This window comes from Taudactylus pleione, unplaced genomic scaffold (genome assembly GCF_031769625.1).
Source record: "Taudactylus pleione unplaced genomic scaffold, aTauple2 ptg000127l, whole genome shotgun sequence".
NCBI lineage: Eukaryota > Metazoa > Chordata > Amphibia > Anura > Myobatrachidae > Taudactylus > Taudactylus pleione.
In genome coordinates, this window is record NW_028284529.1 from 4,223,209 (window position 1) to 4,295,297 (window position 72,089).

A 72,089-nucleotide genomic window follows, 5' to 3' on the forward strand; every position below is an offset into this window, starting at 1 on the left:
TACCACCTCATCAGAGAAGCATGGAGGTGGTAGTGTCATGGCGTGGGCATGTATGGCTGCCAATGGAACTGGTTCCCTTGTATTTATTGATGATGTGACTGCTGACATAAGCAGCAGAATGAATTCTGAAGTGTTTCGGGCAATATTATATGCTCATATTCAGTCAAATGCTTCAGAACTCATTGGACAGCGCTTCACAGTGCAGATGGACAATGACCCGAAGCATACTGCAAAAGCAACCAAAGAGTTTTTTAAGGCTAAAAAGTGGAATGTTATGCAATGGCCAAGTCAATCCCCTGACCTGAATCTGATTGAGCATGCATTTCACTTGATGAAGACAAAAGTGAAGGGAAAATGCCCCAAGAACAAGCAGGAACTGAAGACATTTGCAGTAGAGGCCTGGCAGAGCATCACAAGGGATGAAACCCAGCATCTGGTGTTGTCTATGCGTTCCAGACTTCAGGTTGTAATGGCCTGCAAAGGATTTGCAACAAAGTATTAAAAAGTGAAAGTTAGATTTAGGATTGTTTAGTTTGTCCCATTACTTTTGGCCCCTTAAAAAGTGGGAGGCACATATAGAAACCGTAGTAATTCCTACACCGTTCACCTGATTTGGATGTAATTACCCTCAAATTAAATCTGAAAGTCTGCAGTTAAATCACATCTTGTTTGTTTCATTTCAAAACCATTGTGGTGGTGAATAGAGGACAAAATATGAAAGTTCTGTCAATGTCCCAATATTTATGGACCTGACTGTATATCCTTGTGAAAAATAATTGTAAGTACAGAGTACAGTGCCTTTTTGCACTGGTGTGTAGGCAGTGGTGTCACTAGGAGGGTGAGCGGGGTGCGGGCCGCTTGGGGTGACACCATCCGTGGGGGTGACACCAAAGTGCTCTGCTACTTTGGTATTACCCCCTCGGATTGTGTCACCATGCAGAGTTATTCTGGGAGAGGCTGGGGGCTGCCCAGCAGCTCCCTGTACACTGGGACAGTCCCCAGCATGATGAGGACAGGGGAATGATGCGCGGTCACGCACCCAAAATGGCATAATTCACAAGCGCGTGATGAAGGTGCGTGCAAGGGTTCGGGAGGTGCCGTACCAGGTGTCTCCACCCTGAGTGACGCCTCAGTGTGCAGGTGCTACTAGTGTGTCTGACAATCACACAAACAAACACTGATAATAGCCTGTTTGGAGTTTGCACAGGATTGCAGTTGCTACTGTAACTAACAAACACATACACAGTGACAAAGATGCTAGCAGTCTTTTACACTCTTCCCACCCACTCCATCTCCGGACAACTCTCTCTAATTGAAGCACAACTACAGCTCACACCCTCTCCAAACACTTCCCAATGTGAAATGGCACCTGATCACCAGAGAGGGACTCTTATATGCAATCCAAAACACGGGAGATCTGATATTGCTGGGAAAGTTAAGTTTTATCTCGTTATGCAATCCAAACTTGGCGGGCAGACCCGAACTGGGACTCAGTTCCACTCGCAACCCCCAAGTATTGATGTATTCGGTTTTCTATAAAACCGAACAGCTCATCTCTAATCTTTATAAGGCACATTCATCTATATTTTCTGGTTAAGATCCTATGTTCTGTATATTATTAAGTACCCAAAATGAATAATCAGAACATTGCCAAATGGCTACACAGTCTAATCTCCCAACATTCCAGCCATGTGCAGAATTTGCAGGTTGATGTACAATCATTTATAACAAAAACATATGAATCATTATAGCACAATATGGTTTAACAAGGTTTAACAAGACAAAACTTACATTGCATAAACTTTTTTTATATATTAAAATTAGTACAAAACTTTATTTATAAATCCTAAGCACAAAAGAAGTCAGAGAATTCAGAGGATATGTTTATATCTATCCCTATGTAGGGACTTTTCACTTTCTTTAAATAAACCATTAAATTATAGCCCCAAAGTGACCTCAGAATAGTTTGTGCAGTGTTTGTGGTCACACTGATGTCTTCACTCTTTAATTCACAGGGAGCAACACTGCAACAGGAATCTTTAGACATGAAGCATGCATTTGTTTTATCAGGGTTAACATATCAATCTACTGTAGTTTCTAAATGAAAAGTATATAAATATAATTTAGATTTCAAATCTTTCTAAATAAATAAACATGCATGTCTTCACATGTACAGGCTTCAATGAACTTTATTTAAATCCATTTTACTGACTATGTAATGTCATATAAATATTTCAGTTGAAACAACTATGGACTCCAGACAATAATTTCCTTTGGTAATCTTATAGTAACCTGTTAAGACTACTGTTTTGTTGAGTGGATTATACACATGGATTGATATGGATTAGTCATACTGCATGCTGTCATTTTTCTGCATTCTTCTATCTAATCATAATGATCTTACTTTACTTTGTTGTCCCAGGAAGTGTGAAAACATGGAAACGTTTTAAAAAGTATGATGGAGTTTAGACTTCAGGTTTAAAATTATTACCTACGAATGTACTGATTCTGTAAGGTTTATCATTATAGAGGCAGATGTGCTGTACAACCAATGATATTAAATGGCTATATAGAGTTAAATAACATTAGAGTTACTTAATTAAAAAGGTTCAAAGGTGTATAGCAATCACATGCTCTTTCAATAAAGGTCACGTATGAGCAAGTATCCTGCACGTGCTGTTGCTAAGTCAGAGTTGTCTTAACAGCAGTGTGGGCCCTGGGCAAATCAATGCACTGGGGCCGATACCCACCCATTCACGGTACAAAATGTAAATGGTCAATAAAATTAAACCCGCCTGCATGCCCATCAGACCTCCCACACATGCAGAGAGACTCTGTCTGACTGGTCTGAAGACAGCGGTTGAAGTGAAACTGGGACTGGGGTGAGTACCCGCGGCTGTAGGGGGGCGGGTTGGTGAGCCACTACAAGCTTCGGGCCCTTGGGCAACTGCCCAACAAGCCCAATGGAAGAGATGGTCTTGGCTAAAGTGATATAGACCCTGATTCAGAGACGGACAGTAATGCATATGCAACTGCATACTTTCACAGATCGCAGTAGTTAAAATATGCTTATGCAACAGCCGGCAGATTTTGTATTAAGATGCCCACCGGAGCCCTCGTAGTTGCCTGCAACTGCATACACAAATGCAGTATTGCACACAGATCTTCAAAACATCGACAGGTTGCGTAAGTCTATGGTCACTCAGAATAGCTGTGGTAATTGACGCTGGAGGTTTGTTCTGTGTGTGCACGATCACAGACACTGGCTAGTACATGGACACAGGTTCTGTGGTTGATTAAAACCCAGTAAAATGGAGACTTTAAGTCAGCCAGCCACAGAATCTGTCTAATTCATACGTGTCCAGTTTAAGGGGTGAGGTGGCAACCGTAATTGCAGCAGTGTTCAAGGCTACATTTCCTAGAGTGCTCTGGAGGAAGGAGAAGGACAGATGCATAAGGAGCAAATATATATCTCACCCGCTCAACCTGTTGCGGCTACTTGGTGAAGAGGTGGACACCATGCTAGAAGAAACATTCCTCATGCAAAGAAACAAAGAAGCAGAGGTAGCCATCTTACCCACCAATCCATGACTCCAAGCAGAGTAAATCCATTAGAAGAGAGACATCCTGTACCTAGCCAGTGGGGAAAGTGTGAAGAAAGGCACCGCTGACAGCATGTTACCACGGCAGCTGCTTCTCTCTGCAACCACCAGGTACAGTGAGGGGGCAGATGCCTCTGACTACTTGTTTTCCTGGTGGCTGCCTCTCCCTGCAGCCACTCAGTGGGGGATGCCACTGGGCTGCCCGATCACTGCTGGGCACAGGAGAAGGCAGAAGGAAACAGAGTGGCACTGATGCAGGGTGGTGCAGATGGGGAAAGACAGATTGGTGTGGATGAGGGAACACAGACTAGCATAGTTGAGAGACCACACAACAGTAGGGATTGGGGAAGATATAGTAGCATGGAAGCATATAGGGGAAGAAAGTGTACATGCATAGACATAGTATGATAGTTTTAGCAATTAGGGAGCTGAATGTATATTCTGACTAAGATGGATGTATGGAGTGAAAAGGATGTTGAACCCAGTGAGATTGTTGTGGTGACCGAATGGGAAGATTGTGAACTCTGCATGTATGTATTCCAATGAGCACACAATTCTGTGAATTATCAGCGCCACCATTTTGTGAGAGACAGCAATCTCACTCTGTGAGAGTGCTGAATCTGCAGTTAACCACAGGGTGTGATAGCATACCATATCTGTATTGTGCATGGAACACGTCCATTAAGGTGTCAGCCTTAATGATCGCAATTTCATTGCTTTTTTAAGTTCGAGTATCACAAATTCAGTAGGTTTTGTGAAATTTCAGATCATATCTAAGAAGCCTTAATGGGACATGTGAAACCGTAATGTTCATTGTCTATGGAATTTCATAGCTTTTATAAAATCTATTAACTATTAGGGTTTGGAGGAGCAAATCGGGCCACCTGCAGGGGAGAAGGCCAACAAAATGGTACATTAGCACAGGTGGAGGAAGGCCAGCACACAGGAGGTATTTTGGGGTTACAGAGGGAGAGACAGCCAAGGAGGCAGGCTGCAGGCATGCAGGGCAGTGACAGCAGTGGGGCAGTGCACAGGAGCAGCAGTGGGGAACAGAAAGGCTCACTGGCGCTGATAGTCCCTGCCCTGAACTGCTTCTTAAGACCCCTATACATGGAACGATGTGCTCATGATGCAGTATTGTGAACGATTTCCCTTGAACACTCCCCGGCACTCCAGGACATGATATGGTGCTTAAACAGCACATTTTATTTGGAAACTATCATGCAAAATCTAAAGATAGCTGACTGCATACATGGCTCAATGAGATCTGTGATGCAGATGTGTTAAATAAATGATTCAGAGATACATGCATGGATCAGTGTGATCTGTGTGGCTTGCATCTGAAAAAAAATCAATAAGTCACAGATGCATCGATGGATCAGTGAGGCTTCGGCTGGGGGGCCCAGTGATAGGGCTCCCCTGACAGTGGCATCACCCCCCCCTGCTAGAAAGAGTCCGGTGCTAGTTCTGGATAATACAGGGGAACCCTACACATTTTTTCCCCTGTATTTCCAGAACCAGGACCGGCTCAGAGCCTAGTGCTGGTTGCACTGAATACGAGGGACCATTACTTTGTTTGTCCCCATGTATTTTGGCAAACAGGACTGGTTCTGAATTGCCCAGTGCTGGTTGTGCTTAATTAAGGAGACTCCTCTGTTGTTTGTTCCCTGTATATAGCACAAGCAGTACTGGGTCTTCAAAGCCCAGTGCTGGTTGTTCATATTGGAGGGGGGGGCGCCAGTTGATTTATTTTTTTTCATTTTACACTTTCATTATTTTTAAACACAGCAGCACAGATGGGTCTCACTGACCCCATCCGTGCATCTGTGTTTATTTTTATTACACACAGATGCAGGCATCACAGATCTCCCAGATCCATGCATGCTGCATCTGTCTGCTGCAGGGTCTTGCCACCCGCACCGCCACAGAGTCCCGCACCCTCACCGCCAACCAACACCTGCTACCCCCCCCCGGTCCCAACTGCAGCTAATGGATGCTTCCTTCCACCAGGTTCCACCTCTGCACTGTCCAGTCATCTTAGTGCACCCAAGTGAAGCCACAGTGAGTACACCTACTGGAGGCTCCTACTGAGGCTGCACTACAAGTTGGAACTTCCTATCTCTATAATGGCAGATTTGTGAGGTAATAGTTTAAAAAATTTAACTTTCTAATTTACCTGAACCCCAAAAGCACCTACCCTGGAACAAAAGCTACCTAATAAAACAAACCCCAAGTCTAAAATCACCCCCTACCCTGAGTTATGCCTTCCCAAATATCACCCATAGATTACTCCCAAATCCTAATTTTTTATGTTTTTGCCCTGAAATTTGGCATACAGCACCAAGCAAAAGTTTTACCCACCCAAGCCAAGTTTCAGCTTGGTACCTCCAATAGCTTATGAGGTGTAGACCCTTAAACAACATGCCCGCCTCAAGAGCTCTCCGTGGCAGAATTCCATATTTTTAGATTCAGCCCTAATATAAGGGCATGACTGTGCCCTTATAATATATGTATGTATACACACATGCATATACATATTTATATATGTATACAGCTGCTGCTTCTACAAGCAGGAAGGAAGGGGAAGGACTCCCAGTGAGATTAGTGAGGTCATCAGTGGGGAATTGGTATGATATCCCGGCTGCCGCATGGCCAGGAGTTTGAATCCTGGCAGTGGCGGCCCGACAAAATAGCAGAGCCCGGCAGCGGAAGCCCGACAGCGCTGGAAATCCAGATCGTGGTAAGGTAAGAATTGTCTAATCTAACCTAACCCCCCTAACCCTTACCCTCCTTAGGGGTGCCTAACCCTAACCTCCCCCCTGTGCCTAACCCTAATCCACCCTCTAAGTGCCTAACCCTAACCCCCCTTCCCCGCTGCCTAAACCTAAGTCCCCGGGGGGGTGCCTAACCCTAAGTCCCCCCTGGGGGTGCCTAACCCTAACCCTCCCTCCCCCTAGCCTAACCCTAACCCTCCCAGGGGGTGCCTAACCCTAAGTCCCCCCCAGGTGCCCTAAACCTAACCCTCCCCCCCAGGCGCCTGTCTCCCGGCATCGGGGAAATGAGCGGTGTCTAGATATAGACGCCGGTCATTTATCCCACGGCGGGATAAAGCAGTCGGGAAACCGGCTGCCAGCTGTCTGGCCATACTGGCACTTGTTCCACAAGTGCTGGCATGCCAGGGCAGGCTGTCTGTGACATGTAGTCTGCCTGTAATGAACAATATTACTATATGTTTCAATACTATGAAACATGTATCCATCTCCACCAGGAATGAGGGGAATTACACAGGGCTGTTTTTTACTTGGAAAGGAAGAAACCATTTTGTTTTTGGGGTCCCCACGTTCCTAGGAATTCCAGCCCTGGTTTGACCAGTTTGGAATTGGTTATTGTTATGACAGGGGGACCCCATGCTGTGTGTCTTCCTTCTATTGCTTTATCCTCCAGGTTGGTTCAGCCTGGTGCTGTTAATTGGAAAATAGGGGGAACCACACAGCATTTTTAATTTTACCACCTTTATTACATTTGAATCTAATGAAGCCTGCACAGATCATACCTCTGCAGCAGATTGACAGTCGGTTTGTCGTCAAATTTGCTGCAGTATAAGGGATTTCAAATCCAACATGTAACAATTAGAGATGAGCGGGTTCAGATCTAAGAGATCCGAACCTACCCGAATTTGGAGGATCCGGGGCGATCCGAGTGCAGCTCAGATCTCCCTGCCTGCCCCGTCCCTGACCCGAGGCAAAACCTTACGAGCCCTCTGTCGAGTCGTGAGGTTTTGTTTTTAGCGGGCTTAACGCTGATTGGCTTACAGAGCCGTCTGTCACGGCTCTCAGCCAATCAGCGTTAAGCCCATTGAAAACAGCACAAAAGAAGAAAAGAAGATGGCGCCCATCATCCCCTGCCGCCTGACACCGTCGGCACCCCCCCACTGCTGACACCACCGGCACCCCCACTGGCAGCATCCCCCGCTGCCGACACCATCGCCAACACTGCTGCACTGCTGCCCAACGTACTGAGGACATCGTCAGTAACCCCCACACTGCCGACACTGCAGAGACTCCCACACTGAGGACACCACCAGCACTCCTGCACTGCCGACACAGTCAGCAAACCTGCACTGAGGACACCGCTGGCACCCCTGCTCTGCCGACACTGCCGGCACCCTGCATTGAGAACACCCCTGCGTTGCCGACATAGTAAGCAAACCTGCAATGAGGACACCGCTGGCACTGCCGACACAGCCAGCAAACCTGCACTAAAGACACCGCTGGCACACCTACACTGCCAACATCCCCAGTACCCTTCACTGAGGACACTGCCAGCACCGCAGCACTGCCATTCCATGTACTGAGGACACCGTCAGCAACCCCGCTCTGCCAACACTGCTGTCACAGTAAGTGCACTATTGGTGTATCCAATCCACACTGTACAGTATAACACACTGTATCTGTGTTGGAAATCAGAAACTGAACTGCCACATGTTAGTGCCGCCCACTGTGTCACTTAGCTTAGTCAGCCAGCTAGCTGGATGCAACCTTTTGGCCTTAACTAGATGAAGCAAATAATGTGAGGTGGTCAAAATTTATTGGAAATTACTGGAAATAAATGTTATTGAGGTTAATTATACTGTAGGAACAAAAACAGACCCATTTTATGTGATTTTAGCTATTTTTATGATTTTTAAAGAAGAAATCCAGATCCAGAACCAAAACACGAAAACAAAACACGGAGGTGAGTTTTTGGCAAAACCAATCCAGATCCAAAACCAGGGTAGATCCAGATCCAAAACCAAAACACGGGGGTCGGCGCACATCTCTAGTTACAAAGTGTGATTACATATGGCAGTCACAACTGATGCATAGTAAACACTGTTTTGTTTAGACTGCAAGCCGACGTCAATACTACTGGTATTGATATAGACTCAAAATTGACGGTTAGTAAATTTACCTCCAGAACTGTGAGATAAAGACATATCTATTATCTAGACAGGAGCTAGGAAGAGCTTACAAGATGCAAAAAAAACCTCTGAAGATTTAGATAATGAGATTTTTAATTATACAAATAGACTATATTTGCATCTGAAGAAGCAGAGTTATGAACAAGAAATATCAAAATAATAACCAGTGCTAGCATGACTTAAAGAGGACAAGTCATATGTGATATAAACACCATTTTTTAAATATAAGCAGCAGATGGCTACCAATATTTTTCATAGGGGGCTTGTCCACTATGCGGCCCAATGAGCAGCAGCATTGGCCTCAAGTTTGAATTCATTGCTGTGTACTTTCTATTTGGCTTCCAGACATTTTATATGCATGAAATTTGAATGAAAAATACTGCAAAATAGAATGTATCGACTTATACGGCACAATTCCAAATGGTCCATTGACAGAATATCTTATAGCCTTATTTCCAATGTAGTACTTAGTATTTTTATTGTGACAGATTAATAAACATTCCTTACTGTGTAGCTGTGCAAAGGTCTACAGTACCTAATTCACAATATGTCCAAGTGGATTATGGTCCATTCCTAGAAGTCAGCATATGTGAATTATATCCAATAACACTCCTACTCCCCTTCATGGCAGATGCACTTTATATTGTTGTGACAAGATCATAATCAGTGAGAAGGAAAGCAGAGGATGGAGTCTCCTTGCTTGGTGAAATTCATGTCTGCAAGGATGACTGCCTATTGTGGAGCAGCTGTAAAGTGTTTAATTATTATTTTTATCATTTTATTCTCATCTCTGTTTTTGCTACTAGGCAGACATTGCTGCATTAGGTCTGCAGTTTTTTATATCAAACATGGCCAGTCCCAACCAAAACTATATCACCAAATTGAGCCCCTCATTGTAGTTCAGAGTGCTCTTCAGTGGCAAACTAGACTGGGGAGTGATATCCTTTCTCCCTGCCTTGCCGTCCTTCCAGTGACTTCTGTTGTTCAAAGACTAAAGAATAAAAAACACCCACATCAGTTTTCCCAGGAGAGGTACAGCCAGGGAGCACAATTCATGTGTTACTTTCAAAGGGCTCTATTTATTAACATTATTTTTACTAATATTAAGTGAAAATTTCACACCCTTTTCATATTATTTTAGTTTCACACAAATTTACTAAAAGGCAATTGGAGTAAAATTCGTAAAATTCTACTCCATACCCCACTTATCACATAATTTTAGTAAGCAGATCACATTTCCCATAATTGTAATGGGAAATGTGATCAGGCCAGATTTACTAAATATAAAATGTGAAAAAATACAGAGGAAAGCCCTGTGATAATAAACCCACCTGGAGATGGCGTTATCCAGGGTTTGCCCCAGTTCCTTGACTCCTGCTCTGCTCTAACAGGCAAAGCAGAGCTGGGAGCCAGCCCCTGTGATCAGCTGTGTAGTGTTTTTTTTCCAGTAATCAACTTTTAGACCACAAGTTGATTACTGGAAAAAAAAACATAGTTAAAAAAAAAACTTACCTGCATCCAGGGACCGGTGATCGCTGCTGCAATGATTTCCCTTGGGGATCCAGTCAACTGGTGTCCCGGCTCCTGCGCTGTGATCCTGATCAGTTTCTGCATAGAACAGCTGACCGGGGTCATAGTGCAGGAGACCTAGAGGACAACACCGGAGCACCGATCACCGGAGGTAAGTGCAAGCTAAGCAAGGGAGGGCTCGGGGGGGGGGGCGTGAGGGAGGGGATTCCTCTAAGGGAAAGCTCAGAACAATAGCCCATAGGCTTCTATTAGGCAAAGCCATCTATAGCTGGCGTTTCCTATCTGGTCCAAGTTCTTGGTGCATATGGGAAATGCGGTCAAACCTTCGAAAGCAGCATTTTTGGAGGTTTGACTAAATTTTTTCCATTGATGCATCCTGCCCCATTATGTTCCTTTGAAAAATTAGGGGGGCGCCAATGCTCTTTCTGGCACAGGGCACCAAAAAGTCTAGTTACGGCTCTGGTATAGAGCCACAGCACTGGTGGCTGTGTGACCTGCATATCTGGACTGTGACTTTAACCATCTTCGGTCCCCCTGGTGGGTAAGCCGGGTATCCGGAACTCTGCTGTGCTGTGCCTATATACCATCTTTGGCAACCTGTCACAGGAGATGTATTGCAGTCTTACCGCGTTATATGTTTGTACAGGTTGAGAGTCTCATATCCAAATATTCTGAAATACGGTGGGAGAACCTGTCACAGGAGTTGTATTGCAGTCTTACTGCATTATATGTTTGTATATATATTTAACATGTGAGTGCATTGTGTGATAGTAAATTGCCATTTTATGATTTTATCCAAGGATCTCTGCACTACTGGTCTGTTTTTCTCTCATGTCTCTGCTCTGCCCCCACCTTGGATGGGTGAGGATAGCAGGGTGGCACTTTTCTAGGTGAAGGAGAGAGTGGAGAATGAAGGAATTCTCCTAATATCTACATGAAGGAGTGATATTCTGGATACCATTTCCATTTATAAAGTTTGAGATGTACAGGTTAATCCTTGGGAGCGCCTGAGTGGGGACATAACAATACTTTGTATTCAGTACATTTCTGTTGAAGAAAGGTCTCTACTGGCTGATCTCTGGGACTTATTGCGCACTAAATCGCTACCTATCTTGCTTTTATATACTAATAGTCCAAGCCAACAGATCTTCCCTGTGAGAGGCAGTGAAGAAAGATAACTTTTCACTATCTTTCAGCAATAAATCGCTTGTAGTTAACAAAAGGGACCATCTAAGAGAAGACAGATTCTCAGTATTATCTGTACGTCGTTTAAATGTGTACCCAGCAATAGTGTACTCTGAAATAATAATTAATTTGTTCAAACCATCAGACAAGTACTCAAGGTATATCAAAATAACATAGTGTTACATTAATAAATTGCATAAATATATTCATATATTAAATAAAAATTGTCGACGCACAGCAGTTAATAATATTTTCCCAAAATCCACTCAAAGTTCCAGATAATTGATGTAGCGATTACATTAGTGAAGGTATGCTACATGTAAGCCTCTAACAATATGCTGTAACTAGGGGTGTGCACCGGCCACTTTTCGTGTTTTGTGTTTTGGTTTTGGATCTGGATCTTTCTTCGTGTTTTGGATCTGGATTGGTTTTGCCAAAACCACCCTTCCGTGTTTTGGGTTCTGGGTTTTGTGTTTTGGATCTGTATTTTTTTTTAAAAAAGCATAAAAACAGCTAAAATCACAGAATGTGTTGGTTTTTCTGCTCCTATGCTATTATTAACCTCAATAACCTTAATTTCTACTAATTTCCAGTCTACTCTGAACACCTCACACCTCACAATAGTGTTTTTATGTCCAAAAGGTTGCACTGAGGTAGCTGGATGACTATGCTAAGCGACACGAGTGGGGGCGGCACAAACACGTGACCCATCTAGGAGTGATACTGCAGTGGCAGACAGGATGGCAATTTGAAAAACTAGGCCCCAAACTGTACATAATGCAAAGAAAAAAAAGAGGTGCAAGATGGAATTGTCCTTGGGCCCTCCCACCCACCCTTATGTTGTATAAACTGGACATGCACACTTTAACAAACCAATCATTTCAGCGCCAGGGTCTGCCACACAACTGTGGCTGAAATGATTGGTTCGTTTGGGCCCCCACAAAACAAGCTGGCAATTAATCTGTCCCTGCACAAACTGGCTCTACGGAGGCAAGATGTCGTCCTCATCATCCTCATCCACCGATTCCTCATCCTCTTCAGTGTTGTGTACATCCTCATCCTCACAGAGTATTAACTCGTCCCCACTGGAATCCACCACCACAGGTCCCTCTGTACGTTCTGGAGGCTGGTCTCCCTGGAAGAGTTGATAATTCATTTTTATGAACATCATCTTCTCCACATTTTGTGAAAGCAACCTCCTACGCCTTTCGCTGACAAGGTTCCCGGCTGCACTAAACACTCTTTCGGAGTACACACTGGAGGGGGGGCAACTCAGGTAAAATAGAGCCAGTTTGTACAGGGGCCTCCAAATTGCCTCTTTTTCCTGCCAGTACAGGTATGGACTGTCTGACATGCCTACTTGGATGCTGTCACCGATGTAATCCTCCACCATTCTGTCAATGGTGACAGTATCACATGTAGTGACAGTAGACATGTCAGAAATTGTTGCCAGGTCCTTCAGTCCGGACCAGATGTCCAAACTTGGTCCTGCCTGCCCTGCATCTCCACCAGCGGTTTGCTTAGCATACTTAAGTTTTTTCCTGGCAGCCCCAGTTGCGGGAGAAAATGAAGAAGGAGCTGTTGACGTGTCACGTTCTGCTTCAGCTGACAGTGTTTTCACCAGCAGGTCTTTGCATTTCTGCAGGCTTGTGTCGGCCGGAAAGAGAGACACCACATAGGCTTTAAACCTAGGATCGAGCACGGTGGCCAAAATGTAGTGGTCTGATTTCAACAGATTGACCACCCTGGAATCCTGGCAAAGTGAATGAAGGGCTTCATCCGCAAGTCCCACATGCTGAGCAGAATCGCTCCGTCTTAGCTCCTCCTTCACTTTCTCCAGCTGCTTCTGCAAAAGCCTGATGAGGGGCATGACCTGACTCAAGCTGGCAGTGTCTGAACTGACTTCACGTGTGGCAAGTTTGAAGGGCTGGAGAACCTTGCACAACATGGAAATCATTCTCCACTGCGCTTGAGTCAGGTGCATACCCCCTCCTTTGCCTATGTCATAGGTGGATATATAGGCTTGAATGGCCTTTTGTTGCTCCTCCATCCTCTGAAGCATATAGAGGGTTGAGTTCCACCGCATCACAACCTCTTGCTTCAGGTGATGGCGGGGCAGGTTCAAGAGTGTTTGCTGGCGCTCCAGTCTTCGGCACGCAGTCGCTGAATGGCGAAAGTGGCCAGAAATTTTTCGGGCCACCCAAAGCGTCTCCTGCATGCCCCTGTCGCTTTTCAGAAAATTCTGCATCACCAAGTTTATTGTGTGAGCAAAACATGGGACATGCTGGAATTTGCCCAGATGTAATGCCCGCACAATATTGGTGGCGTTGTCAGATATCACAAATCCCCAGGAGAGTCTAAGTGGGGTAAGCCACTGGGCGATGATTTCCCTCAGTTTCTCTAAGAGGTTGTCGGCGGTGTGCTTCTTACTGAAACCGGTGATAAACAGCGTAGCCTGCCTTGGAACGAGCTGGCATTTCTGAGATGCTGCTACTGGTGACGCTGCTGCTGTTGCTGCGTAAGGTGATACATCTACCCAGTGGGCTGTCACATTCATATAGTCCTTAGTCTGCCCTGTTCCACTTGTCCACATGTCCGTGGTTAAGTGGACACTGGGTACAACGGCATTTTTCAGGACACTGAGGACATTTTTTCTGACGTTTCTGTACAGTCTCGGTATCGCCTGCCTAGTGAAGTGGAATCTAGACGGGATTTGGAACCGGGGACACACTACCTCCATCAGTTGTCTAAATCCCACTGCACTAATGGCGGATACCGGACGCACGTCTAACACCAACATAGCAGTCAAGGCCTCAGTTATACGTTTTGCTTCAGGGTGGCTGCTGTCGTACTTCATCCTCCTCGCTAAGGACTGTTGGAGGATCAATTGTTTAGTAAAAGTAGTGGTGTTCCTACTTCCTCTCTGGGATGATGAACGACTCCCAGCAGCAGCAACAGCAGCAGTGGCAACAGGAGTCGTAGCAATGCAGGATCCTCCGGAGGAATCCCGGATAGGAGAGTCAGTCATGCCAGTGACATGGCCTGCAGGACTACTTCCGATCCTGACTAAGGAGGAAATTGACGAGGAGGGAGTTGATGGTGTGGTTTGCAGGCGCTTGGATACAAAAGGACAACGGGATTTAGATGTCCCTGGACTGCTTACGGTCTTAGCCAAAGTTTCTGAACTTGACAGTAACTTTTTATGAACGCGCTGCAGGTGCTGTATAAGGGAGGATGTTCCTAGGTGGTTAACATCCCTACCCATACTTATTTCACCTTTACATATGGTACATATGGCAAGACAGTTGTTGTCCGGATTTGGATAGAAATATTGCCAGACCAAAGAGGTGGAATGTTTGGTCTTCTGCCCAGGCATGACCGTGATGGGCTTTTTCATCCCACAGACAACAACTGTCTTCCCCGTAGCCTGATTTAAACAAACCACATCACCATCAGAATCCTCCTCGCCAACTTCCTCCTCAGCGCCAGCTACACCAGTATCCTCATCCTGTTGTTCTTCAACAGTGACATCTTCAATTTGCATATCAGCAAGTGGACTGTGGGTGCTCCTTTCAGCACTTGCAGGGGGCGTGCAAATGGTGGAAAGAGCCACCTCTTCCCGTCCAGTGCTGGGAAGGTCAGGCATCGCAACCACCACCACACTAGGACTCTCCTTGGGGATTTGTGATATCTTCTTAGAACGCACAGTTCTTCGCTGTGCTTTTGCCAGCTTAACTCTTTTGATTTTTTTAGTGGGAGGAGGGCTTCCATCATCATGTGAAGCTGAACCACTAGTCATGAACATAGGGAAAGACCTTAGCCATTCCTTGCCACTCCGTGTCGTAAATGGCATATTGGCAAGTTTACGTTTCTCTTCAGATGATTTAAATGTTTTTTTCAAGGTAATTTTCCTGAACTTTGCCATTTGGGATTGTATGTGCCCTCTACTGTGACATTGGGCATCGGCCTTGGCAGACGATGTTGATGGCATGTTATCATCTATGTCATGACTACTGGCAGCAGCTTCAGCACTAGGAGGAAGTGGTTCTTGATCTTTCCCTATTTTATTTTTATCGGAGAAAGTTTGGTCCTCCATTTATGTTATATTGATATATACGTGCGGCTAAGGCGCACACAAACACAGAAAATATTTTTTTATTTTTGTTGGAGACTAGTGCACTTTGTGGGTTACACCACCCTTTAAGAAATGAACCAGCTGGCCCTTTACTTATGGGACACAGGCGCATGCTTGGCGCTGCTCCTTTGTTGATGCACGTGCAGCCACAGTGCACTCAATTCACCATCACAGAAAAAATGTTTTAATTTTGTTTGGAGTGCCCTTTGGGAGTTACAGCACCCTTTAGCGGTCAATCCAGCCGGCCCTTTATTTATGGGAAACAGGCACACGCTTGGCACTACTTTGTTGATGCACGTGCGGCTACTGCGCACACAATTCACAAACACAAAAAAATATATATTTTTATTTTGTTTGGAGTGCCCTTTGAGGGTTACAGCACCCTTTAACGGTCAAGCCAGCCGGCCCTTTACTTATGACACAGGCGCACGCTTGGCACTACTTTGTTGATGCATGTGCGGCTACTGCGCACACAATTCACAAACACAGAAAATGTTTTTTTATTTTGTTTGGAGTGTAATTTGGGGGTTACATCACCCTTTAACGGTCAAGCCAGCTGGCCCTTTACTTATGACACAGGCGCACGCTTGGCACTACTTTGTTGATGCACATGCGGCTACTGCGCACACAATTCACAAACACAGAAAATATTTTTTTATTTTGTTTGGAGTGTACTTTGGGGGTTCCAGCACCCTTTAACGGTCAAGCCAGCCGGCCCTTCACTTATGACACAGGCGCACGCTTGGCACTACTTTGTTGATGCACGTGCGGCTACTGCGTACACAATTCACAAACACAGAAAATATTTTATTTTTTTTTGCACTTGGGGGGAGCACCCCTGATGGACAGATCATCACAAGCACCCTACAGCACCCCTTTAGGACTGGGACTCTGCACAGGACTTTGGAGTGGACACAGCCCCTATGGACAACTGACTGCACAACACAGTCCAGCCAGCCCCTATGGACTTTGGAGGAGTGGACACAGCCCCTATGGACAACAGCAGCACAGCACAACACAGCCAGCCCCTATGGACTTTGGTGGAGAGGACACAGCCCTTATGGACAACAGCAGCACAGCGCAGCACAGCACAACACTACACTGCACTACACTACACTACACTACACAGCCCAGCCAGCCCTAACTCCCACCCTCCCTCTTCACTGTCCACAGCCGAGTGAGAAAATGTCGCCGACGCGGGTACCTTATATAGGATCCAAAACCCGCGAGACCCGGAAGGCGGGATGATAACATTTTGCCTCGATTTCAGATCCGAGTCAGGCGGGAAAAGTCGAGCCTGACTCGGATCTGCCTCGGATCGGGGGGGCTCGGGCGGGTTCGGATTTCAGAAATCCGAACCCGCTCACCCCTAGCTGTAACAGTTGAATCCCTAGAAAATAAATTTCATCTGTGTTTCCCTGTGGTTCACCACACAGAGCCAGGGCCGTAGCTAGGGTAGTGCGGCCGGTGCCATCGCACAGGGCACCATATGTCAGGGGGCGCCGTTTGGGCCTGTCAAATTTCTGTTTATTAATCATTCTTGTTTGTAGCTTCCTCTTATTTCATCCCCAGCATCTCTTGGCCTCCCCTATCTCTTCCCTGGCCCTTCCCCATGAAGCCTGGCACTTTTTTGGGTGCATTATGTACCTCATTCAGAGTCGGTCGTTGCGGCCGCTCGGTCGTAAGGTAAAAGAGGCCGGATATGCAAATGAAGCGTTCGCAAGTTGGGTCGATAAGATGGGATCGTTATCTGGACGAATGAGGGGAGGATGCGGCTGTAATACTAAAAACACGCCCCCTTCTCGTTCGCAATACACATCATCTCCGGGCATATAAGGATTAATCGAGACCATCGGGAACCATCGGAGCTGGTTGTAGAGCTTAAGGTTGACCATACCCTCTCTTAAGCACTACGAGCAAGTCAGTGTAAAAACCTCCCATGTCACAGGTGCCATGACACTACATAGTTAATTATGCACTCCCATAAAACACCGTTTGCATAGTCAGGCACGCCTGCGTTCGGATCTCCACTCCCCTGTTCACAAGCACCTTCCCCTATTACCACCCACAAACACCTCATCCTGTCTCTCAAACTAATGACCTGGCTGTGTTCAAGGAGAGAGCATTTTCTGATCGTAATAACTAGTTTGCGCACGCGCATTGCGAATTTTACGCATGCGCAGTTTAGCGAACATCGGTGGCGTACGACCGAGCGTACGCCACCGAGTATTATTATTATTATTTTGAGTTGAAACAAGTCGAATTATTTTCAACCTCAAATTACATCTGCGTATGATACCATTGGTTAGACACATTTAAACAGGTTTCTTAATGATTTATTCTGATTCCACAGTGTACATATTGAAAAATCTGATGAATGTGATGCTTCACTATCAGATCGTTGTAAGTCATATGAACATAACACAGTACGGTTCCACATACGTGTTGTAACATTAAATGCAGAGAAAAAGCAGACCATGTCTTTTACATTTACAAGGAAACCATTGGAATTATGCAGAGGCCTTTCAAATACTACATAGGTTTGGCAGAGAACAGAAAATACAATTAAGATGGAACGATGACAGACCAAAAAATGCTTTGTAGAGAAATAAGAACCACATAATTTATGTCACAAGCATACAAAATAAGAATGATATTGAAAAAGTGCACGCAGTAAAGAAAACTATAAGGCCATCTTAGTTTTCATTCCACTGTAAAAATAGTGGCATATGCTGTAGCTTTTATATAATAACATGTAATATGAGACCATTCTTAACACAATGAAACAGGGTAATTTACCAAGGGGCAATAGCACAGAGTTTTTTACATTATGTGCCTAATGTTGCAAAAAATACAACCGTTAACTTATAATTGGTAGGTGCAAGCCTTGGTGCATCTATAATGGGTATAAGGGTTTTTTCGGGAGAAGAAGGTGGTGTATACATGGGTGCAAACATATGATGGGAGAAGTTGGACACATTTGGTTGTGCTTTGCTAAGTATCTATTAGCCACAAGACAAACAAAATATGTAATTTTACATGAAATTTACAACATTTAAATGAGCTGATGGATGTAGAGAAGGTGCATCTAGGGTATGGGTGGGCAATAAGCCAGATGTTGTTAAACTAAATATCCGAGCATGCCCTGCCACAGTTTTACTATTTAGCCATGCTAAAAATTTTGCAATGCATGCTGGGATTTGCTAGACTTCTAGGCACCCTAGGCAAAACTTCTGCATGTGCCCCCCCTCCTCCCTGTACTCATTTAGCCCCTCAGGTGAAGATGACTTTGCACAGGTGGAGTGTTGCATGAGTTTTGTGTAAAAAAAAAAATATTTATATATAATATATATATATATATATATATTATATAAAATATATATAAAACACAAAACTTATCCGCCACTACACCTGTGCAAAGTCATTTTCACCTGAGGGGCTAAATGAGTACGAAGAGGGGGGCGCAGCCAGAAGTATGTATATATACACACACACACACACACATATATATATATATACATACAAGGATTGTTTAAAAAGTAATGCCTAAATGCTCACAACTCAAATTTTATTATAGATACAGATTTGAAAATTTGCAGTAAAATGCTTTGAAGCCCTAGTAACAGAATGACTCTACTCAAAAAATTCACCATCTGCCCTCAAACATTTTCTCCACCTCTCAACCCAAGCTGTGAATCCACTTTGGAAAAATTCCAGTGGTTGGTGTTTGACCCAGGAACGTATGGCGTTTTTAAACAACCTCTATGTCTTCAAAATGTTGACCCCGGAGACAGTATTTGAGAGGGACAAACAGATGAAAGTCAGAAGAGGCCAAATCAGGATGTGGCATTATTGCCCACCCCATTTTGGCAATGGCCGCAGATGTTGCCATCGAAGTGTGATGTCTGGCATTGTCGTGGTGTAAGATGACATTTGACAGTGGAATTGTTGACCTTTTTTGTGGTTGGCTTCTTTCAGCTTCTTAAGTGTAATAATGTATCGATCACTGTTGATTGATTGGTTTGGTTCCAAGTAATCGATGAGAATAACACCTCGGCAATCTCAGAAGAATGTGGCCTTGACTGTTTACGGATCGCTGTGATTTAAACTTTTTTGGCCTAGGTGAACTTAGGTGTTTCCATTGCTTTGATTGGGCCTTTGTTTCTGGGTCATAAAGGAATACCCAGATCTCATCTCCTGTAATTACATTTTCCAAAAACGTCTCAGGGTTGGCTTCAAAGTTGGTCAAAAGGGCATTGCACACTTCCACCCTCTGGACCTTATGATCCCTGGTTAATTGCTTTGGAACCCATTTAGCACACACTTTACGATATCCCAAATTGATTAGTGTTTTTACAGTGCAATGGCTACATTCAAGTGCATCACTGACATCTCTGATGGTCACACGATTGTCTTTCTGAATCATGGCATTGACTTTGTGTCGGTTCTCTGCTGTCACTGCAGTTGATGGTCTGCCACCACGAGGTTTGTCGCACACGGACGATTCTCCCAATTGAAAACACTTCATCCACCTTCTTACATTGCTATAGTCAATTGTACGCTCACCATACACTTTTTTTAGACTGTGGATTTCTTTTTCCAGAAATTCAATGACGTCTCTTTGTTTCATCTTGAACTCCATGGTATTTCTTTGACTACCTAAACAAAAATACATATATAATTAGCAGACATATTAAACTACAAACTGACAAAGTGTCAAATAAATATTGCATATTATTTCAGAGTTATGAGCATTTAGGCATTACTATTTGAACAACCCTTTTATAGAACTTTTTGGATCCCATAGCAATATTAAGGGCCCCCCCCCTAATTTAGGTCTTACACAATGCCCACAGTAGTAGTTCCCCTAAAAACACTAAATGCCCACTTGTACTGGTGCCCCTTATGCAATGCCCACTGTAATGGTGCCCTTACGCAGTGCCCCCAGCAGTAATAATGCCCCTAAAAGTAATGCCTCCTGTAGTAGTGCCCCCAGTAGTAATACCCCCTGCAGTGCCCCCAGTAGTAAAGGTCCCTGTAGTGCCCCCAGCAGTAAGGCCCCTGTAGTAAGGACCATGTAGTGCTCCCAATAGTAGGGCCCCTGTAGTGCCCCCATATGATGCCCCCAGTAGTAAGGCCCCTGTAGTGCCCCAGTAGTAAGGCCCCTGTGGTGCCACCAATAGTAAGGCCCCTGTAGTGCCCCCATATGATGCCCCCAGTAGTAAGGACGCTGTAGTTCCCCCAATAGTAAGGCCCCTGTAGTGCCCACAATAGTAAGGCCCTGTATTGCGGCCCCTGTAGTGTCCCCAGTAGTGCAGCCCCTGTAATGCCCCCTGTAGTGCCCCCGGTAGTGAGGTCCCTGTAATGCCCCCTGTAGTGCCCCCAGTAATGCGGCCCCTGTAATGCCCCCTGTAGTGCCCCCAATAGTAAGGCCCCTATAATGCAGCCCCTGTAATGCCCCCTGTAGTGCCCCCAGTAGTGCAGCCCCTGTAATGCCCCCTGTAGTGCCCCCAGTAATGAGGCCCCTGTAATGCCCCCTGTAGTGCCCCCAATAGTAAGGCCCCTGTAATGCCCCCTGTAGTTCCCCCAGAAATGCGGCCCCTGTAATAAGCCCCCCCTTGGGTGCGCGTACACACACGCATATATACATACATACATACATACACACATAAAAAAAAAAAACAACACTTACCTTAAAACCCGCTCCAGTGCCCGCTGCCGTCCGTCCCCGGTGCCCTCTCCTCTGAACTATGGGAGTGACTTCATTATGTCACTCCCATAGTGCACTGCGGATCCCAGAAGACGGAGCACAGGAGTGAGCTCCGTCCTCCGGCGGGAAGGGGGTAGAGAAGAAGCTGGGTGCCCGCTGGTAACCCAATCTCAGCGGGCACCCAGCAAATGGGGGAGGGTGATCGGAGGGCTGGGCGCCCTCTAGTGGCATGCGCCCCTAGGAAGCTGCCTAAGCTTGCCTAGTGGAAGCGCCGGCCCTGGGGATTTGTAGTTTAACAACAGCTGGAGCGCTGCAATTTGCCCAGCCCTGACCTAGGAGTCACATAGAGTCTGATATAGGGGTCTATTTACTAAGCTGTGTTAGGAGATAAAGTGAATGGTGATAAAGTACCAGCCATTCAGCTCCTTACTGCCATGGCACAGGCTGTTTTTGAAAAATGGCGGTTAGGACCTGATTGGCTAGTACCTTATCACCGTTCACTTTATCCTCTAAAACACAGCTTAGTAAATAGACCCCATAGAGTTGGATGAATTTTGTGTCAAAAACACCTAAAAAAATATGTATTTTGTGCAGTATGTTGAGCCAGATGCTTCTGAAGATGTGTCCAGCATTACAAGAGTAGTATGTGTTTAAAGCTTTTTACCACAAGAAAATATAGTATATGCACCTGGTTTGCACCAGGGGATGTGGTTAGACTGCATTAGTAGTAAATGCTAATGTTAAAGTACACAATTGCACACAATAAACTGTAGTACTTTAATAAAACAGTTTTCCTGTGTTGACCTCATTCCAGCAGGTGATCACAGATTTGTTGTACGCAGTAGGAGATTACTCTTCCATGCATTTCACTCCTCCTGTGGTCCAGGGATTCTCTTTCACTATCAGTAACCATGTGTTACTGACTCCACAACATCATGAGCGAGTAACTTACTGCCATCACCAGGCTTCTGCAGCGGCACCTGGAACCACTTGTTCTACCCAGCTCCTACTTAGGCACCTGGAACTTCTTCTCCATAGCTCCTACCACCATCACCTGGAACTACTTCTCCTAGGTTCCTACCACCATCACCTGGAACTGTTTCTCCTAGGTTCATACCACCATCACTTGGAACTACTACTCCTAGGTTCCTACCACCATTACCTGGAACTACTTTTCCTAGGTTCCTACAGTACCTCTATCAGCTGGAACTACTTCTCCTAGGTTCCTACCACCATCACATGGAACTGCTTCTCCAGGGTGCCTACCACCATCACCAGGAACTACTTCTGCAGTCCACATAGTGACGACATTTACCATTCATAGCGTGGCAGCATGAAAGTTTATGAAGTGGTTGCCATCTGAGATGCGTGGCAAGGGTGCTCAAACCACTCATATTTACTATGTTAAATATAATTAAGTACAGATACAATACAAAATGAAAGTACTAATTAAGTTCAATTAAATACTAATATTTGTGGACTGATTGAAAAGGAAATATTGACAATAGATCACAGCAGGCATACTAATAATTTATATAGCATTAGTGGGAGGAATCAAGATGCAGTCAGAAACTTAGAAGTGGCTGTCGATTGTCATCGACAGCCACAGACACTGAATTAGGGCTTGAGCATCTGCAAAGTATATGCAGATATACACATATGTGCCTGTGTGCCTGCATTTTGTATCATCACACCCTTACTACAATACATTTCCTCCCTCCCCTCTTCTGTTCTCCAAGCCTAAGGAGTAGTAAACGACCAAATCTGCATATGAATTGAAGTATAAGAAATCTCATTGATGTTTTTCCATTTGTACTGTCTGTTTGAACTTAATTTATTTATTACCAGTTATATAGTGCATACATATTCCGCAGCACTTTACAGAGAATACCTGGTCACTCACATCAGTCCCTGCCCCAGTGGATCTCACAGTCTACTGTATATTCCCTAATACATGTACACGCACCCACTTACACATAAGGGTTCTTGTTTTGTCAGGAGACATTTAAACTGCCAGTATATACCCATTGCTAACTTGACCACACAGTAATATATTGTATAGATCCATAGAAACAAAACCCATTTAATAAATAGGCACCATAGTTTGCTTTATTTTCACACCAAAATGATGCAGAAATAACACAAACTCTCCCTCAAAACTTTCTTTATAATAATAAAATCCTGGCTATAAATTATTCTAAATGATAAATACAAACCTCTCCCTCTATTATAGCATAGACATTACAGCACATGCATACATGCTGTGGTTATTTTCCTGAGAAAAGTCATGTAGATGCAGTAAGGATTATTCTTTTACTCGCTAACCGTGTTTTTATGAAATATCTATGAGTCACATGGACACTGGCTGAGTGAATCAACACAATTTTACTTCCTTTTGCTGTTTTAAGAAACCCAAAAAACATGTGTATCCTTCTGCCAGTTCTTTTTAGGGAACTGTGGTTCCACATAACCACACTAATGAAAACCACAGCTCAAAATGAAATAGTAATGAAAATTCTGGGATTCCTGTATTTTATATTATCTTTTATATTTTGCCATGTTTTTGAAAAACTTGAATATAATCGTGAAACATTTTATGAAGGATTTAGCTATGCAATACAGATTTAGGATGAACTAAAATGTTCTCTCTTATACCTTAACTGCTTTACAGATGTCGCTTGTTCCTTTATATTTTACCTATTTTAGATTACAATATTATTATTATTATTATTATTATTATTATTATTATTATTATTATAATTATCCCATTTTTGCTGCTACTAACTCATTCACAATGCCACTGTTGTATATCCAGCAGACAAAAAAAAACAATAATACACTTATGTACTAAGCTCTGGAAAGTGATAAACTACCAACCTATCAGCTCCTAACTGTCATTTTTCAAACACAGCCTGAAACATGACAGTTAGGAGCTGAGTGGCTGGTAGTTTGACTCTCTCCAATTTATCGCTCTCCAAGACTTAGAACATCTCCCACTTAAAATCAAAATCATTGCGCTAAATTAAACATATTCAACATGGTGCCTGTTACACCCTGTTATATGGTTGCCATCTATTCCCGCTGGCATGCACTTCGGGAATAAAATAAGAACTAAATTAAATGTAGAAATATATATTAAAAATATATATTTTTATACTGATTAAAATAAATACTATATTTTCATAAATAAAGCATTCTATCAATATGCTCTGCTAACACCATCCTTATATGGCAATAGAGAAAGTAGAAAGGGAGCCGAACCAGAAGGCTGGTAAATCTCTTTCTATCGCCAGTGATAGTATTATAGCTACCCTTGTTAGGTTGAACTTTTCTCAATATAATAAATAGATATGAGAAGATCAGTTTTGGCTCCGATCTTCCAGCCAAGTTTGGATCGCAGAACGATGCAAAACATCATCTTTAACAGACATCTTGGCCCAGATGAACTTGGCGGAAAGATCAGAGCCAAACTGAACTGCTCGTCTCTAATAATAAATAGAGCACTTGGGGCCTGATTCTGAATCGGATGCAGTGGCTTTGTCAGACGCAGTAGAGCGATTTTTTTTGGTCACAGATTTAGATGCATGTTAGCAGAAGTGTATTAGAAATGTATGGGTGTTCGTGGGCAATGACTGGGAAGTAACAATGCAGTGGCTAATCAGACGCACAGAGATGGGAGTGTTGGGGTCATGTCGCTGATAGTGGTTGTGTACAAAGACATAGAATCATTCACATAGGAGGCCATATTCAGACGGGTAACCTGTACTGGCCATGGGGCTGTATTCAATGGTGCTTCCCATGATGCGACTTAAGATGCTCAAAGTTTTTCCAGTTGAACACATGGATGTACACCAGGGAAGTGCTTTATACTAGCATTAGCATAAAGTCTCCGATACACCTGCGGTAAGAGACACAGGCAGCTGCATCCGACTCAGAATCAGGCCCTTAGAGAGGTAGTTGTGGGGCAAAGGTAATACGTATTTTATACATATTCATACAGTGGCATGACCAGCGATATCCAAGGTACAGTAGCTAACAAACAGTCCAATATTTACCATCTCACCCATGGGCGTAAGTGCGCCTTGTACATTAAGCACATTTCACGATACACAGCTAATTTACAGCTGAAAATGATCACAAAGGTATTGGAACTTTGTAACTATCTATGTTACATATACCACTTTTGTGAGTTTGGACATTTTTATTATAGTACATTGGTTGAATTACGTATACATTACGGCTGAAGTGCAATTTGTTTTTGTACTTCAGCAAAATACTGCCTTCTTTTAAAAGTCACACATGTAACCCCCAGCACTCATGGGACTTAAGCCACACATCCACTAGGTGACGGCGGCACGACAGTATGATTACAACATTGTAATCATACCGTCGTTGCTGTTCATGCAGGGTAGGTACATCAATCATCTCTGAACATGGGTAATCTGTTGTTATCGGAAGATTGACCAGCATGTTCAGTAGATGATTGATGTCGGAAATGACCAATGGGACTGCTCATCGCTGGTCATTTCCAACATAATAGTGCCCGATTTGTGCAAGATTTGTGCATGGTTACTGAGTGACTGAACGATTACGATGTCATAATCGTGCAATCACTCAGTAACATCGCATAGTGGGTATGTGGTTTTACTGTACCAGACACAGCCAAAATGGCACCAGCCTGGAGCTTCCAGAACATAGACTCCAACATGCATGTGAGGATGGCGGAAGCAGGGATGAGGACAGAGCAAGGGGGTGCAGGGGAGAGACATATTCTCAATCACCTACGGTCCCTGCCATTATTGCAATCTGTTGACAGTAGTGCCTCTGTGCATCCAGGAGAGAAGCATTTGTTAAGCAACTTATAAAGTTTTAAGAGATAGGCAATGGGACATGCAGTTCCTGTGGCCAGTAGAGTTACCAGAATGAGCTGGTTAGTGTGTTTGCCCACTTCTGAGAATATGAAGATACAACAAGGCCCAGCATACCCCCTATACATGTGACAATTGAGTATCAAAGAGGAGGGGAATATGATTCCCAGATCCAGACCTAGCAGCCCTCTGGGGAGATGGTTACATTTGAAAGTGATTCCCTTACATGAGAGGGAGATTCCAGGTATTGGTCTGGTTCATAGAAGGCTGCTGGTTCCAGGGCTGGGGTTCAGTGTACAGTATATGGTCTGTACACTAATGTGTTAAGTAAGCTGTATTACTTATCCTGACTCTCAGTTTTTGATTTCCTCACTGGTTCCAGTTATAGGTCTTGCTTCAGAGCAGTACCAGAGTTACAGAGTCCTCAATTTGTACTCTGACTACATAAGACTACGATTCCTGACTTGAGTTCTGAGATCCTATCTACCAGTACTTTATTGTTCTGAGTCCTGGAGTTCACTCTTTTCTGGAGTGTATCCCTGGTCTTGCTGGCCTTCAGAAGTCGCCCAATGGACCTGGTCTGTTCACTCCAGATCCAGTACAGTATCCAGGCATATCACAAGTGTGTGGTTCCTACACCATCAATAGTCTATCAATACGTCTGGTTATACTCATGCACAAGAGTTACATTAAGCCTCCTTGTTTCATCTACACCTCCGTTCAGTCCCAGGGTCCCGAACCACATCTACAGAATACCAGGACTGTGATAAAAGCTTCCTTGACATACACAACATCTTTCACCTGTTTAACAACAGTTTATTTCATTTTTCACTTGTGTGTACACTGCCACATCTCTTCAGGGGGCCTTGGACCTACACCACCATGTCACTGGTGCCAACGTGCCACACAGATTTATTCAGGGGAGTGTTATAATCAGCAGCAGATTGCTACAGTTTAGTGCAATGGTGCCCATCCACATAGTGATATTGGCAAGCGATTGCATGATAACGACGTCGTTATTGTGCAATCCCTTGGAAATTGTGCATGCATCATGCACATTTATGTCGGAAACGACCAGCAATGCGAGTGCCCGCTGGTCATGTCCGACATCTATCATCATGCAAACAAGCTGGTCAACCTAACAATAATGTCAGGTTCAGCATGTTTGCAGATGATTGATGAGCCTGCACTGAATGACTGCTCGTTCATTATAGGCTCATCACAGACTGACAAACGACTGCACGATGACAATGTCGTAATTGTGCAATCATTTTCAGCTCGTCTAGTGGATTAGGCAGAATTTGTTTCATATTTCAGATTAGGGTTAGCATGTGAGTTTGTTAGATATTCCAGTGAGAGTAGACTGTGTGGTTCTTTAACAGTGTGCTAAATTTCCATTTCACAATCTATTAGTTGTATATCTTGTTGGAATATGTGTGTACTATTGGCAGTGGTATTGCATAGTAGTTTTTTACACATCAGCAGATTCCCTTAGTCAGTGAACAGCCCAGTACTTAACCAGTGGGTTGGGTGGTTTATTCAGCAGTAATGTGATTAGTACAGCCGTACTCACAGTTATGCTTATACAGAGCGGAGCTTGAGTGGAGTATGCAGGAAGCAAACATTATCAGCAGGTAGTAGCTCTGTGTCCCACTGTGGCACTCTAACAGTGACAAGATTGCGTTGCACATGGGCAGAAGTACAGACAGTGGCCATCTTGGTTAGGATTTGAAGCTTCCCTAAAAGAGTCAATATGGAGAATGTGCAGTAGCGCTCCCTGTCTTCAACATATCTAATACTACTATTAGTAATTGCACTATGCTTCATTGTATATATATTTAAATTTTATTGCCATAAAAATAAATATTTTTTCCATTGGCACTTTACTTTCGGCCCATTCCATTCTCCAGTAAGAAATGAGCCGCTGCCTTTTAGACGATAATATATATAATTGGGACAACCCTCAGCTTTATTGGGAGACTTCTAAAGCTGTAATGAGAGGACATATTATCAACTACATTGTAAAAAAAAAGGAAGCGACTGCTGTATATAATGACCTCAAGGGGTCTACCACAGAAACCTTTCAAGCATATGGTTCACAGCCAAGTGATGTCTTATAAACTGGCCAGGCAACTTTTGGAACAATTTTTCTTATTTCAGGTTAGAAGAGATATTAGTTATGCTAAAAACTAATATTGTAAATGGGGAAACAAAACTGGCAAACTATTGGCCTCTATGTCCAAACCAGAAAGGAAGAGGAACTATATTGTGGCCAGTAAGGACTCTACGTTTCAACCCCTACACACACATTCCAAAGATAATCTTTCCCTATTTCACCCACATTATAAAACTTTGTAAAAAGGCGACTCAGTGGATAGTACTGTCTTCAGCAAAGCCCTGCTTCCCAAACTGACTCCCTCTCATAGGCAGATATTTGCTCAAGACATCTCTTTAGCAGAGGTCAATATGGTAATTGCAGGTTTACAACTTCCCAAAACACCAGAGCCTGACGGGCTATCCAGTGACTACTACAAACGTCTACAGTCACGTTTGGGGTTTAGAGATCAGAGTCAGGACTAGGCTGACAGATCATAGGAGTATAGCAGTGGTTGAATCAGAGATCTACTCATTAATTGAGAACCATGTGGTAAATGCTTGGTACCTTCAGAGAGGTCAGTGACACCTGAAAGGCTCCCAGTCTGTCCCTGGAATCAATTGAGTGTGATTCAACCCCTTATCCAGGGTATAGATAAGGGTTTGGAACCAGTGTTTGAGAACTCAGGGAACAGAGCAGAGAGTAATACAGGTAATCAGTAGCCCCTTTGAAATCTGCTGACAGATGCTGCAAACTGATTACCAGAGCTGGGTCACTAGAGCCATGATCCTCAAAGAGGAATCTATATCCAGCACACCCATTCCCCAGTAACCGAAGTGAACACTGAAACTCAGCATGAACCCTAACACTCTAAGAGAAAGCCCTCAGAGCAACAAACACCATTGATAGAGGTACAAATGGCATAGTGAGTAGAGGGTCTCAGAGTAGGTCAGGAGCTGTGATACTAAGATTTAGCAATGTAATTACTGAGCAGACAGGTAATTATAAGTACAGTTATAGTATAGTCCACTTGAACTCGCAATGAGCAGGGGAGTTGTACTCAGGGACTTGCTTGTAGTCAGGATCACTGTGTCACGGTTAGTGTTAGTGAGTTACCTGCCTCAGGTGATGAACTGGAAACACTCCAGGCCGGCTGGACTGGAACCATGGGAAACATGAATAGCTCTTTTAATATAGGAATTGGGTAGCAGTGAAAACTGCCTTTGATGATGAGTGACTGGAACTGGAAACTAGCAACGTTGGAGTGAGATCAGAAGGAACTTGGAGGCACTGAAAATGGGACATGCAGGTAGGCTGACTGAGCTGGTCGGGGTACCAGTAGATGGGCTTGCAGATGGATGGTAGTGGGGAAGCTACTTGTTGTGGCTTGGGAAGCTGTGGGTAGACATTGGTAGCTGGGTGGCTACGTGGAGCGGCTAGATAGCCGTGGGTAGACGCTGGTAGCTGGGTAGCTATGTGGAGTGGCTGGATAGCTGTGGGTAGATGCTGGTAGCTAGGTGGCTACGTGGAGCGGCTAGATAGCCGTGGGTAGACGCTGGTAGCTGGGTAGCTATGTGGAGCGGATGGATAGCCGTGGGTTGATGATGGTAGCTAGGTGGCTATGTGGAGCGGCTGGATAGCCGTGGGTAGATGCTGGTAGCTGGGTGGCTACGTGGAATGGCTGGAAAGCCATGGGTAGATGCTGGAAGCTGGATGGCTATGTGAAGCGGCTGGATAGCCATGGGTAGACGCTGGTAGCTGGGTGGCTACGTGGAGTGGCTGGATAGCCGTGGGTAGACACTGGTAGCTGGGTGGCTACGTGGAGCGGCTGGACAGCCATGGGTAGACGCTGGTAGCTGGGTGGCTACGTGGAGCGGCTGGATAGCTGTGGGTAGATGCTGGTAGCTGGGTGGCTACGTGGAGTGGCTGGATAGCCATGGGACTTTTTGCGGCCTGGGTGCCGTGTGGAGAAGCTGGTAGCATGAAAGTTACTTGGAGTGGCCTGGGAACCGTAGGTGAGAGATGGTAGCATGGAAGCTACTTGGTGTGGCCTGAGAGCCGTGTGGAGAAGCTGGTAGTGTGGAAGCTACTTGGAGCGGCCTGGGAGCCGTACGTGAGAGATGGTAGCATGGAAAGCTGAACGCAGCAGGCTTATGAATAACACTGGTCTAGGAACCAGCGGGAGCCTGGGACATACTGATACGCAGAGGTACAGCTATAGCACAAATAGTACACCACGGGATGTAACAAGATGTTCAAGCCCTGAGTGCTATTAGAGGAGGATCTATATACCTAGAGTCTGACAGCGATTGGTGGATACAGACAGGTGGTCTGGCAGTGGCATTCAGAGTGGAGCAAGGCACAACATGCAGAGGGGGTAATCATCTCTGCAGCCCTTGAGAAACAGGACCACACCTGTGATTCCAATTAAGACTAGCAATGCTCACAGACAGGGCAGAGTCCAGGTGATAATCAGTGTGGGGAGGAGAGCAGACTGCACACACAGGGTTGTCACAGCCAGCATGATTCAGTCAGAGCAGATCTCCCAGGGGAATTACAAACACAAATCCATGGAGCAGCTGACAGAGGTAAGTCTCAAAAGGTAAAAACTAGCCAGGATTGTGACAGTACCCCCCTCTTCATGGGTGGACTCCGAACACCCAAACAAATACATAGGAGCACATGAAAAAATGAGACACCCCGGAAACTGAAGAACTTTCTTCCAAACATGACATTACAGGAGCTTCAAACATAGGGTTACCATCTTTTTTGAAACATCTCTTTAGAGGTCTTCTAAATTCTTACATTTATTGGGATACCAGGAGTGGAAATTCTTCAAAGGGGATGATTCAAGACCTTCGTCGATTCTTCTTTCTGCTGCGAGAACGTTTTGTGCCAGCCAACAGACATGGGACCTCTGGTAACTCCTGTGGAAATACATGACTGGAAAGGATAGGGTCAAATGACAGATGGTTTTCAGGGAATGGAGAATTATCATATGCAGGATGGAGTTTAGACTCCGAGTCAGTATCTAAAGGTAAAATGGAAGGTTTAGTAGGACTTGACCAATGATAGGACTCCTGGCAGGAACTAAAGGAAATATAACCATTTTTGATGGTTTTCTGGGAGGTACCGCAGTATGAAGAGGACAAGGAGGTGGACGCACATCTCATGTTCAGGGATGCCGATTCTATAGCACCACTCTCCTTGGATGCTTCGAATTCAGCACTTTGGCCCTTGAAAACTTGACCTTGTTCGGATTTCAGGGAAGTGGAGGACTCAGCAGAGGATGATTCCTTAGTAGAACCAACAGACTGCTTGGACTGATTTTCAGAACTGAGAATTTCACTAGAATTTTGGTTGACAGGTTTAAGAGCAAACTCTTTAATAACAGCTTCACTGAAAGTTTTTATACTTAGAAGCTCAGGATCTTTTGACTCGAAGAAAGGGTTGGCCCAGTCCAACGCCTTACCTCTAAAGGAAGCGAAAAGGTATTTAGTAAAGTTGGTAGGAGTGATACCACAAGCTGGATCTGCTTCCATGATTGCAGCATAATACTTCAGTAGTGCAAAGTATTGCGATAAGTCCCCATCAAAGTATATGCATCCTGGAGTATCCGATGAAGTTTGTGTGTTCGAAGATTGTGAAGTTGATAGCTGTTCGGTACTTGGACTAACTAAAGGAACTGGAAGGAGTTCTGAGGAGCCAGAGACAGCAGCTTCAACAATCGAGGCTGAGAACAGACAACCGGAACTGTCATCCTCTGGACCAGTATTAGCAAGAGACGTTGAACAGGAACCAGGATCAGATTTTGTAGTACAAGACTCTTCTCCCTGATAGCTGGCACCTGAAACCCCCCCTGAGGCATGAGACTTGAGACCCCCTCCTGGGGTGCGAGACTTGAGACCCCCTCATGGGATGCGTGACTTGAGACCCCCTCCTGGGGTGCGCGACTTGAGACCCCCTCCTGTGGTACGAAACTTGAGACTCCCTCCTGGGGTGTGAGACTTGAGACCCCCTCCTGGGGTGCGAGACTTGAGACCCCCTCCTGGGGTACGAGACTTGAGATCCCCTTCTGGAATGAGGGACTTGAATTCCCCTCCTGGGGAATAGCACTAGAAACCCCATCCTGGGGTATGAGACTTTAGACCCCCTCCTGGGGTGCAAGACTTGAGACTCCCTCCTGGAGTGCGAGACTTGAGACCCCCTCCTGGGGTACGAAACTTGAGACTCCCTCCTGGGGTGTGAGACTTGAGACCCCCTCCTGGGGTGCGAGACTTGAGACCCCCTCCTGGGGTACGAGACTTGAGATCCCCTTCTGGAATGAGGGACTTGAATTCCCCTCCTGGGGAATAGCACTAGAAACCCCATCCTGGGGTATGAGACTTTAGACCCCCTCCTGGGGTGCAAGACTTGAGACTCCCTCCTGGAGTGCGAGACTTGAGACCCCCTCCTTGGGTACGAGACTTGAGACCCCCTCCTGGGGTGTGAGACTTGAGACTCCCCTGGGGTGCAAGACTTGAGACCCCTTCTGGGGTACGAGACTTGAAACCCCCTCCTGGGGTATAAGACTTGAAACCCCCTCCTGGGGTACGAGACTTGAAATCTCCTCCTGGGGTGCGAGACTTGAAACCCCCTCTTGGAGTACAAGACTTGAGACCCCTTGCTGGGGTGCGAGACATGAGAACCCCTCCTGGGGCGTGAGACTTGAGACCCCCTCCTGGGGCACGAGACTTGAGACCCCCTCCTGGGGTGCAAGACCTGAGACCCGCTCCTGGGGTGCAAGACTTGAAACCCCCTCCTGGGGTGCGTGACTTAAGGTCCCCTCCTGGAGCACAGAACTTGACACTCCCTGTTGGAGTATGGGACCCAGAATCCCCTTCTGGGGAAGCTGACTCGACTTTTCCTTTTGGGGTATGGAACATGAACCCCCTTTTTGGAATGCGAGGACAGAGACTTCCTCCTGGGGTGAGTTACTCAAAACCCCTTCTTGGGTTACGAGACTTGAGGACCCTCCTGGGGTGGAGACTCTGGAGACCCCTCCTGAGGTTGCCAACTGGAGTCCCCTACCAGAGCAGGCAGAATCCGGGACGGGACCGAAAGAGGAAGAATCCGGGCTGGGACCGGAACAGGCAGAATCCGGGCTGGGACCGGAACAGGCAGAATCCGGGACGGGACCAGAACATGCAGAATCCGGTACGGGACCAGAACAGGCATTGAGATGTTGACACATTGTTATACTGCTGGAATTGCAAAGGGGACAGCCTTTGATAAAGTGGTCAGAAGCTCCACAATAGCAACAGAGATGGAAATCTTTACACCGCTGGCGTTCAGCCACAGAGAGCTTGGAGCGCGGGTAACTTCGATATCTCACTTTACTTGGCATGGAAGAATCTTTGGTTCTTAGAGATTCCAAGGCAGAGTTTTTAGTTGAGACTTGAGACAGAGGTAGCTCTAAGAAATTCAGGAATGATGTGAAAGATTTTGCTGAGTAGAGCCTGTTGCTGTTCCAGCAGTTGATGGAAAGTAGTTAGGGGTTCAGCCAAGATTTGGGTATCATCTAGCCGGTTAGTCAGAATTTGCAGAAGCTGAAGTACTTGATGCTATACCGCCTCCTGTGAATCCAAATGAGTGATTAGGTTACGGAAAGCACTTGATCCAGGATTAGGTGCTTGATCCGCCACCATCGTTGGGCTTGAACATACTGTCACAGTTGATGTTAGTGAGTTACCTGTCTCAGGTGATGAACTGGAAACACTGGAGGCCGGCTGGACTAGAACCATGGGAAACATGAATAGCTCTTTTAATATAGGAATTGGGTAGCAGTGAGAACTGCCTTTGATGATGAGTGACTGGAACTGGAAACTAGCAACGTTGGAGTGAGATCAGAAGGAACTTGGAGGGACAGGAAATGGGACATGCAGGTAGGCTGACTGAGATGGTCGGGGTACCAGTAGATGAGCTTGCAGATGGATGGTAGCGGGGAAGCTACTTGTTGTGGCTTGGGAAGCCGTGGGTAGACGTTGGTAGCTGGCTGGCTATGTGGAGCGGCTAGATAGCCGTGGGTAGACGCTGGTAGCTGGGTAGCTATGTGGAGCGGATGGATAGCCATGGGTAGATGCTGGTAGCTGGGTGGCTACGTGGAGCGGCTGAATAGCCGTGGGTAGACGCTGGTAGCTGGGTGGCTACGTGGAGCGACTGGATAGCCGTGGGTAGATGCTGGTAGCTGGGTGGCTACGTGAAGCGGCTGGATAGCCGTGGGTAGACGCTGGTAACTGGGTGGCTACGTGGAGCAGCTGGATAGCCATGGGTAGACGCTGGTAGCTGGGTGGCTACGTGGAGCAGCTGGATAGCCATGGGTAGACGCTGGTAACTGGGTGGCTACGTGGAGTGGCTGGATAGCCGTGGGTAGACGCTGGTAGCTGGGTGGCTACGTGGAGCAGCTGGATTGCCGTGGGTAGACGCTCGTAGCTGGGTGGCTATGTGGAGCGGCTGGATAGCCATGGGACTTGGTGCGGCCTGGGTGCCGTGTGGAGAAGCTGGTAGTGTGGAGGCTACTTGGAGCGGCCTGGGATCCATACGTGAGAGATGGTAGCGTGGAAGCTACTTGGTGCGGCCTGGGAGCTGTGTGGAGAAGCTGGTAGCGTGGAAGCTACTTGGAGTGGCCTGGGAGCCGTACGTGAGAAATGGTAACTTGGAAACTACTTGGTGCGGCCTGGGAGCCGTGTGGAGAAGCTGGTAGCGTGGAAGCTACTTGGAGCGGCCTGGGAGCCGTAGGTGAGAGATGGTAGCGTGGAAGCTACTTGGTGCGGCCTGAGAGCCGTGTGGAGAAGCTGGTAGTGTGGAAGCTACTTGGAGCGGCCTGGGAGCCGTACGTGAGAGATGGTAGCGTGGAAAGCTGAACGCAGCAGGCTTATGAATAACACTGGTCTAGGAACCAGCGGGAGCCTGGGACATACTGATACTCAGAGGTACAGCTATAGCACAAATAGTACACCACGGGACGTAACAAGATGTTCAAGCCCTGAGTGCTATTAGAGGAGGATCTATATACCTAGAGTCTGACAGCGATTGGTGGATACAGACAGGTGGTCTGGCAGTGGCATTCAGAGTGGAGCAAGGCACAACATGCAGAGGGGGTAATCATCTCTGCAGCCCTTGAGAAACAGGACCACACCTGTGATTCCAATTAAGACTAGCAATGCTCACAGACAGGGCAGAGTCCAGGTGATAATCAGTATGGGGAGGAGAGCAGTCTGCACACACAGGGTTGTCACAGCCAGCATGATTCAGTCAGAGCAGATCTCCCAGGGGAATTACAAACACAAATCCATGGAGCAGCTGGCAGAGGTAAGTCTCAAAAGGGAAAAACTAGCCAGGATTGTGACACACTGTAGGCAATAGACTTTGCACTAGGCTCTGGAAACACTACAAAAAGTCTATAGAATGCCCCGGAGACTTCATTGTATGGTCGGGTTTGGGCAGTTTTAAAACTAACCATTAGCAAGTCTGTGAGTGCAATTGTGGCCTATGTAAAAACATTGATAGTTGACCCGAGGGATGTAGTTGGGATACCTACAGCTGGGATGCCGGCTCTCCTCAGCACCAGAATCCTGACAGTAGTGGAGATTCCGATGCTGGAATCCCAACAACCAGCCTCCTGAACGTAATTATAGTGGGGCCAGTTAGGTTCTAGCCATGGGAGGGAGGGTTAGGTTTAGGTGCCATGGGGGGGGGGGGAGGGGGGGAGAGGGTTAGAGTTAGGCTACAGGGGGAGGTTAAGGTTAGACTATGGACATTGGGAGTTAGGTTTAGGCACCACTGGGGGGGAGTTAGAGTTAGGCACTAAGAGGGGAGGGTTTGGTTCAGACACCAAGGGGGGAGGGTTAGGTTTAGGCACTAAAGGGTTAGGTTTGGGGTAAGGAGAGTTAGGTTTAGGGTGCAGAAAAGGAGGTTTAGGGTTAGAGGGTTAAAGGGAGAGAATTAGGATACTTACCTAACCCTTGTCGGGATATCAAGCATCGGGTTGCTGCTGTTGGTATTTTGACAGCTGGCATCCCGACTGCCGTTATTTCAAACCCAACCATTGATCCGATGTTCTAAACTGTTCTAAAGTCAGGTTTTTGGTCATATTGCCATTAGTTATGCCTTTAGGAAATGGTTGGCAAAATGACCAAAACCCCCAACCAAACCTTTAGTAAATTAATTTACCTATAAGTGTGTTTTTGCCTCTGGAAGTTTGGTTTACATCAAGTTGTAAATCAAAACCTTTTACAGTAGTAGAATTATCCTTTAACAGGCTTTGCATAATCCGGTTTCTTGATATCTCTACCCTCTCTACCAATCCATTGAAAGTACTCTTAAACTAATACACCAATGTGTAAGCTGCAATCAAAAGAAAATATTTATTGCACAATAAAAAATATGCCAACATCATGTACTATATTAGATATTATTTGTGGTGTTTCTGTTTGTCATATGTTTTCACTGTGATGTTCTTTTTCCCTTTCTTTTTTTCAGTAATCATAATACTTAGTATGGGAAATCCCAATATTTCCTTATTTCATAATTAGTCATAACTGTTGCTATATTAGGACTGGATTTATTCCTGCTAAACTACAATAACATACCTCATTTGAATAGTATTAAACACTTTTTATTCAGAGGATAATAATCCCTGATGCAGGAAAACTCAATAAATGAAGGAAACATAGGCGTAACAACCATAGGTGCAAGATGTGCAGCTGCTATAGGCCCCTAAGCTAAAGGGGGACCCACTCTTCCTTGTTACATTTGTTAAATACATTTTTCACCATTGGGTGGTGCATAAGGGCATTTACAAAGTTTTGCTATGGGGCCTTCAAATACCTAGTTACGCCCCTGAGGTAATGAATATAGTGCTTATGTCACTTTAGAAACAACATAGATTCAGGACTTGACATCATAATTGTACTAAATATGAAATTGTATTGTATCACAAGAACAATTTAATGAAGAGGAATTAAATATTTCAGAAAAGTGTAATCACCAAACATGAGTAGGAGTGACCAGTGGCTATACCGAGAAGGTAAAACATGATGAAAACTAGTCAGACCCTTAATAGAAACATAATAAAACATTTCATTTAGCTTTTCAAGATATGTAAGAGCTACATATATTTATATATATGAATGTTTATATATAGCTATAGCGGCGGCACTCTCAGACTGAAGTAACACAATCACAATGACCTTCAGATATTGTTCAACACTTTTGGTTTATTACAACCTTCGTCAGGAATACATACAGTACAAATAGTAAAAAAGTCTAACCTTATATATGTAACCCCCCTTTACTCTCTAAAAAGGATACTGGGTTACTAACACCTTTGTTACTCCTAATGTACCCACCCTTAGCATTCCTCTAAGTGGTGTACATCCCCAATGTCAGTGCCTCCACCCAAGTACTTATGGTTTATGTGGGTCTACTCGGGAAAACCCAATGGTTAAAATATATAGTGTGGTGTATAGATAATGTGTAATCACAATACAATAGGTAAGTAAACATACAGATAGTTGGCTTGTCATATATTACTTTTATGAAGAACTTAAATGAATGTTGTTCCCATACATAGGCATTCACTTTACATTTGACATAACATTAATGACAACGCAGTAACAATATTATTACAATTTACAATGCTTATACTACTACCTTGAATATGGCACCGAATATCCTAAACTTCTAAGCAATAAAGTATTACAATCCTAAGGACATAAATATTTCAAGTTCATAAATCACAGATACTGTCCCTGGTATTAGTCCAATAGTCATTTAACCTAGTTATTCTTCCTCTTGTTGCAAGTGAGGTTATGGTTGTACCACAAATTAGTATTTGTATATTCCAGGTTAAATTAGAGTAAAGTTCATGCAAGTATCTATGCTGAAGTCTGGCATAAAATGAAAACTCTTACAATGTCAGTATATAATATCCTGTGGGATTATTCATGTAAAAGCCAGGGAACAAGGTTGTGTGCCCGTATAAAATTTGAACTCCTCTTGTGGCTGTAGAATGTACTTGGAAACTTTGTTATAGTCTGCTAACGTAATGAGCAATTACTCTCCTAAATATCCACTTGTTACACTGTAGCTTTTGCTGTTCCCAATATACTGTAGTAATACTCAATATGTAGTTATAGTGCAACTGTCTCTGAGATTCCTCTGGCTCAAGTTACACTGTATTCAGGTACTGTTTCAGACCCTGGATTAACTCTACAGAATGTAATTAGAGGTTTCCTCTGATATAGTCTAAAAGGTATATATCTATAGTTTCTCTAGTATGAAGTTTGTTAATTGCTCCTCTTAGACAAATGTCTATGTAATTATACAGCTGTGGTAGAACCACTGTAAAGAGCACCACTAGTAGATAAATCCTCTAGTGCTCCTTATGATCCTGGGATATAAGCCTCTTTGCTGCCACTAGGGATATCTGTGTCTGTGTGAGTGCCAGGTATTAAGTACTCACAGCTAGACCAGCACTGCTGATGCCGTCAACCTGACACTGGAGCTGCCTCACCTGAAGACGGGGGTTGGACCCCGAAACGTTGATGCAGTAAAGTATATCTTTTGCACATTACAGTCTGAGAGTGCCGCTTTTTTGTGGATCTATATATATATATATATATATATATATATATATATATATATATATAATACGCACCTTGCTATATTAAACCTAAAATATATATTAAAATATTTAGAGGGGTTGGGTACGAAATGCCGACTGCTGGAAAACCGACTAACAAAATCCCGTCGCTGCAAGTTCGAATCCCGACTAACCCTTCCCTCTCCCCCCTCTAACCCTAACCCTTCTTTTGAGGTGCCTAACCCTAACCTTCCCGCAGCGGTGTCTAACCTTAACCTCTCCCAGGGGGTGCCTAAACCTAATCTCTCCTGGCCATACCCTAAACCTAACCCTCCTGGGGTGGTGCCTAACCCTACCTCCCCCAGGGTTGCCTAAACCTAGTCTCTCCTCCCTGCACCCTAATCCTAACCCTCCCGGAGTGGTTCCTAACCCTAAGTGCCCTCGGGGTCCCTAAACTTTACTCCTCCCCCCCTGCGGCTAAGCACTAACACTGCCTGGCTTACCTTAGTTTGGGAAGCTGTCCGTCTAGATTTTGGCATTGGGATTTAGACATGTGTCTGTATTTAGTCCCGCATCTGTATTTCAACGCCGGGATTTAGACAGATGGCCTCCCGGCTTTCGGCATTTTGACTGTATCCCACTTAAAGTACTTTAGGTTGACAAAGAATGGCTGCTGGGTTGATTCAAAATTAATTATTCTGAATACTGTGGGCCTTATTCAGAGTAGCATGCTATGCCGATAAGAGCACAGTTGGTCAATGTTTTAAGTACAGTACATGTATCTGAGGCCCACTGTGCATGCATTCCAAGTGTTACTGCACAGAGATGCAAAACAAACTCGGGCTCAGGGAATGTAGATTTTTGTGGCCGTTCCTGGGAGGAAACAGGGGGTAAGCATAGGTAGATGCAAGTGTGTCGCTGACAGTGGCTGCCTTTAAAGATGCACAACCACTCACATAGTACAACATACTCAGATGGAGAAACTACCTGACATAGAGCTTTGATGGTGCACCGAGATGGATTTTTACAGCTGCAAGACTATGCAAGATGGTGTCTCAGTTAAAAAAAAAAATTGGTAGCAGCATTACCATAAAGGCACACATGTGTGACTCTGAATCAGGCCATATATATGTAATTTACAAATTATAAGTTTTCTTTTATAACACATTTTAACCCTTCACTGTTTGTTTATTATACATGTACCTCACTTTTTTATTTTCATTCTTTATATGCAGCTGTGGCTGCTCTTAACTATCTCTTTTACACTGCACTTTTCTTACCATGGCGGTGCCCTGGGGCGGTTTAGCTGGGCTAGTTTGGGGGTGTCCTGCGCTCTGGATTTGAATCCTAGTATGTTAGGGACCTACCCTAAAGAGGTTACCTGGATGTGGTGGGTAGGCCCATTACCTTGGCCAAGATTATGCTAAGAACCTCTATTGATTGCAAAATTGTATTGCATTTATATATTATTAATAATTTGGAGTTGTGCACCTGAGATTTGTCTGTTTTTGTGCCTGCAATTAGTCTCATCAGGTAGCACCTCCCATTATATATATAGTACAGGGTGTGCAGTCCAGAAATCTTTCCCATATACTCCATTTAATGTGCTTTATTGCACACCTGAGGGAAAGGAGATGCCCTCAGTCTGGATTAGCACCCCTACCTTATTGGTTTAAAAGCATGGAGTCTGGTAATGTATATGCACACTGGTATTAGGCACAATTTTAGGTAAGTCCTACAAGTTTTATATACTGTAGAGCAACTTTGGTTCATTTTTGGGGCGTGGGACCCCCTGGATTGCCTTTGTTGATCTGTTTCAGGGCACCGCATTATAACACATTTTTCTTTTATAACACATTTTAACCCATCATTGTTTGTTTATTATACATGTACCTCACTTTTTTATTTTTATTCTTTATATACAGCTGTGGCTGCTCTTAACTATCTCTTTTACACTGCACTTTTCTTACCATGGCGGTGCCCTGGGGCGGTTTAGTTGTGCTAGTTTGGGGGTGTCCTGCGCTCTGGATTTGAATCCTTGTATGTTAGGGACCTACCCTAAAGAGGTCACCTGGATGTGGTGGGTAGGCCCATAACCTTGGCCAAGATTATGCTAAAAACCTCTATTGATTGCAAAATTCTATTGCATTTATATATTATTAATAATTTGGAGTTGTGCACCTGAGATTTGTCTGTTTTTGTGCCTGCAATTAGTCTCATCAGGTAGCACCTCCCATTATATATATATAGTACAGGGTGTGCAGTCCAGAAATCTTTCCCATATACTCCATTTAATGTGCTTTATTGCACACCTGAGGGAAAGGAGATGCCCTCAGTCTGGACTAGCACCCCTACCTTATTGGTTTAAAAGCATGGAGTCTGGTAATGTATATGCACACTGGTATTAGGCACAATTCTAGGTAAGTCCTACAAGTTTTATATACTGTAGTGCAACTTTGGTTCATTTTTGGGGCGTGGGTCCCCCTGGATTGCCTTGGTTGACTGTTTCAGGGCACCGCATTATAACACATTTTTCTTTTAGAACACATTTAACCCTTCACTGTTTGTTTATTATACATGTACCTCACTTTTTTATTTTCATTCTTTATATGCAGCTGTGGCTGCTCTTAACTATCTCTTTTACACTGCACTTTTCTTACCATGGCGGTGCCCTGGGGCAGTTTAGCTGGGCTAATTTGGGGGTGTCCTGCGCTCTGGATTTGAATCCTAGTATGTTAGGGACCTACCCTAAAGAGGTTACCTGGATGTGGTGGGTAGGCCCATAACCTTGGCCAAGATTATGCTAAAAACCTCTATTGATTGCAAAATTCTATTGCATTTATATATTATTAATAATTTGGAGTTGTGCATCTGAGATTTGTCTGTTTTTGTGCCTGCAATTAGTTTCATCAGGTAGCACCTCCCATTATATATATAGTACAGGGTGTGCAGTCCAGAAATCTTTCCCAAGTTAGTATGGAGGACAGTTTGTTAATTGTTTAGATTGCCTTGAGATGGTAACTGCAGTTTTTTGGTAGCAACAAAATATTGTATGATGTAACTTATTGGCTGGGATCTAACAATTCCTTTCCATAATTTATCACCGTAGCATACCTGAATCTGGATGGCATTCCTGTGATGAGCAGTATTCAATCGTGGTGCTTTCAGCAGTCTAGAATTTCACCTCCAGTGAAGTTAGCCTCTTATTGAGTCATGGTGCAATGGAAATCATGAGTGGGACACAGCTATGCATGGATATACTTTATTTATGAAGAACAGAGTGGGAAGAATATGATGTGCGGTAGCAGTTTATCTGAAATAAAACTTAAATGCTACATTATTAATGGAGAAAATTATCTGATAATAACAATTGCTGTAAATACACAAAGTGAGAATGAAAATGCTAATTTAGTATAATTCTCTTGCTGAGACACAGGTTCCAATAAGATAAGAACTTTAAGCGGAGCGATATCTTCTGAGTTCAATGCTGGCGTGTGTACTGCGCATGCACATCTGTGGGTCAGCACATATGTCAGTTGGGAATGATGTAGAGGGATCGTCCGGATTCCCGTCCAGTAAAATTTGCGACAGATTAGCCCATAGGCTACTATAGAATGACACCATCTTTAGATGGTGTTTGTGGACAGGGTCAACTCAAGAACAACAATGCTTCGCAATTCAAAGCTTGGTAAATCCGACAGCTTAGCAGCCCCCATACAAAACTATATCACTTCCTGAACCTCCATCCTGGCTACCTGCACTTACCACCATTCATCATGACTGTTCCCAGTTAATGTGGACAATGATGAGGACGCTTCATCCACAAATTTAAGCAGGACTCATCATCTGTAGCAAATGAGCTAAGTAATGTTTTCTGCTGCATTAATTGTTAAATGTAATATTAAAGTTACATTGCAGTCACCACAGTCACTCTTATTATTAGTAATGGTAGTTGCATATACTGTATGGTACCACTTTTCATGTACAATAGCACAACTGCACACATCTCACCTGCACCCTGCATAGTTCCCATAATCTACAACATCCCAGTGTAAAGGGCTGTGATTCACATTAAATTAATTACTTACTAGCTAACATATTTTAATTAATGAATATTTTACTGAAGTTTGAACTGCAGATTGATCGTCTAGGTTGTGGATTCTCTCCCACCTTCTCCCCAATATGTAATGTGATAAGGAAGGACTGATATACAGTATATACATACTGCAGATTTAAAAGCCTGCAAGATTCTGACCTCCCTGGAAAGTGACACACTGCCTCATCTTAATTTTAATGCGGTGAAGGTGCATCCACAAAGTACAGTATCAGTTTAGTGTTGTGCATACATACTGTACTTAATCAGGGTGTTGTAGATTTTGTATTTCACTTATTTGATAAAAAAAAACATTTTGTTTCGCACTTGCTTAAGAGTAAGTACACGTTTTTATATCCACTATACATTAGTTCAATAAGACATAAAGAAATGTATAATGTGGTTATAATATATTTATAATGAAGTTATTATTGCTTTGGACGATACCTCTGCTTGCAGTGAGAGTTGGAAAACTGCACGCCTGCCTATCGACCTTACTACAGCAATTGCCTTTCCACGTCTTGGGGTTCATTGGCATACACACCAAGGACAGAGTAACCAAACATAAATATGTGAAAATAAACCTAGGAATATTAAGGTTTTTGAAAAAATTACCAGCAAAAAATTGTTTAGTTTATTGATTTATTTTCGTTTCAACCGAGCTGGTATTTTGCAGTTACAAAAATAATCTGACTTTCAGTAAATCAACCATTTCTAAAATAAATATGTATTTTTGCTAAACCCAGCTGACATGTGATTTGTATAGCAGCTGGCAAATGATTCCTTACAAATATTTGTTCATAATCTACTAATTGTAATGCTGTCAGAGTATTTTACTATTCATTATTTTTTATAAATGTAAGAACAGTTTGTTTTATTGAATAGGATAAGCACATAACTCATCAAATAAATCAACAAGTCAAAGTAAATTAATATTAGAAACATATGTGAATGTACAGTAGATTCTCAGGGGACATACATTGTATATACTGTAATGTGTCAAAATACCAACAGATATGCAAGATATTTACTTTGTGGAAAGTACATAACGTTTGTGTCATGTAAAATAATTTGCAAAACTGAGCCAAAATCTCAGAGATGTCTCTGCAATAGTGGGCATATTTAATACAAATAAGGTCAGTGAGGTTGCTCTAAAAGTTCAAAATGTGCATCTGTTGCAAATAAGTGTAGCAACTTCAAGAAACATAGAAACTAAACTTCATACTGCCACATCTATTTGTAACTTCTGTAATTGTCCATACTTCAATATGCTTTGTTTGTATCTACACACAGAAATAAGCAATTTTAAGGGTGTTCCAGGATGATAACCAGATAACCAGATGAGTGCTGAGTGTGGTGAAACATGTCTGTTCTAAACAGAAATGTCTGATAGTTCATTTAAATAACAGTGCCATGATGGATCAATTAATTTTTGTTTCTCAACAGCAGGGACAATGCAGGATTTATGGGAGGTGTTTCAGTTTGTATATATATATATATATATATATATATATATATATATATATATAGTCAGGTGCATAAATATTGGGACATTGACAGAATTTTCATATTTTGGCCTCTATTCGCCACCACTATGGCTTTGAAATGATACAAACAAGATGTGCTTTAACTGCAGACTTTCAGATTTAATTTGAGGGTAATTACATCCAAATCAGGTGAATGGTGTAGGAATTACAACGGTTTCTATATGTGTCTCCCACTTTTTAAGGGGCCAAAAGTAATGGTACTATCAACTCAAAAGCTATTTCATGGACAGGTGTGGGCTATTCCCTCGTTATTTCATTATCAATTAAGCAGGTAAAAGGTCTGGAGTTGATTCTAGGTGTGACATTTGCATTTGGAATCAGTTGCTGAGATCCAACTCAATATGAGATCCAAAGAGCTGTCACTATCAGTGAAGCAAGCCATAATTAGGCTGAAAAATCAAAACAAACCCATCAGAGAGATAGCAAAAACATTGTGTGGCCAAATCAACTGTTTGGAACATTCTTAAAAAGAAAGAACGCACCAGAGAGCTCAGCAACACCAAAAGACCCAGAAAACCACGGAAAACAACTGTGGTGGATGACAGAAGAATAATTTCCCTGGTGAAAAAAAAACCCTTCACAACAGTTGGCCAAATCAAGAACATTCTCCAGGAGGTAGGTGTATATGTGTCAAAGTCAACAGTCAAGAGAAGACTTCACAAGAGTGAATATAGAGGGTTCACCACAAGATGTAAACCATTGGTGAGCCACAAAAACTGGAAGACCAGATTAGAGTTTGCCAAACAACATCTAGAAAAGCCATTACAGTTCTGGAACAAGATCCTATGGACAGATGAGACAAAGATCAATTGTAACAGAGTGATGGGAAGAGAAGAGTATGGAGAAGGAAAGGAACTGCTCATGATCCAAAACATACCACCTCATCAGTGAAGCATGGTGGTGGCAGTGTCATGGCTTGGGCATGTATGGCTGCCAATGGAACTGGTTCCCTTGTATTTATTGAGGATGTGACTGCTGACAAAAGCGTTTTGGGCAATATTATATGCTCATATTCAGTCAAATGCTTCAGAACTCATTGGATGGTGCTTCACAGTGCAGATGGACAATGACCCGAAGCATACTGCAAAAGCAACCAAAGAGTTTTTTAAGGCTAAAAAGTGGATGGCCAAGTCAATCCCCTGACCTGAATCCGATTGAGCATGCATTTCACTTGATGAAGACAAAAGTGAAGGGAAAATGCCCCAAGAACAAGCAGGAACTGAAGACATTTGCAGTAGAGGCCTGGCAGAGCATCACCAGGGATGAAACCCAGCGTCTGGTGATGTCTATGCGTTCCAGACTTCAGGCTGTAATTGCCTGCAAAGGATTTGCAACAAAGTATTAAAAAGTGAAAGTTAGATTTAGGATTGTTTAGTTTGTCCCATTACTTTTGGCCTATTAAAAAGTGTGAGGCACATATAGAAACCGTTGTAATCCCTACACCGTTCACCTGATTTGGATGTAATTACCCTCAAATTAAATCTGAAAGTCTGCAGTTAAAGCACATCTTGTTTGTGTAATTTCAAAGCCATTGTGGTGGTGAATAGAGGCCAAAATATTAAAATTCTGTCAATGTCCCAATATTTATGCACCTGACTGTATATATATATATATATATATATATATATATATATACACGAGCTGGGATACCTGGCATTGCCTGGGTTGAAGACTGGACCCTGAAGTACACCTACAGCCTTTATTTGTTTACATTGTTGTCACTTATAGGCCCTTTCCATTAATCCTACAAAGGACCACAGTGTTTGCTGACATGCATGCAAACAGTGGTGTAACGACCGTGGGTGCAAGGGGTGTCCCTGCTATGGTGCCTGAGCTGCCTCAGTGGCGATACACTCCCTCTGCACCCAGTCATGCACACAAGGTGGGCCTGTCCAGTCAGGGCTACCAAGGAGGGCCCGGTTGTGAGCGGTGTTGATAATGACATTTGTTGTATGTTTGGGGTGGTTGTCTTGCTGTAGAATAATTTGGAGCCAATCGGTTTCCTCCCTGATAGTACTATGGCACCACCCCTGATAAAGTCCAATGATGACAAAATGCACTGGACGTGTCTAAAGGCCAACAGCACATGCACAGTTACCCAGAAACAAGGACTAGGCTTGAAAATTGAGTTTTCATTGAAGTCCCACGAGACCAGGGACAGGAGTACAGGATCAGTCAGATGCCGTGCCTCCATGGTAGGGAGTAAGCCACAATAAGCTTGCTATATGCACTTTTTAAAAGATAGATACAGTGTATGTGTTTTCATTTTGTGTGTGAATTAAGTTTGTTCTGAAGGTTCTTATACCCTTTTGTGCCCCTTCTCGTACAAGTTTTATGAACTGTGAAATTATGTTGTGAATATGTCTACATTATAAGTATCACACTAATTAGAAACTGAGATTATATTAAATTGCGATTTAACATATATTAACACTCATGGACCAGATGAACTGGGCAGGTGATAGAAATGCCTAATCAATTGACTCAATTGTGATTGGATCCTGCCAGTTTAAATATGGATCCAGTTTGGATCTACATACCCTCTGAAGAAACCATCAACACTTATTTGGATGGGGAAATGCATTGAAACCCATTTTTCTACCTCTGGGACTCCACTCCAAAGACACTAGCCCTACTGGATTGCTGACTGGCAGCCCCTCAACTTATAGACAATGTTACTATAATCTGGAGCAGACCATGTTGTAATTGTACTCCCTATGCATGAATTCCAAGCTGGGGTAAGAACAATGATCAGCACATCTTCCAGTGCATGTACAGTATGAGTGGCTGTGTGCGAGGTTGAGCAAGGCACTGGCTTACAGTAACACCATCAGCACTCTCCCTCTGCGTGTCACTCACAGAGCCGTGCAGCAGTTTCTTATTACATACTTCCAGGGTTGAGCATAGTGTAGATGTGGAGCCTAGTCTGAGCTGTCCCCTCCATAAATACACGGCTTAGACTCTGACATATACATTTAACCATTTAAAGGAACCTATTATAAGTCCAAATTTAATTATTTGCAAGGACTTCCTGGCTGGCATCCACAAGAGACTTTTGGGTTACTGACCCAAAATTAATATCAGCAAACAAGTGAGGAATACTTAGGAGGGGTATAATTACCAGAGGAATTTTTTATGGAATGTCATTTTGTATTTTTAAAATTTGTTTTTTATGTGTATTAATTGTGAATACATTTGGATATACCTTTATGATTAAAACTACTTATTGATTATTCATTACACTACACTGTCCCTATTGTGAGGTCTCTCACTTCTAATTAGTGTAATCACCTGACTCAAGCTGGCAGAATCTGAACTTACTTCACAGGTGACTACTTTGGATAGTTTCAGCACCTTGCACAACATTCCCCCTCCTCTCCTTATGTCATAGGTCATTGTGTAGCTTTGGATGGCTTGCTGCTGTTCCTCCATTCACTGCAGCATATAAAGGGTGGAATTCCACCTTGTTACTACCTTGCTTCAGTTCAGTTGGTGGCATGGCAAATTCAACTTTTCTTGCAGACCCTGCAATCTTCTACATGTAGTTGCTGAATGGCAAAAATGTGCCAACATTTTACAGGCCACAGACAGCATCTCCGGCAGGCCCCTTTCATTTTTTTTAAATTCTGCACTGCCAAATTGATTGTGTGAGCAAAACATGACACATGTTGGAATTCGCCCAGCTGTAATGCTCTCACAATATTTGTGGCATTATCAGAAATCAGAAATCCTGAGGAGAGTCCAAGCGGGGTAAGTCATATGGGAGTGACATCCTATTTTTCTAAGAGGTTGACACTGGTTTGCCTCTTAGTGAAGTCGGTGATACAGAGAGTAGCCTGCCTGGGAATGAGCTGGTGGTTTGTGCTACCTATTGCTGCTGAAGGCGATACACCCACGCTGTAGGCTGTCATAGTCATGTATTTTCTAATTTGCCCAGTACCTCCTGTCCACATATCTGTGGTTAGGAGGACAGTGGGTACAATGGGATTTTGTAGGCCAATAACTAACTATGTTTTTTTAACGTCCTGGTACAGGTGAAGAATTGCTTTCTAGTAAAATGGAATTGAGATGGAATTTGGTAGCGGGGCCTCAAAGGCAGATATTGGATGCAGATCTAATACTAGCATATCCAAGATTGTTTAACAGTCAATTGGTTTTTGAAACTACTACTAGTATTCTTGGTCCCCTTCTGGGATTAAGATCCACTCCCAGCAGCAGCAGGCCCAGCACTCAAGGATTCTTCTAAGGAATCCTCCATAGAGGAGGACTTAGATGGCTTTAGCAAACTGGATGCAGGACTAGCTCTCACCATTAGTGAGCATATTGATGATAAAGGTGTTAGCAGTAGAGATTGCAGGTGCGAGTGACATTTCTGAATACACAGTTTATTCTACAGTAGTGTCTTAGTGGTTTTTTTCAGCACTGATATTCTGTTTTTCATTTTTTTGACACCTCTTCTAGACTCAGAGTGAGACAGTCGCACACAGATGTACAAATGTCACACATGGATCAGTATAAGCTAGCAATGTAGTATTGTTGCTCCCAGCTGCTTTAAATTATGTGAATAAGATGCAAACTTTGAGCAAGAAAGATGCTCTGTGCAGCCTAGTTGCTCAGAACCTGGCATGGCGAGAGGGGCTATTTTGTGTCATACAATAATAAGAAAGGACACATCTGTAGCATTAACCTGTGTTCATGAAAGCAAAATAGGGAATGCCTTACTAGTTAAAAGATAGTCAAACAAGAATTACTACAAAGCAAAACTTCAGCTTTATTATTATTATTATTATTTTCTTTATTGATATGTCACTACAAGTTGTCTGCAGCGCCATACGTGGCTTAACAATAGAACTGAACATCAGTGTATAAATATAATAGGATAACCAAATACAGTCTAAGGCACAAGTAGCCACATGGAGCAGCATACTGTATATTGGCATAATCTGTCTGCAAGTTTATGCAAATGCCCTACAAACTCCTTCCCTTGTGTACATCCATTCTGCAAGAAGTGCAAGGACTGAGGCGCCAACTTTTAGCATTTGTGCACGCTGTTGTACTGATTGGTGCATCCTTATATGCCACCGTCAAAATTTGCACCAGCCCTATGGTAGGTGCAGTTTTTCTGTCTGTCCATGGTCTCCTATGCCCGCATTTGTCCATCTGTGAATGCAGATGCACTGATGCCCACGGCACTTCCATAACTGAACCGTCCAAATTTGCATGCACTAACAGCCTACTCCCAGTCACCGCCAAGGAATGCCAATCACTTCTCCCACATATTTCTGATACTGTCAATACAGCACCTTTGTGCATACACTCTGTGTAAGACATGTGCAGTAGGGTTTTTTGCACATGTGCAGTTGCAAATAATCGCTGAACTACGTGAACATCGTAATTGCATGCGGATTGGGAGCGACTCAGAATCAGACCCACAGGGTGCAGGTGATTGGGGAAGTGAAGAGTTTGCTCTTATGGGTTCATATCACATTATGGGCCTCATTCTGAGTTCCATGCTATGCTGATAATCAATCAAATGGGCAATGTTTTTTCATCTGTGCATACTTTTCAGTTGCACCGCACATGAGTTACAATTTTGTACATACAGCGTTGCAGAATAAATTTAGATGCACAGTAGCAGAATGACAGATAGGGAGGGTAGCTAAAAACACAGACGGAGATGTTGCATCTTATGAGAGTGTCGTAGGCATGTCGCATACAGAGACGCACAGCCGTTCACATAGGAGACCATACTCACATGGTATACATCAATTATTTGATGTAATTAATATTGATATATTGTGTGGGGTAATTGTATTTATTTTTCAAACGGAAAACACATCACTCATTAACAGGCTTTATTACAGCTCACAATGTTTCAACAGTAAATGCACATTTTGTTACTAATGCTCTTAACAATCTGTTGATCTCATCAGTAAACCATGAGGTTGATGTAATACTCATAAGACTAAAGAACAATTCCTAAATAAACTCACCAAATCGTTCTTTTCTTTGTCTCAACATGATTTAGCAATAAAGCTGAAAATTTGCCCATCATATTTAACATATATCTAAGGGCTTAAGAGCAAATCCATGGTGTCTGAAACACTTTTATAGTTTTTCTTGATTTGCTTTACAGTATAAAAAAGTGAATTAGAAAGACATCTGGAAATGAGGAAAAAGGGCATATAGACTATGTGTGTCACTCATTCTACCATCCTTTAGCTTACAAGTATGACAGATTTACACAAGGTACCCATTATCTGTGTTTTATTCTACATATGTATGTATAAAGGAATATAAATAGCAAGAGCATGTTGTAGCATTCCCAAACTATGCATGGACCTTCCCTCTAAAGGTGTTATAAAGAGATGAAGAAATGTCCCTTTAAAATAAGTACAGCTGGAAATAGGTTTAGAAAAACAAATGCACAGGCCTTCCTGGCCTTTGTGTTTCACATTGGCTTATTTAGCTTAGCTATAAGCCTGTATATGGTGGCACACACAGGTATGCACAAACTATACTGTCTTTTTATTCAGAAACAAATTAGGTTACCAGCATTAGCAACCTGAGGAAAACTAAAAAAAAACATACAAACTAATACTAATCCAACGCCAACCTCTGTGCCACCCTGACACCAATGTTTCATGTAACTGTACACCACAAAAATATGCAATTAACATTATTAATACTAGCATGCTAATCCACAATTTACAGGATCAATGCAAAATGAAAGCAATAAGTAATAAGGTAGTAAGTTGTAAATGCTAATTAATTCTAATCTACTTCAAACAGAAACCATTAAGTTTATTTTAATTAAATTGTGCAGGCAAAACAGGAGGTTACATGCATATATTATCTATAAATAGTTTGGCTACACAATTCTAATATAACCTGATGTTCGGTTGCTGTGGGTTAGAACACACCATTGCTCTTTACATTATGCTGTCAGATAAGCTTCATTGTGCACACAGATGGCATTAGTTATGATGGACTGGCACAGCATAGAGTTCTGCATCTCATTTAGTGCACACATGGCCTCATCTTCCCAAACTGCACACTACTGTATGCAGGGGAGGTTTAAGAGAGGAGAGGGCCCATGTACAGACTCCATACGGGCCCCCTTCTCTCTGCTGTACAGTAATCCCTTTGGTAACATGTTGCCCTCTCCATGTTTCCAGAGACGTATCTGCTGTGCATGTGCAAATCTCTGGTGATTTGTGCTGCTGCTGCTGCAGTGCTGATATTGAACTCCAGAGAGGTAAGTCTTAAATATGGGTGCAGGTGTGTGGTGTGGCCCCCCCTGCACACCCTGCACCTGTTATAGATATGCCAGTGACTGTAATCAGTGGTGTTTCTAGGGGCAAGCAAGCAGTGCTTGGCGGCACCCGTCCGCTCTCACCCACTGCCACTGCTATATTTACAAACTGTGCTATTTCCAGTTTCCCAGAATGCAGGTGCCGATCATGATGACGTCACGTATGGCATTCTGGGAGCGTCCGAGATGAGAAGGAGACAAACCCAGAACAAGCAGTAGCAAGAGCAAGGAGGAGGGAACCACCTGCCTTCAAAAGGTAAAAATTAGGCAAACAGCTCCCCACTTGTCCCACCCCTCTGGCCTCCGGCAAATGGCCTATTTCCACCTGGTAAACAATTTTCTTCATGCCCCTGAGCTCAGGGTGCCAAAGGCCACACCCCTGAGCTCAGAGCTCAAAGGAGCTCTAAGCTCAGCAAAATCTAGAACCGGCACCCCTGACTGTATGTACAATCCCTACAGTGTTCTTGCACTGCCATTGTACTGTTTGCATTGCATTTTCCACAAGTATAGTGGGTGAAAATGTTCAAGAGTCAGGTCTCTGTGCTTTTGCCATCAGAACCCCTCATTCTGCTGGAATACATACAAATTACCAAATCCCGACAGCGGCAGGCCGACATGGCTGAAAATCCTGATTGTCCAAAGGTAAGTATCAACTAACCTAACCTAACCCCCCTAACCCTCCTTAGGGATGCCTAACCCTAACTTTCCCCCCAGTGCCTAATCCTAATCCCTCCTCTAAGTGGCTAAATCTAACCCCCCCTTCCCCGCCGCCTAAACCTAAGTCCCCCGGGGGGGTGCCTAACTCTAACCTCCCCTCCCTCTAGCCTAACCCTAACCTCCCGGGGGGGTGCCAAACACTAAGTCCCCCCCAGGAGCCCTAAACCTAACCCTTTCCCCCAGCAGCTGTCTGCAGCGGCGCCCGGCATCACTTCGATCGGGATGCCGGGCACCGGTCTCCCGGCATCGGTAAAATGACAGGCATCTAGAATTAGACACCTTTCATTTAACCATTGCCGGGATAAAGCAGTCGGGAAGCCGGCTGTCGGGCTTACGTCAGCCGACTTCCCGATTGCATACCCATTCTGCTCATTAAATGCAACTGTTTGGTGTGGTTTCTTTTACTTTAAGTGTCATATCACTGGGGGTTTTCCTATTAATTACAATGGTAAGCTCTAACTAGTCTGATAAAAGTTAATTCTTAAATTGTAGCTATTGGTAAATTAAAATCAGAACATCCAAATAAAGTAAAGTTGTTACAGGACCTATTACCAATTAAATTGCTCAATTACTGTAGCAATATGTAAGGGCACTTAAACTAAATGATTATACAGTATGCTAAATATCAGGGGTGTATCTAAGGGTCAGAGCGCCCCTTGCAAAATAATCGACTGGTGCCCCCCCTCCCCCCCTCACAGCAGCGTCCCCTCACACAGCTTTTACTATTTTAATAGTAAAAAAAAAACACACTTTAACTTCCACATGGAAAAAGAACAGTCTGCCACCCTTCTAAGATACCACTCCCCAGCCAGCCCTAGCAGGTCACCTTCTGTGACCCCACTCCCTAGCCAGTCCCCCTTCTAAGTCCCCACTCCCCAGCCAGCCCCCATTCTAAAGTCCTCACTCCCCAGCCAGCCCCCATTCTAAAGTCCCCACTCTCCAGCCAGCCCCGGCAGGTCCCATGCCGTGCCCCCAATCCCCACTTACCTTGTTGTTGCAGTGGTCTTGCAGGCCGCGGCTCCTCTGTCCTCTCTTTAGCACTGGTCACAAGCGTGCATGGTCTTCTCTCCAGACAAAAAAAACCCTCATCTCACGGCGCTGGCAGGTGCGTAGCCGGGCACTACAGGAAGCTGCGTGGATGAGGCTGCTGCTGCCTGCCCTCCCCGGGCTTGTGCAGCTTCCCGAAATGCACGCCTACCGGTGTCGGGAGATGAAGGGGGTTTTTTTAAGAGAAGACCTAGCGCGTATCTACCACCTGGCCAAGGATGGCACCGCTGGGTGGCGCCCCCCCTCGGCCGGCGCCCCCCCTCGGCCGGCGCCCCTGGCGATTGCCATCCTGGCCAATGTGTAGTTACGCCCCTGCTAAATATCTCCTGCTTTTCTTTTGGTACCCTGTATTATGATACATTATAGACACTCTGACCTTACACAAGCTCATATGCTTTTTCAACAAATTAAACTGGATATTCCTGTTCTGCCTTATCTGTTTGCATAATGGTTTCTTATGGTCATATTTGTGTACCAGAGAAAATATACTATTTGCTTTAAGTACTCTGTAGAAACAAGACAGCACAACACTTAAACCCAAATTCAGTCTAATTGGTTATTACTATGTTTTGCAAAACACAGTTTCCACAATCAGGAAAGTTGCTACTCTTGTAAAGCAATTATGCCTATGTCAACATTACTTGTGACCTCCACAATAATCATATGAAGATTTTAAAAGGCAAAAATACAATTCATTAGTGTTTGAAGAGCAATGATGGTGGCTTCATAACTTTCATACAAGTCATGCAATGGAATAAATGGCCTAGAAGTGGATGACAAAGCAGTGGAGTATGTTAATGAGTCTTGGTTAGCTCTCAACCTAAGGAATGGGTGGTTTGGCAGAACACACACACACACAAATCTACAGCAGGCCTACATGCCTCATTTTCTTAAGAACAAAATCCTGATTACTCATATACACTTTTGGACAGAATTAAAGTATTTTGTACATGGTGTCATATATAGAACTATTATGAAGGTTTCTGCAAACTCAAAACATTGCTATTCACTTTATGAAGCTTAAGTATATTAAGTATTTTATTTATACATAGCAAAGTGTACTGTGTACAGTATATTGTACAGGTTGTGTCACGCTGTTTACACATTTAACACCCAGAGCTATTCAAGTATTATATGTTTTCCTCGGAAGGTAAACCCACGTTAGCCTATAGATAACTCTTCACTTTAAATGAAGGCTATAAAGTAAGTATCTATTTGTGTATTCATGTGTCTGGGGTGTTCTTTCCATTTGGAAAGACATTTTTCTTTAATAGAATACTTATTAAAAGATCATGTGTTAACACGCATTACGTTAAGCTTATATGCCTTAGAAATGAAAACATAGTACAATATAGAATTTAATACAATGGGTATGATTTAAAGATGTACACTATGCACACAGTAGATGCGTCTTTGGACTCAGCTGCTGTGTGTTTATCACTAATGCTGCAGGAGACGTCTGAAATACGATGCTTGCATCCGAAGACACTGGATCGGACCATCGGTCGCAATGTTTGCAGCATTGACCATCTGAATAAGCCTAAAACTACTGAAATGTAACACCTCATCTGTGGTGCATTGGCCAGTAAATCTGCATCAGAAGATACAGGCACTGGCTTTGGCAATCCCAGAAAATGCGGATGACATTCATCTGGTTTTGGGAATGCTGCATAGCATTGCCCCCTCCCCACCCCCAAAGGGCACATTCTATCAATCATGACCAATTCTCAACGTGTGCAGAATGGGTCCTGCTCGTGCACTGTCCACCCTCCATCGGAAATGTACGTAAACCATCTCTGAGTCAGGCCCAATTACCTCAATCGATTCCCCTTTAGTCAATAATATATATTTTGTATTAATATATGTACAGTAACTTGTAACTGGGTCTGTTCAGTCATTAATTTTTTGGTAAATCTCACTACAACTTAATTCAGTACACACATTGGTGGTAGCAGGAATATCAACTTAATCTCATAGCTTTCCTTAAGTACATCTTTTTATTAAACCAATTGTTTGCACATGCCTAAATGGAGTCAAAAATCTGGCAATAAGATGAATACCAGATGTTTAACTATTTGTTCAACTAACACAAGGGCTCTTTTACTAGTGTTGCAAAAATAAGAGACTTTGTAATAAGGAAAAAGGGTAAATTAGGCTGACTTATTTGCTGTAATGTATGGCGTATCAGACTAGAGATGATAATATTGGAATGTGGTCTGATTAGAGGAGAACTAGTAATTATCTTTCCAGAACTGGGGACTTTCCATAGATTAAGTAACTAAAAATAATAAGCCAAACTTTGTATGCAAGAGTAAATAGAAATTTTGTTTTTGACATGCACAACAAACCGTAGGCCTGATTCAGAGATTAACGGATTTGAGGAGCTGCACAAAAGCTGCTGTACAAGTCCTTCCATCTCTGATACAAATGCAGAAGGAGGTGTCAGACACTTCCATGCTGCATTTGCGATCCCAGCACTTCGACCAACATTGCAGGTTGGGACCACCATCGCAACCATCGTGACTGATGGTCACGATGGCTGAATCCACATACACCGTCACAGACCCTGGCCTCACCCCGCCCAGAAAATGGGGGCCCCTTGCCCCTGTTTCTGGGAATGATGACCAGGCACACCCCCGCTCCACCCCCCAAACGCCGCAGCATGTCAATCATGTGTGTGAGCGGGATTGCAGGACCCATTCTGCGCATGCGCAGAACGTGTCCTGTGCAGGCGCAGACCTCTCAACATCATCGGATTAACATACATTTCTGAATCAGGCCCCATATTTTTAATAAACAATGGGGGCGATTCAATTCAGCGTGAATTGAAGAGCGCCAAGAGTGAGCTCCCAGATATATTCAATTCAGCACGGGGTGTGAGGAGTTATCTTGCTAAGTCACCTGAGGGTGTGAAGAGATATCTGACTACAGTGCCGCCTGTGAGGCATGTTTTCCGACTTGGCGCTTGGCGCTAACAGCCTTGCAGATGGCACTTTAGTTGGAGAATGCTGATTCTCACGGCTAAACACCCAGGTTAAGTTGTGGGAACCGTCATTCTCCGACTTAACAGCTTGCCGTTGGAGTAAACATTGCGATGAATTGAACAGCGCTTGGAGCTCCCTCCCGATGCTATTCAACTCCCGATGAATTAAATCGCCCCCTTTAAAAATTTGTTTGGGTTTTCTTAGAGAGTTTTTTTTTAAAGAACAGAGGGATGTATTAAAACAGCGTTTCCCAAACTCATTCCTCAGGGAGCACTAACAGTGTATGTGTTTCAGGTCTCCTCACAGAATTACAAGTGAAATACTCAGCTCCACCTGTAGATCTTTTAAAATGTGTCAGCCAGGAATGAATACACCTGTGCACCAGCTAAGAAAAATGGAAACCATGCACTGTTAGTGCTTCCTGAGGAATGTGTTTGGGAAACACTGTATTAAAGTGTCATCAATAGTATACAATTTTCAAAAACAAACAACAGTATCTATTAAGCAGCGGTTTGCATAAAATCATATACCTTTTGTATTGGCCTTAAAAGATGCAAGTTGCGTGAATTTTACTGTAAACCGAATGTAGTTGTTTGTAGATCACAGGTTTACAAAAGGTGCATCATGATGCCAAAAGCTGTTTACTTGTAAATTAACTATTTACAATATATTCAATTGTGTCTAACATGTGTCTTTAAGATATAATTTTTAGGAGGTATATCTTTTTGAGTCCCATAGGCCTGATGCACGTGTACTTATTAATGAAGACATCTGCTTGCTAGATTTGAAGTTGAACTTGCCATAAGATTTGTATTTAAATGCATTTTTGAGGCACTCACCTGTAAATCACCATTGTAAACATATTATACAGATCAACATTCTCCCCAAAGAAAACAACATTGGTAAAATGTTGATGTTTTTGGGCAGGTTTCTGAGCATACTAAGCATTACTGCCTCACAGCACCAAGGTCATGGGTTTGATTCCCTCTAGCCCTAACTGTGTGGAGTTTGTATTTTCTCCCTGTGCTTATGTGGGTTTCCTCCGGGTGCTCTGGTTTCCTCCCACAGTCCAAAAATACACTGGTAGGTTAACTGGGTCCCAACAAAAATATTAACCCTGGTATGTAAGTGTATGTGCATGTGGTAGGGAATTTAGATTGTAAGCTCCACTGGGGCAAGGACTGATATGAATGGACAAAATATTCTCTGTAAAGTGCTGCTGAATATGTGTGCGCTATATAAATAACTGGTAATAATAAATAAATAATAAACTATGGCTTCATAAGTTGAACTGTTTGTATTGATCCCAGGGGGATATATTCATTCAATAGCGGGTTTTACAAAGCTACCATTTTTCAATGTTTTTGCCTTTAGGAGTTAAAATGGCAATAATATTTAATTAAAAACCATTGCATTCAATATTTTTTGTCATTTTAAAAACACACAGGCTTTGAAAACCTGCAGCTTGTACTTCAGAAAATTGGCATTTCAATTTGCTGTTAAAAAGAAATTTAAGCTTGATATGCAACTTTTACTTTGAAATCCACAAAAACAAGCACATTTTAAAATTGTGATTTGAATAAAACACACATTTAAACATCCTTTCATTTAATAAACAAGGAAGTTAAAGGGGAAAAAACACTCTCAACCAATTGCATTGGTTACCATAGTTAGCCATGAGGCATTGGCAGCAGTGGATCATCCTGCTTCTACAGTATGTAAACTATGTGGATTTTGCCTTTTAATATTCACACAGTTTTCAAATCACAATGCTACCAAACATGCAATCTTCCACACCATGATGTGCCAAGCCATATGCTTACCCTTATAAATATCGTTGACGATAATCTTAGCATTTTGCCAGTCAGTCTTGCATGCATTTGTAGGTTCCACATTCATTAAAAATAATGTTAAAAATAGAAAAAGTTATACTGTCTGCATTTTTTTTTCGAAAAATGCTTTATTTAAATAAGCAAATCAATTTTCTATGGCCTACCCCTGATATCGCTATCATGAAGTAAGAGGATAAAGGGATTGCGGTGGCGCATACTGTACATGAAGAAGTTTTTGCCAGAGATTAGTTTCTCTGGCAGGATCTATTGCAGGCAACAACTGTTGGAACCCTTTAACCGATAAGTAAAAGCCCTAACTCTGGCAAAAATACTCATTTTTCCAAGTGAACGGGTTTATCTCACTTTCATAAACAGGCCCTTAAGTCCAATAAGTCCTGATGTAGAGATCTTGAATAATTCATAATTATAATCACATATTTTCTAGGGTTAATGCTAGTAGTTTGTTCTGCTTAACCCTTGCTCTGCATTACCTTTGGGTCCAGGGCCAGCAACATAAATCCTGGGACCCACCAGACTTATAATTTTAGGGCTCCCTATTCCTTTCCTGAAGGTACATGCCAGATGGCCTTTGGCTCATCCCACATGTCTCTAAATCCTCATCCCCCATCTCTCCAGTCTAATTCCTGCCTTTGTCACTCCAACCTAATCCTTTTCCATGCCACTTTTGGGGCTTCCTATTCCTTTCCAGAAGGCACATGCCAGATAGCCTTTGGTTCATCCCCTCATGTCTCTAAAACCTCATCCCCCATCTCTCCAGTCTAATTCCTGCCTTTGTCTCTCCAGCCTAGTCCTTGTCCATGCCACTTCGGCACCACCCCTGACATGTCTCTCCAGCACCATACCTGTGTCTGAAGTCTCATCCCTCTATGTCTATCTAGCCTCATCCCTCCTGTGTCTCTCCATCTGCATCCTTCAGGAAAATCTCCCTTGTGTCTCTTACCCTCATCTCCCCTGTGTCTCTCAGCCTTATCTTCCCCCCTGTGTCTCTCAGCCACAACCCCCTTGTGTCTCTCAGCATCACCCGCATGTATCTCATCCTCCACCCTATGTCTCTCAACCTCATCCATCTGTGTCTTTCAGAATCATTCTCTAAATGTCATTCAGTCCCATCCCCCTGTGTCTCCCCAGCCCTGTGTCTTCAGCTCCATCCTCCCCTGTGTTGCTTAATCTCCAGCGACTGCCCACATGTCTCTCTAGTCCAGCTTATACTTTCCTTTTTGCTGTCTGCTGCTCATCTTTGACAACGACTCTTCGATCCAGTGGCGTGATGTCATGATGTCATGCTCGCCACATCAGAAAAAAAAACTTGATTGCGCTGGCTGCTGGGTTCCCTCTTCCTACCTGTGCCCTTCTGAATACTGCAGAACAGACAAGGGGGACACATGCACTGCACTCCTGAGGTTCCTGAGGGCAGGGGCCCCTCAAAATATTGGTGCCTGGTACAAGTGTCTCCCTTGTACCCACTGTCACTTAGCCTGTGTGGGTCAACCACAGCTGTACCTCAGCCTCTCCCACCACTGGACCCAACAAGCAAATGTCCCAGTTTTGATAAAAGGATAACAGATGTATTCTAGATGCAGTAGCTGTTAAATTACTCTCCCTTAGTCTCTCACATTGGAGGTCTCCTGTGTTGTTGGATCTTGATTTTCTTAACTGAAATTCATCTGAATTAATATACTTGTACTTACAGTCTCTCTATCTCTGGTACTTTTCTTAGTGTGCACCTTTGTGCTTAGCTTGAGATTACATTCTGATCAGTTTACCACTACTGTGCACTGGAAATGGATAAAGTCGTTCCCTTTTTTCAATCAAATAACCCCAAGCAATGAGAACCAACCCAATCAAAGACAGAGATACACAGACACAATACTCTCCAGCCAATCCACAATAACCAGGAGCAGAAAGCTGGCCTGCACAGCTTTGTGTCAGCAGCACTAGTCTCACTGCCTTGATCTGTCTCTGTTGAACGTCACACAATCCGATGCTTTTGCAGTGTTACATAAGAAACAGAAGAATTTGGATCCCAAATCAACTTTGAAATTGAATTACTAGAGATTTGTGTGCAAGGGGTTTGTTAAAAAATAACTCACCAAAAAATAATAATCTCTTCTCAAATATTTTTAAATAGTTTATTCCACAAAAAAACCCCATGAAATTAAATTTTCACTCTAAGGTTTACCAACAAACAAACTAACTAACTGCCTAACTAACTAACTAACTAACTAACTAACTATTCTTATAATGTGGTGACTGTTCTTTTGAAACCTGGACTGTGAGAGCTTTGCTCATTCCTTAACCTAAATCAATTACAGACTCACTGGACTTGCCTTAGGAAGACTATAAAATCTCTTTATGCATCTAAATATCACTATTTGCCTTGTCTCTTTTCCATTTTAAGATGCCTAACTTTATTTCACTGCCTACTGCCTGCCTTTAGTAGTGTTATTGGAACATTACACATGGAAAAGTCATAGGTTATTTTAAAATAGTAATACCTAAAGTAAGTCGTAAATAATCACTTTTAATTTTTTGTGAAGCTTGCTGCAAATTATCTAAAATAAAACTGAGTGTCTCATTAAGTCATTTTGTTATATTATCAATGGTTTCCATTTACTTTTGTCATAAGTGTAGAAAATGGTCTATTTTTAAGTTATCTGTGTTGCCATCAGTCACCATGTTGCTCTTATTTCAACTCTCATCATTCCGAGTTGATGGAATAATCTGTTACACTTGGATTCCCTACTGATGGGCTGCTTCACAAAACAAATAGCCGTCTGGCATCATTTAGGTTATTTGCAATTTTCCATAATCAAAATAAGAGACAAATGCTGTCTGTTAAAAATAGAAGAGCAGACTAGTTACATCAAGATGATGGTTATTGGTATTTAAAAATGATGTTCTGTTTTGTTTTAGGCATGATTCAGTAGCATACTAATCCAAATATATAATTAGTTGATTTAAAAAAGAAAACTGGAAAGATTTTGATATTCTAGGGACTAGTGAATATCTTTCTTGAATGTAAGTACAGTGTAGCAACTCAAAACTTCTTGCAACAATATGTGTACTACAATCCAGATTAGTGTGCAATCTATTAAGTAGGTAAAAGCCCTTTCTCCAGTGAAACCGGGTGTGTTCGCTGGAGATAGGCCTTTCCACTATCTTTGAAGACCTACCAGCATGCTATCACCAGTGATACTCCCTGTAGGTGTAAAGAATCACTGGGTTTCTTTGGCAAAAGTTTCTTTGCAATGGGTGAGGTATCAGACCAGGGGACAGTGGTAAGTGAGTTGAATTACAATGGATGTGGTAAGGGGTCAGGGACTGATGGTGAGGGGAATTACAGTGGGTGAGGTATGTTGCCAGAGAGGGATTCTGAGTGAAGGCTATTTTGGGGGTAAGGTTCGGTGTCGGGGAGTGACGGTAAGTGAATTTACCAACTATTTCAGTGTTTCCATAATAATGTCTGGATAGGGAGGAAAATGTAATGATATAATATCTTAATTTATTTCATCACATAACAAGTAAAAAAATTAATGAATAGGTTCAATGAAATCTAGTACAATATTGGAGTCTATTCATTAATTATGGAACAAATACTTGCTTTTATAGATTATATTGGTAATACTGGGAGTATTTACACATTAAATTTTTTAATAACATTGCCAATATATAATTTTAGAATTTTATAGGTAAGGACCCCCACAGGTTATTTGCCCTGGGGATCCCAAAAACTTTAATCTGGCCCTGGCGAGTGAAGAGCTACAGGCAACAAACAGATCCGACTTATTTATTTTATACACAATTTTAGGTGTCTATTAAATTAAATGCAACATTAAGACTGATTCTCTATAGCTTCAATAAATTCACCTATTGCCACATTCTACAGTAGTGTCCTAGAGCAGTTACCGTTCCTGTACTGATTTGTCACATTAGTTTGAAAGGATATGCGCATGCATGACCCATGATGAAAGCAGTAGGGTTGTTACCACTCCCCTGGTGTGGTGGGTGTAGGTTAATTTTTAAAGACCTTTTATAAAATGTTTCCATATTGCACTATGGATTGTTGCATGATTTGACTGCCTTAAAGCAATTAGGTATGCTGGCAGAATATACATGGCTGCAGGTGATTTTATTAGAAATAATTTTATTAGAAATAAAACCACCCCCCCTATACAACCCTCATTCACCAATTTATTGTGCACCTAATTACTGGGACCTAGGGGAGGGGGTCTCTTCTTCTGTCCCTGTTAGTAATTCAGTGCAATGAAGACTTCTATTTATAGAGTAGGGATTTCCCACAGACTGAGGTCAGACCATGTAAAATATTCACAGTAATACGTAGGAGTGATTCCCCACTAGCATTTGATAAAACTAAAGCATACTGTATGTTATGCTTTTAGTATATGCTATCCAAAGCATATATTTGACATACTGTGCATTGTTCTTAAGTTACCTGCAGTTCTGGATATTGCACAAAATGTATATTCTTTTAGGGATACAATTTGCTTCTGCATTTTAGATGTAAATTGTATTTAACTTGTTGGGAAAAAGCACCCAGTTCTGTATATCCATCCAGGCACTAGGATCAATAGACTGCCAGAGGTGTGACCTCTATCCCTTGTGTACTACTGCGCATGCGCGGCATGGTCACGTGTCTTCAGCTCCGTGCTGGAAGGATCTGTCCCTGAGAGTCTCCAGACTATACCTAGTATTGAAACAGCATAATGCAGGCTACAGACTACTGTCAGTTCCACTGCACACCACCACTGTACCACTGCACTTACAAAACCAGTGTGAAAATTCCACTGCCACCATTTTATGTATAGACAGAGGTATGTGCTCCTATCTGTTGCACACCACCAGCACTCCTCTATACGTTCCTGGCTGGAATTAGTGCACATACCATATACTGAATTGTATACTTGCTGCATTAACCCTGTGTCACCCTGTAAACATGTTTTGCCTGGTTAATAACCTAAGACCTAAATAAGTGATCTACCAAGTGGACTAACCTCCATCACACACTGCTGTCTCCTATACCACCTATAGGTTCTGCCAATAGGTTGGGATTGGTATGAGTTGCCAGCATTCGGGATCCCGGCGGTCAAAATTCTGACACCGGCATCCCAACAGGGTTAGCATACCGACACTTGTCAGTCGGTATCCTAACACTCCCCCCCTCCCTACCCTAAGCATAATCCTCCCTTCCTGGTGCCTAAACCTAACCTTCCCCTAGTGCCTAATCCTAACCTCTCCCTCCCTAAACCCTAATCCAATCCTAACCTCCCCTCCCCACACCCTAAACCTAACCCTCCCCCTAGTGCCTAACCCTCCCCTTAACTCCGCTACTTAGCTATGGTATTCTGGATGATTGGATGCCTCAGCTGGGATTCCGACGCTGGCATTCTGACTGCCGGAATCCCATGTGCCGGGAAATTGAACATATCCCAGTAGGTTAAAGGCTCCAGCCACAAGGCTCTGTAGCAATCAGCATCTGCAGATTAATGATACCAAGAACATGGCTACATCTACACATAATCAAATAATCTACTGTAATTGAATACAGAAAAGTCCTAAAAAACCCAGAGAAGGCTAAAAATGTAGAAGAATGGATTTTGGCAAATTAGTGGTTTCAGAGAATTATACTGTACATGGGAGTTTGCTATGCAGTTAAAGCAGGAAGTTATGGAAATTTACTAGTAATTCCGGTGATAATCCCAATCCAAGTGATGTGGATAGAGCCTTGGAAAGAATAGGACTAGTTGTATAACAGCATATACTGTATATTCAATAAAATGTGGATAGCATTGCAGGAGTATTATGAAGAGAAAGACCTGAGAAAAATCAACCTGAGGGATACTCTGTACAGCACTAAGCTAAATGTGTGCAAAAATATGAATTAATATGTAGATACAATGTTGTCTATATCTCAGCAATTGCCAGGAACCTGCACCCACTTGACTGGACCTTGTTGCTGCTCTAGGGGTCTGCCAAGCGCTTCTCAGGACAGCAATGATAGCTGGCCCTGTATGGACCATGGCTACTGCAGAGCCACTGATTTTTCAGCACAAACTTTTTCCTACAAGCATCCATACTGATTACCTGCTACCCTATTCCTTGTTATTTTTGCACATATGAACTGGACATTGCAGAATTACAAATTGCTCTTAACTTGGATGCTATATCTTATTCAGCACTTTTTTAACTAAGGGCTTTTTATTTAAAATGTTATACATCTCCTTTCTTGATTTTGGGATTTTTTTCCTTTTTTTCTTTTTTTTCCCCTTTTTTCCTCTTCCCCTGACCTGTAAGCTCACCTTCCCACATCCTACCTTAATGTGACCCTCTGTATACCCTTTTTATGGTCTAACACAGCTGTATGATGAGAGTACATACCATACGACATATTTATCTTTAAATAAATTGCAATTATCAATTTCTTATAATAAATAATACTTGCTTAAGCTTAATATTGACTCATATGTTGGTTTTAATAGGACTAATTTTAGTACATTAAGTTATTTGAGGTTTAGAAACATTATTTATGTGACATACTGACGCACGGACACTGTCTTGATCTGTGATTGAGCACTTACTGGCTAAGCACTGCATAGTGTTTTTTTCTTGTGTAAATAGAATATGTACTATTCATGCCAGGTTAAAGAACCAGTCCGCATATTCTTGAGACACATTTAGTAGTTGTGACGTGAGTCCCTTTGTTAGCATATCAGCAGCATTATCTTGCCACAAAGGTTACACTAACAGACTTTTTCTCACCTAACTCATGGATGTATTGGTGTCTAATAGCAATGTGCTTAGATGTCCATGGTGCTTTGTGCTACAGGACAAGTCAACTGCACCTTTATTGTCACATTCAATGTTGATAGTCTCATCCTGACACAGAAGGCTTAGAGTCTCATCCTGACACAGAAGACTTAGAGTCTCATCCTGACACAGAAGACTTAGAGTCTCATCCTGACACAGAAGACTTAGAGTCTCATCCTGACACAGAAGTCTTAGAGTCTCATCCTGACACAGAAGACTTAGAGCCTGATTCAGACCATTGGGTTTGCATACAAGTCCTATGGTGGGTGGACTGCACATGCACCTGGGTCACAGTGTTCATGTGCTGCGATGCTGCTGTGACACCATTTACAGTGTCCTGATTGAGAGCAGGGAGTGGTAAGCCAGGAGCACAGAGAGTCATGCCGGGCCCGCGGGGGGGAGGGTGGGGGGGCTTTGGGGTTTATGGCCTAATCACTGGATGTGTGGCCACGTCCCCTTTGATAAAAAGAAAGAAAAAAAAATGTCAGTGTGCTAGGGAGGCGGCGCTGTGAGCCCCTCGGCCCGGCGCATAGCCAGTGGGGGGGCATGATCAGTGTGATCGCTCCCCCCACAGGCATAGAAGACTGCTGTGGCTGCTACTTAGCAGCTGCGAGCAGTCTCCCAGTGCAGCCCAGCACACAGCAGCATATGCTGGGCTGCTTTCTTGTATGAGGGAGGGAGCGTGGCGCCTGACCCGGGCCCCCACTGGGCCCCTCCAGTAAGCCCGGGTCTGGGTAATTTGTACCCACTCCCCCCCCCTCTCGCCGCCCTTGTGGGCAGCAGCAATGCATTTTACATTAAATAAATAGAGGTTTGGGCATAATCATGGCCATGGTTAAGGGCCTACCCACAGCGTCCAGGTAACCTCTGAGGGCAGGTCCCTACCATACTGGGATTGAAATTCAGAGTGCAGGACACCTCCAAACAGGCCCAGTTGTGCCACCCCAGGGCATCACTGCCAAAACCTCTATTTATTTATTTATTGCAAAATTCTGTTGCAAAATGTATTATATTATATATAATTAGTAATGTTGGAGTTGTGCACTTGTACTTCTTTTTGTGTTTGCAACAATAGTCTCCACAGGTAGCATCTCCCATTATATATGCAGGGTGTGCAGTCTAGGGCCCTTTTCTACATATTCACCCAATTCTAGCACCCTGACAATTGCATGCTGCAAAGTTTGTATTCTTTGGTTTGCTGCTTTCTATTGTTGAAGCTGAATAATTGGCTGAGACAAGTTCAGTTTAAAATTTAATCGCAGCAACGCCATCTTGCGAATGGCCGCAAGACACCATCTTGAAAATTAGATCGCAAGACGCCATTTTGCAAATGGCCACCTAAGCGCCATTTTAGGTAAACTCACATTTTAGTACATGTGGCGATAATACTAATAGCACCATGCATTTTTCATCATTTCCCATACACAAATTAATACATACAATAGCGCTGTTAACTAGTCGCATATTAGCGAATGCATAGGACTTTGTATGAAACCGCTGTTTTATTAGCTTTATGCGCACGCATCTGCCCCAAGTTAACTAGCTTCCTTATATCAAACCCCGAATACTCACACATTACATATTCACACATAAGGTTCAATAAGCTTTAAAGTGTATGATTTAAGTAGGTTCAGTTAGTTTAAATGCTAAGAAATAAAGATATATGATAACTAAGGTATTATACATGCTAAACCAGTTGTGTTTGGAGTTGTACTGATGCGTACTCTTTTCACAGTATTCCGGTGTTATCGGTGGGGAGATCTCATCATGCATTCCCGAGTTATGGATCGCAGAGCCTACAAGCAACAAAATGTATATTTTAGAAACAACTGTTAGGATGCTGATGGAGGCGTGAAGAGGAAGACCCCCAGCTGTTAGAGGCAGGGAGAGTCTGTTTGAACCAGCCTGTTAAATGTGCTGTAACAGATGCTTCACCCCTGAGAACCAATGATATCAGCAACAGACTTCCCTTTTGTCCTGTTTATTCTGGGGGGTATAAATATGAGTGCACGAACGCTGATTCTGGGTCTTCGTGCTGAATGCTGAATGACGAGGGGTCTCTTGCTGAAGCCTATCTCTGGGTCCGGAAGCGCCTGCATAGTATACTGTACTTGGGTCTGTATAATTTCCTTTTGTGCCTAAATTGTGTCTTGATCAATTGCGTGTAACTGTCTGAACTTTTACCTGAATATCACTTGTGCTTTGGAACCACAGATTCCACGTCTAAGTCTTTATTTATGGTGTGACTGTGTACGCAAATTAGCGTCATCCTTAGAAGGTATAGGCAGGACATTAGAAGGTATAGGCAGGACATTAGAAGGTATAGGAACCTGTGTATAGAGGTTCTGATCCAGTATCGTTACTATCCAAGCAACTAGATTTTTGTTTATGTTCTAGGAGTGATGGCATACAAAAAGAAATGTGGGGAGAATGAGTTTCATAGCAAATAAGGGGCATGTGGAGCAATTAAAGGGGACATATGGAAGAGGAGTCTGTTGGCTTATAAAGGGGCATATAGAGCAGTCAGACAGCATGTAAGGGGCAAACATGCCATCAATTAAATTTTCAGTCTTTAGTAGAATGATAAGAAGAAATATGACATATAAATGGTTATAACATTACTATGGTTTTGACCTTGCCTCTTGGCCCTACCCTTTGCCCAGGAATCTGATAATACAAAGATAGTAACCCCATACATTAGACTGACACTGAGGGTTTCGCAAATGGAGAAAGTTGGTGATATAATAAATAAAAATAAAAAGGTGGAAAATGTTGCAAAGAAAAACTATAAAAAGTACGCGTCATTAAAAGTTGAGTACAACACATGTACACTAATAAATTGCTCATCTCCACCTACATATAAAATATTTTAAACTTTTTACATCTCAATTCCTAAAAACTGTTTAGTGCACATATTCTGTTTCATGTTATTATATTATTGCTACAATAAATAACGTTTGTATGTGTTTTTTTATTTTTGCATTTAAGGTACTGACTGGAGAAATTAACGTTTTTTTTATGCCTGCTTTCCCTAATTGCTGTAATTTTTATCTCCTCTAACCACAAATAATTAGTTGTATTTTGTGCTTTACTTATTTCCATGTCCATGCTATGTAGAAAAAACATTTTGGGGGCAGTTCAATTCTTAGCCATGTGTGGCTGCACAAATAACACCCCATCAGTTTCCGGTACATCTCTAGGGGGTTCAAGGCAAAATGCATGATGAAGGCTGTGAAGTGCTAGCATTCTGAATGTTTCTCTGGGACTTTACAGCCATCACCAGTAATGAAATTGTCCCTTTTGTGTATTGTGCAGGTTTGTCACAGTACATTTGAATAAATGCATAATAAACATGGGACTCAAACATATAATCACAAAAAAGTGTCTAATGCTGGTTAATTTTGACAATTTTTTTCTTCCTTTGTTTACTAAAATCTAAAAGACAGGAAAAAAAACCTAGTGCTCAAAGAGTTTAAAATATCTCTCCAGTCTCAGTTGTGGCTGAATGAGGTAGTCAACCTCATGAATATAAAGTGCAATGAAATAAAAAACAGTTGCAGAGGCTGGAGGTAGCAATTAATATACTCAACATCAATCGTCAAGATAAAAAATACATAAACATTTATTTATATGAAAATCACATTATTAGTGTCAACAATTGACATCCAGAAAAACAATTAAAATAACAACCTTACAAAGTATATAGTCAATAATGGGATATGCAGTAAGTGGTGGGTATTCCCTGGGTATGGCCCAATATTAGAAACTCTCCTATATAGTCACTATTGTTTGCAAGGCTAATTGGCCTATACTTTGACGTGAAATGTTCTTTCGAATAGGTAATATTACCTGCAGGCTCCTGTGCACACACAGTGGCTTCAGACACAGAACTGGCACAGGGGAATGGTATGATAAGATAGTATTCGGATAACTTACTAAGTACACACACTGTGGATAAACTCTAGGAACAAGTCAATAGAAGCAACAGAGCTTGGGACCTGGAACGCTGCAACAGCAAGTCTTCACTGGAATAGTGATGTTGTACAGGTAACTTCCTATTGTCCAGAATCGGGTTAAATACCTTAAGGTAGCAGTCCAGAAGAGGATAGTGTCAGCTGACAGCAAGCAATGCTACCATTGGGTAAAGGGCTAATCAGGATATGGTAACCGCAGAAACCACAACACTGAGTGAGCACATGCATGTCCTAGCAGATCCCAGGTATAATTCTCAGTGTGTCACCCGCCACCGCTCCTGGCATCTAAACACTCGGGAGATTAGGAGAAGCCAGTGCTGAGGTGAGTAATGGCCGATCCTAGGCCGCAACCTGACACTGATATTGAATATCACTAAAGAGTATCGGTAGTGACCAATGTTGAATATTCCTGAAGAATATTGGTAGTGACTGATATTGAATATCAAAGGAGAACATTGGTAGTGACTGATGTTGAATATAACTGAAGAATATCGATAGTGACCAATGCTCAATATCACTGAATATCGGCAGTGACTGATGTTGAATATCACAGGAGAGTATTGATAGTGACTGATGTTAAATATCACTGGAGAATATCACAGAGACTGGTAAAGCGCTCTGAGGAATCAACAGCGTGGAGCCTGGAACAGTGATCCGAAGCTAGCAGCTACTGGAGAAGAAAAGTTGTTCAGGCGACTTGTTTCCTGGAGTCCTGCTTCATAACCTTAGGTAGCTGTCCATTGGAAGAGAGTATCAGAGAGTATCAGCTGAGAGCTAGCAGGGCTACCATTGTTGGAGGGTCCGGTCAGGTGAGAAAGACAACATGGCTGCACCCATGACTGCTGCAACTGGAACTCCATTATGGAGGATTGCATGGAAGTCAACAGGGTCCCAGGGATAATACCCAGCATGTCACCCACCACCGCACCTGACTCTGACCATGCGGCTAGTCAGGGGAAGCTGGTGCCGTGGTGAGTAACGTCCGATTCCAGGCTGAATCCTGACAGTAACAATTTAGTATTTTTCTTTACAAAAGAGCTGGGAAACACTCAACAATACAATAGGTTGCCAAGAGCCTGTCCCCTTCCAGTAGGTACATCCTAAATTCATGTCAAGGCCACATAAACTAAAACACTTGGTTATGTCCCTGCTACCTCTTAGCCCCCACCGATCTTCACCCCCATCCTCACTGATTATGGTGCCTTCACCTGTCATTTTTTTTTCCAGATGTGCCACTGTCCATATCATATTATTTGAAGACTAAACCCTCCAGCAGGTCCCCTTCCACCAAGTACAAAATGCTCTACTTCTGGACTTCCCACCTAATTTATGATTGCAATCACCTGTATTTACACTATCTTACCCTTCTCATCAATTAACTAGTTCAAAACAGGTGACTGCAATCATAAATTAAATGGAAAGTCCAGGAGCAGAGCATTTTGTGCTTGGTGGAAGGGGATATATTGGAGGGTCTGACTTATTTGTCTCAGGTTGTTGTTGTATATTATTAATATTACATATTTACATATCTGTCAACTAATCACACTAAATATATTGCTTCTTCAACAAGACTTAACTTAACAAGAGTTACTAGATAAATAAGGAATTATTTACCTGATTATCTTCATATTGCACACCTGCTCTCCCCGTTGCTCCAATACTGGAAAAACATGGTATACGGTATGTGATGGGTTGATTGCAATGGATTGGGTATGATATCCCGGCAGCTGAATAGCCACCAGTTCAAATACTGATGCAGGAAGCCCAATTGTTGAAGATCTGACTACGGATGGTAAGTACCCTCTCGTCCCCCTAACCCTAACCCTCCCTTGGTGGTGCCTAACCCTAACCTCCCTGGGGGATACCTAACCCTAACCTTCCCCCCTGGGGTGCCTAACCCTAACCTCCCCCCGGTGGTGCCCAACCCTAACTCCCCTTATCCATACCCTAAACCTAACCCTCCCGGGGTGTTCCTACCACTAATCTCCCTCCGGGGATCCCTAAAACTATCCCCCCCATCCCCGGGTTAACAGTGAAGGTAAGCCGGATACTTCCCTTTGGGATGCCGGCGGTCGGGATCTTGGTCTTGTTCGGGATTCTGGTGTCGGGATATCAGCGCCCGCCATCTTGTCCGCCGGCATCCTGACTACATTCCGATTGCAATATGCATCACTACAGTATATCACATTTCATGACTTTGCAATAAAATGGCTGTTTATACAAACTCTAGTTCTACAAGTAAAAGGCATGGTGTAAAAATATGTAAGCACTGTCAAGAACATATAAAGTAAAAGGAACAGAATAATATCCAGAGCTAACAACTAATGATATCACAGTTACTTCTAGAGAGATTCCCCCTACAGTATGTATGTGTTTGTGTCTGCGTGTGTGTCTGTATGTGTAAGGAAGGAGAAAATCACCAGGAGATACCAATAAAGTATTTCAATAAAACTGCCAGGCAATTGTCAGCACTTGATGGAGGACAAGAACATACTGTAGATGCAAAACAGATGGGGCAAATTGGCTACCAGCAACTCTGAAAAGGAGAGACGAAGCACCACAATCTTACTATAATAGAAAGCCAAATGGTAAACAGATAAGATGAAACTCATTTGACATCCAGAGAGACAGATGTGCCAACCAATGCAGGAAAGCAAGCAAAGACAAACAGGGATTACCAGTATAAAGCACTCTTTGCTCAAGTGAAACTGACCAGGAGCATTATAATGTCAAAGAGGATGACTATAAATGACAACCTAAGTGGGCAGGGATTTGATGACAGAATGTCATGATGTCACATTACCCCATCCCTATGATGTAGCAAGTGGCATTATCAAGTAGTGTTCCTATCTTTTCAAATTACTCTTTCCCTGGAGAACAGGTGTGGAAATTGTGTATCTTATTAGCAATGTAAATATAATATTAGAAGTAACAAAACTTTCCTGTGCATACCTTCTGCTCACCAAGAACTTTTTGTTCACCTAGAGTAGCCAACCGTTTATTCAAAATGTAAGTTTATAGTGGT